The 52761-nt window shown below is 41.2% G+C and overlaps 2 protein-coding genes across 3 annotated transcripts; both read left to right on the top strand.

The window, feature by feature from the left end:
- The first annotated feature begins 252 nt into the window (after nucleotides 1-252).
- On the top strand, nucleotides 253-25304 carry ano5b (anoctamin 5b). Of its 2 annotated transcripts, XM_034578832.1 has the most exons (21): nucleotides 253-586; nucleotides 6717-6761; nucleotides 10808-10872; nucleotides 12670-12777; nucleotides 14388-14456; nucleotides 14650-14934; nucleotides 15425-15544; nucleotides 16146-16261; nucleotides 16367-16501; nucleotides 17983-18088; nucleotides 18336-18396; nucleotides 18799-18950; nucleotides 19032-19106; nucleotides 19222-19447; nucleotides 19551-19729; nucleotides 19855-19952; nucleotides 20831-20961; nucleotides 21120-21325; nucleotides 21555-21742; nucleotides 22782-22887; nucleotides 22981-25304. In XM_034578832.1, exons 1-21 carry the CDS (start codon nucleotides 511-513, stop codon nucleotides 23203-23205), a joined length of 2772 nt encoding a protein of 923 aa, XP_034434723.1. In that variant the 5' UTR covers nucleotides 253-510; the 3' UTR covers nucleotides 23206-25304. The 2 variants fall into 2 exon arrangements, with proteins under 2 accessions (XP_034434723.1, XP_034434731.1); XM_034578840.1 differs by lacking the exon at nucleotides 6717-6761.
- A 1779-nt stretch (nucleotides 25305-27083) lies between these two features.
- On the top strand, nucleotides 27084-43193 carry slc17a6b (solute carrier family 17 member 6b). The gene is made up of 12 exons (XM_034580982.1): nucleotides 27084-27761; nucleotides 29442-29697; nucleotides 30615-30733; nucleotides 33264-33378; nucleotides 34529-34616; nucleotides 34721-34807; nucleotides 35274-35416; nucleotides 35965-36114; nucleotides 37293-37425; nucleotides 37765-37875; nucleotides 38991-39118; nucleotides 39730-43193. Exons 1-12 carry the CDS (start codon nucleotides 27688-27690, stop codon nucleotides 40069-40071), a joined length of 1746 nt encoding a protein of 581 aa, XP_034436873.1. The 5' UTR covers nucleotides 27084-27687; the 3' UTR covers nucleotides 40072-43193.
- Nucleotides 43194-52761: the final 9568 nt, after the last annotated feature.

The raw sequence follows: 52761 nt of genomic DNA, 5'->3' as shown, positions 1-52761 counted from the left end.
GTCGTCGTATTGACGACTTTAGACTTAGTGTTTATGTTTGACTTATTTTTGAAAGGTCGTGAAGGTAAACTAACACAGTCAGGCTGCTTTTTGATCACATTGACATAACATAGAAAAACATTATTTCGAAACAGGTCATAGTTTAAAAAACGATTCCTCTCTCCCCCTCTCTCACACATCTCTCTCTCTCTCCCTTCCTCCTCCTCTTCTTCACCAATTTGCCGACAGAAAATAAACCCCCTGCCACTCCCCTTTATGTGCCTGGTCTCCTCGGGCAGCGCCAGGGAGTCCAGCAGGGTACAGTTTCAGTCATAATGAAGAATATGACCCGTCTATAATCTATCGACTGAGGGATCGGACTCATTGAGTCACAGGAGGGTGAGATCGGCCGCTAGTGTTTGGATGGTGGAGACATCCGTCTACCTCTCGGGTTCACGGCGGCATCTTCTCCGCCTTCCCCCACTTTCCTGAGAAGGTGAAGCGGCCTCTATAATAACAGCGTCCGCCGCTATGAGGCGAATAACGGGGAAGGCGAAGGATGAAACTTTGATCGAGCTGCAGAACGCCACGGATTCACAGACCACAGGTAATTAAACAAAACAATGAGCTCATTAACATTTAACAAGGTCTGAGGAGGTCATAAGGAAATCTATGGTATCATGTGTCCTGTTCTTATATCTGCTAAAGTGCTGTTATTTACTGCCTCTGCTTTGAAGAACACGTTTCCATCATGGAGCCTTTACAGAACACTATTGTAGCAAAGCATTCAACTTGAAAGAAACAGTGTAACCTCACAATCCAGTAAAAATGTCCTTATTTTAATATGTATTTTTTAGTAATTTTAGTGCCAGAATGTCAATTTGAAATTTGAGTGTCACTCTATTACATATAACTTGGTTATTTTTCATTTGCGCATGATTCTTATACAGTCTAATTAAGATATTAGGGCTGGGCAATAAAACAAGATCAATATCCTAATTATCACAATGTATTTTTGATCAATAGCAATATAACAAAAGTCCAATATGTATAGCAACATATTGTTGATGCATTAGAGTGAGGATATATCACATAATTGATCTACCTCAGGGTTATCAAATGTTTTGTTGTTTATCTAGTGGAGCAATAATCAGGCTTCAAACTTCAAAGAAATAATAATGTGATATTATGGTGATAATTATCCCAAATATCAATTATATCAAGATTTAAAATTCTATTGATATAATCTTTGGCCAAATTGTACAGCCCTACAAGCTCTACTCTTTAAAAATAGTTATGAACTTTGTGCCAGTTTGGCAGCTGTTGATGTCATGCGTGTGCATAAAGTGGTGGAGTTTGGGAAGGATCTGGTGTAAGTAGGGTAATTACAGTCAGAGGTCAGAGGTCAACCAGCAGGATTAACCCACAATTTAAATTTATACAGGCTCATGTGTGCATCATTATAAAGTGAGTTATAGCAGTGATCCTGTAGCACAAACACACACAATGGGTGTTTTTGTGTGTGCATACTGTACAGTCTTGTGCTTTGCATGGCAGGAATGTCCCTTAAAACCTGTGACTGTGGGGTCACTGAGGCAGATTTGTACCTATCAGACATCTTCATCTCCATGTTTTATTTTTAAATGGAGATTAGATTAAACTGGCAAAAGAGCTAAATTGTCCCAAGTGAATCACCCGGGTAAAGAAATCCATGTTCTCCTCCTGCTCGTGAGTATTTGTGTACATATGGGATTACGTTGTCTGAGATATTCGGGCTTCACTGACTAAACAGCAAACCACTCTCAGTCTGTGGTTTCAGACAGCGTGCTCACTCATACTCATGACATTAGTGTGATGGAGCTGAAATGGCTTGTCATTATTGGTCACTGTCACCAGAAAATGGAGTTAAAGGTAATGGTTTGTGCTTTCACAGAGGACTTCATCTCAATAGTGGAGGGCTGTGGTCTATTAAGCCCAGAATTATGTTACCCATGGTTGAACAGTTTGTGAAGATGACATACCGGAGCTGTCAAACTGAGGAAAGAGCAGTTTGCACAAATAAGCCTGGATTTTCCATGAATTATTCCCCATAGGAAAACAGTGAAATGTTTAAAAACACATCAACATCTCGCAATGCTTAAGAAAGTGAAAACCTCCACCAAAATTTAAAGTGTGTTTTCCCTGACCCATGCCACAGAAGTCTGGAGACGTCCAGTAATCGTGTCGAATAGGTCAGGAGGCAATTTCCAGCAGAAATCTGTAGTTTGGGATCCATAACATGAAAAGTAAAGCGCACATGAAGAGTCGGCCTTCTTTAAATACAGTTAGTGTGTTGCGTGTATTGACTGTCCTTATCTTTTGAGCCCTGCTTGTCAAAACCCAAGATGACTTGAATGTATTGCAAAAGTCTGCTGCTCTTGTGATAAGAGCAGTGCTGCATTTTACAGAAGACAGTTAAGACACTGAAGTTTGCATTTAGTCCAAAAATCTAATTTTCTTTTAAGAATCACTCAATGGAGCCCATTTTATGATAAGAGCTGGTATATTGGTCAACTAATTTTTATTGGCCGATATGGCCCTATCACAGATATATCTGTATCGTCACATATGATGATATGCTGATTAAAAAAAAACATGAGAGACTCACGTTTTGGAACAGCCTCACACAGTGCTGCAAATTAATGGATATGTGGCCTTTTTTTTATTTGTTCCTTGGCTTTATTATTCATTTCATTATTAAAACATAATCTTTTGGACTGGCGTTGGCCTGGTGACCGACCAGGCCTGTATTATCATAGGAGGAACCTTAAAGGGACATGAAAAATCCAGATGATTTGTTTCCGAGCATTCACTTTGAACCAGTCGGTCGAGTGAACATAATGAAATCTCAGAGCTTTTCAGTTTGTAATTCCCCCCCTCGTTATTGTGTTAATCAGTTGTTTGTTAATAAAGACACGTGCCTGCTTTTTCTGGGTGAGCTGCGGGTTAATGGACTGTTCCTCGTTCTGCAAAAGCTTTGTTCAGGCTCTTATCAGACCAGACCTTCAGCTCCATGTGACGGAGGAGGGCGTCTGTCTTCACATTGCTTTATGTGTTTGGAGTGTTTCCTCTTGTTCGCAGGTGGCCAAACACAGATTAATAGAAGGTCATGAGTGATGTCCTTCAGCTGGATGAACACCAGATGTACTGTGACATTATTTACAGTGTGGATGGTGTCTAAACCTAAAACACTAAAACACCTAAAATACAGCAAGTACTTGCTGGTGCCATGTTAATTCAGTGAGTCTTTTAAACTGTTAAAAGCTTTTCAGTATTTTTCTTTTCTGCATCTGCTGGGGACCGTCCGGTTATTTTTCTTAACAAATTACTCTACTTTATAATAGAAATCACTCACATTATGAGGAATTTCCTTCCATTTAAGGTGATTTCACTTTGCTATCTGCAGCCGGTGAATTTATCTTCCAGTCAGAGGTGAAACAGAGCCGAAGAGTTGCTATGGAAACAGACCTTGTGATTTCATTACCCTCTTAGATGGAGGCATGATACTAAATCAGACTTAAAGAGCAACCAAGTTTTCCTCTTGGTGAACTAGAGGACAGCTACAGTCGATTTATTTGTGCCATTTCATTGTGTTTCTTCATAGACTTTCTTTTTCTTAGATTAAAGTAAAATGCTTTGCACCTCTCTTTGCTTTGGCCGGATGGGCCTTTTTGCACATGTACAGGAAACACTGAGTTTTATGTGGCAGCTCTTTAATGAGAGACTGTGCCTGTAGGAGCTATATTTATCATTGTACAGTATCTTTTGGTAAATGTTGCCTAATCTGATTATAGAGCGACAGAAACGAGCATGAATTTATGTACCTGCCGTCTTACATGAATCATATCAAAGAAAAACAAAGCGAGAAAACCACTGGGTTCTGTCTGTGTTGAGCAGTTTTCCTTGGAGAGAGAGGCTCTCCTCTTTTCTCAAACATGCATTTCTTAACATGGTATTTTTAGTATGCTGTGTTGTGTATTTGGAAGATAATACATGGCTCTCTGGGCCCTGAACACAACCTCTTGTGTATGCGTTTGTGGTATTTTTAAACTGATCAAGCCTTCCGGGGATTGTCAGGAAATCTGCCCTTGAGAAGGCAGCATCCTGATGATAAGAAACTAATTCAGACGCATGACTTCGTAAAAAAAAAAAGGATGATTGGGGTGGGGTTGTCCATTTGTCCCCTTTTTTATGAACATCATTTTGTGGAAACGCTGTGAGGAAATCTCTTAAAATTTGGCACAAATGTCAACTTGGGAATTTCTTCAAATTGGTCCATTAACATTCAAAAATAAAGTGCTTAGATTTCCATCATAGTATACAAACAAACTTTGTCCGATGATGTCCATTTTATGAAATATCATGTGGTGCGACCATCAAGAAATGACCAATTTGGGACTTTGATGTTGAAATCCATTCAAAGACAGGAAGTTGCATCATAAACCATTTTGCCAAGGACCCATGGAAGCAGCAACAGGTTTGTAACTCTCAAATTTGGAAAAAAAATAAAAATTTTCACATGTAGTTGCCACATTTGGATATCATGTGGTATGAGCTCAAAAAAAGTTATTTCTAAAAATATATATTTTGATTATAAATTTCATAGTGACCTTTTGTGCTGACCTAGTTTGTTTTCTTTAGGTGGCCAATTCTGTGCCTGTAAATTTTGACTGAACTAGAAAAATATCATGTGGTGCGACCAAATGTGGTGCGACCATTGCAGAGTGTTTTACATGATACATATATGTCCTAGATTGGGAGTTTTGGGGCTTTTTTAAATTCAATTAATGATTATATACATAAAGTACTTTATTTTAGTATTATTTGGAAAATATTTATATGCAATTAGAGTATTTTTTTCTAATATTTCAGAAACAATGGTTTATGTAAAATTTTTGTACAATATCATGAATAAATACCACCTCAAAAATGTAAAATGTAATTTTATCTCGGTTATTAGTAATTTATTAGTAATTTATTATTTATTTGTGTTTATTTATTTATAACGGTTTAAATTTATTTTACCAGATGCCACTTCCAAGCAAAATAAAAACTGCTCACCATGTGCAGCGTGTTAATTCTGACCCTGTAGCAAGAGCGGAGAACCTTGCTCAGAGAAGACAAAGGTATGTTAAAACATTTAAAAAATGAAAACTACAAATAAAGCAACATGAAGTACATATTGCTCTTATGTGTTTTTCATTACTGGACGAAATGCATATTTGCATTAAAATGTTCATCTATCATTAGTCCAAAATAACTTATTGATTTATGACATGACATTACCTATCTTTTTCAGCTACGAGAGAAATAAACAGCAGGGAGAGATTCCATATGCCAAGTCAAGTGAGTTGACAGAGAGAGAACTGGAGGGCTGCATCCAGAGCTGACAGAGAAAGTAAAAATATGGCAAACGCTGTGTTAGACCTTACGCCGCCATCTATGGAGAACATTCCACCAGTTCTGGTTGATGTAGATGTAGCACAAGAGCAGCCAGTTTAATGAAATGTTTGTTCACAACAATGTGTGCTGCACTTAAATGTTCTTGATGAGATTTTTATTTAAAAAAATGTTTAGGAAATGTTTGTGTTCATGAAAATTCAGGAAATTTTAATAAAATCTGGTTTGAGTCAAATTTTTGTACGGAATTTATTGTTTATTGATCTTTTTAAACGATAGGAGGTTTTCATATCATTTGGAGCGACCACTCATCATGTGGTGCGACCAATGATACCAAGACCTGTATTAAATTTAAAGTAAAATAAAACATTTCTGTGGCTGAAATATTAATCACTGATACAGTATGCTTAAATGAATGTTATTTTTTAAACATTTTTATAAATTTTATGCACTTTACCGGAAAAATAAGTCTGTTAACTACATTTAATAAGGGGACGGTGACATTATAGAACAAAAATATGAGATCATTATTTATAAAAACTCTAAAGAAATGCAACTACTTTGTTACTAATGACTTTATATTATTGAGAAATTGTAAAAAAAAATGTAAGCATATTAAGGAAATTAATTAATTTTAAGATAAATTACGGTCGCACCACATGACATTTTTTAAGGCCACGGCCAATTCATCTAGATGAAAAAACACTAAAATCAAATAATTTGAAATTTTTATGGGTACACAACATTCCTAATGTTTGAATAATTATAATAGATATTCTTTTTTTTTGTATTTTAAAATTGGCCTGTTGAAAATCCTTATACGTCGTTGACCCACATACACTTTAAAATATTGCACAGTTGTGTGTGTAGGTTTGTGTTGCGTGCAGTGTCTGTGTTTGTCGAATTGCACAGGGTTGATTGCAGGGTTGTTAAACTGGGTGGTGCCAACCTCAAGGACGAGCTACACAAGAGCCAGTATGGAGCAGTTTGGCTCATTTTAAAACTGTTTTTTCACTGAGTTAAATGTACATTTAGCAGCACACCACCAGCACTGCTTGTTACTGTGCTGCAGATGGAAATCCTGGTTCATTCCGGCAGCCGTTCAAATCTTCCTATGGGCTTTGAAGTTCTTTATTTTCTCTGACACTTTTATGTCCAATCAGGCCCATGGCTCTGTTTTACGAGAACAACTCTTTGATGCATTTTACAATCAAGAAATTCTCGGCTCTCACTGCACTTCTCCTGACCTGCAATTTAATACTTCTTCCTAACCTGTGTCTGTGTGTCCTTTTTTAAAGATGGTCCTGCAATTTTGACTGCATTCAAGATAAACCTGCTCTCAGGTACGGGCAGATCGGAGGCTTTATGTGATGCCTGTCTGTCCGTCCTCACACCATCATCATCCTCCTCATCCTCGGCCGTCTCTCTTTGCATCCATTTGCTTATCAGGCTGAACGCTCCTCAGTAGCTGCGCATATTTCTCGTTGTGTTTTTGATGTTAATTCATTGCTGTCTTCCGGTTTGTCTGTTACTCACACCCAGATGTCTGTTTCTCTGATCTGATCTCTCAGCTTCTGGCTGCAGCTGCAGAGCCGGGCTGCTGGAAGCTCAGTGTGTTGTGTCCTGTGTTCATGGCTGGGAAGTCAAATCGGCACGGATGCATGCTCTCATATACTTTAATGTGACACATGCACATGGTCATGTTACAATTAGGGCTGGTGTAACCTGTGCAGACATATAACTTTATCAACCATGACATTTTTAATATTTAACAACGTTTTGATTTGACACAAACAGCCCAGACTTGTTATTTTATCCATCGACAGCTACAGTTGATTTCGAAGGATGGTAAAGTTACAGACACTGTTTATAGGGACTTTTATCCTAGACACATACAACTGGTGTACGGTGGTGGAAGAAGTATTGTGATCTTTCATTTAAGTTTAAATAGTAGCAAGCATTTTTTTAAGCTGCTCAGATTTCTTTCTTTAAAGTTATTAATAACTCTATCTGTCAAATTCTGTGTAGTAAATGTGATAAAGCAGAGTAGAAAGTAGAACAAAAACGTAAAATACAATCTGAACCTAGTACAGAACTTGAGTAAATCTCTTTCCATCACTGCTGGTGAACATGTGCGTTTAGAAAGTGTCAAGTGTCAGAAATACAAGTTTATGATGACTCCTTAATGGATGGAAGAATATGCATTATGTAGTGTGCTTGTGTGTGGGTTAATGGGTGTGTGTGGGGGCGGCTGACATATTCTTTCACGTCCTCTTGCCAGACAAACACTAGACACTGGATGTCAGTTCAGATTTGGAAACACTGGTTCCCACATGTTGTGATGACTCACTCTGAGATACAGTGAAGAGGTGACGCTCTCCTGCCAGTTACTCATGCAAAAAGAAACTGTGGAGCCGTTAATATGCAGCTCATGTGGGGGCTATGATCCAGAGGTGCAGTTAGAGGAGGGGGATCTAAAGGGAATAGAGAAGTCTTCTGGTTGCAGTGATTAAGCTTTTGGATTGATGCAGCTCGTCAGTAGTGGAATTTTTTTGTGTGGAGAGAAAAGGAACAGCCTCTGCTGTGTTTTTTTACTCTGCATGATCAGCACAATACCGTCAATGGCTCCCTATTCTCATATATTGTAGGCCTGATTTACTGTAGAGTTCCTCTGCTAATATCTTAAATTACTCAGGGTGAGGGAGAATCGTCAGGCTGTGATCACTCCTTGCTTGCTTGCAGGGCTCTGTAGATCTGACACAGCAGTTTTGAACCTATTGTCTGAGAAACACGGACAGATATGTCTCTATGAGCCTGCTCTTTTCCATGGGAATATACTTGGTCCAACATGTTCTTTACTTTAAGAGAGGATTTGAGGGCTAAGTGGGAGGACATGTGTAATAATCCCTCTCTGTATCTCATAAGCTGCTTTCAAGCATGCACTGGAGTCCAGACATTTTCCTGGCTGAAAGGGAGAATTCAAATGTGACCATATCAGTTACTCCTGACATTTTCCATAACTTTTACAGCCAGTCCAGCTAGTAAAATGTCCAGGGAATGCCTTAGTGAGCCCATGTGAGAATATAGCAGGAAAACATTGAATAAATTTAAAGACGAGCAACTGAGTGTCATGATTTTTCGAACATGTGACGGATGCAATAGTACAAAAAAAAACCCAGAACGAATACAAATATCTCAGGATGAAGAAGAGGAGCCATACATGTAGAAGAGGCAGACGAAGATGTCAACATCAAGCTTTGGGTGATGAAGGCTGATGGCGGTGTCAATGGGTTGTAAACAAACACGTTATGTCCTGCCTCCTGTATGCTCTAACAAGGGGCCACCCCTCATCTTAACGTTACGTACAGTGTCCTGTTGTTGTGAAAGCATCTAGACAATCTCCTGTTGCTACCTCATTAGTGAAGGACAAACTCCAGACATTTTCCGGAGTTCATGTGTGAAAACGGCTGTTGTAAGACATCAGATCACAAGCAAGGAGAAATAAGTATATCTCACTCATGTTAGTCTGGGCTTCGACATCAGCTGACTATTGGGACATTAGTTCTCTTCCAGTTGGTGGTTAAAAGTGTCATTTTAAATCTGAGCCCATAATGTTACTGAAATTTGATTTTTTTTAACAAGTTGGCACTCTGCTGGTGGATGATCACATGAGAATATCTCAGCTGCTGTAAATAGCAGCTGAAGTGTTATTGGGTCACTTGGGTGAAAAGTGTGTGAATAACTCTCAATTACTTTCAAATGAGTTCAGTTAATCTGTTGCCTTGTAAGTCACAGTTTTAAAGCTAATAAGGAATAACTTTGCTGTTTCAATATACAGTGGATGTTTCCAGTGAATTATTTAGTCATTGTGTCTGTACTGTCCTGTTTGCTGCTCCGTTCTACACTCTGTGTATGACCCCTGTCATTTATTGGTTTCTCAGTGGAAGTAGATATAACACACTGCTGGCCCTTTGCTTTTGTTTGCTCAGGCCAGGATCTGATTGCCGACTGTGCACAGTTGGAGCCAGGACAAACAAGAAGAGAAAGATAAAAAAGGAAAGAGGGGGAAACAATGCTAAGAAGAAAGAAAATACTCAGCTGCAGAGTGAACGATGCTTCCCACGAGCCCAGTGGAAAAATGACACTGTAATTTGGCCTTTATATACCTCAGAGATTCCTGTGGTCTCACTGAAATGCCTTATTTAAACAGCTTTTTAAGTAAGTCTGCATAGAAACACCACCGTCCCTCTCTCATTGGCTCACACTGCTGTCTGTCAGACCACTGTCTAATCAGAGGTGGCCGTTTGTGTTCGTCTGGGCTGAAGCTGAAGGAGGCTGGAGATCTTTGTCTCCATTGTTTTCGGAGCGTGTTTCATCCAGGGGGAGGTTAGATGGACTCCTGATACAGCAGCCATCTCAGTCCCTGGTCCCTCCCCCCTCTCGGGTGTGCTCATGCACGTTCCAGCCTCCCCCCACACAGGAAGTGCTGCTTTCCCACCATTCAGGGAATTAATCAAGAGAAGGGGGGTTGGAGCAGGCAGCGAGCCGAGCAGTGCTACATGAGCACATTCCCTCAGCCACAGTCTGCCATGCAGGGAGAGGGAGGCACTGCTGGAATGTAGTGTGTCATTGTATTAGAGATGAAGAGGACTGAGAGTGTGTGTGTGTGTGTGTGTGTGTGTGTGTGTGTGTGTGTGTGTGTGTGTGTGTGTGTGTGTGTGTGTGTGTGTGTGTGTGTGTGTGTGTGTGTGTGTGTGTGTGTGTGTGTGTGTGTGTGTGTGTGTGTGCGCGCCATTGCTTTTGTGTTTCTCATCTCTTTCCCTTCTATAAATACACATTTCACTTCAAGACAACTCCTCTTTAAACAGTAATTATTATCACTGTTTAGTTGACACAACAAATGTACACTAGATACTTACTAGAATGTTACTCAGTAGAGCTCGTAACTCTGCCAAGACCCAACAGTCCCCTTATGAAATTACAATGAAATTTACTACATCCAGATATTTGTGTAGTATCTGCACCAAATTTGACACGGCCCCCTAAATATGAGTTTTTTCATCAAGATCTATGAATTATTCGCTGAGAAATCATCGAAATTGTTAAAAATTCTCTATCTCATAATGTTAAAGAAAGAGAAAAATCTGCCCACTGATTTGGATCCATACCAAAATGTAATGAGGTCTTTCCTGACCCATATCACACACTTTCACCAAGTTTCATGGTAATCTGTCTTGTAGTTTTTTCCCCCAATCCTGCTAACTAACAAACAAACACAGGAGAAATATAACTGTCTTGGCAGACGTAATGAAAAGTATTGACCCTACACTCAGTTGTATGACACATATTTACTGTAACTTCTTATGTGATTGTTGTATTTCTTTTGCAGATGAAAACAATGGAAATGGCGTCAGTTCATTATCGGAAAAAGGGACTCTGCCTGGAAATACAGAAGTAAGTTTTAATGTATCTGTTGGCTTGTCAACGTAGATCATCTATATGAAGCCAGAACCAACAGTTGACTTAGCTTAGCATGAATACCCTAAAACAGCTTTTCTGACATTGTATCAGGCTATAAGAAAACCCAAATTGACAAATTATATCTTCTTTGTTTAATATGTACAAAAAATAAATAGTACAAATTGTTGTTTTCTTTACCCGAGAATGGGCCCTTTATATATAAATACTCTATATTTATATCAGGAGTGGGTCCTCTCTACGGAGGCCGCCATGTTTTATACAGTAGCCCAAACTGGACAAACTAAACACCTTTTGAGTTTTGATGACAACTGAAGGCTACACACTGAACCTTTAATGTTGCTTTGTTAAGTAATATCCTTTTTTGATTTGGTGTAAGTCCAAAATAAACAGTATTACAAACAAATAGTTCAAGTGTTTTTTTAACATCTCCAAAGCCTGTGCTCTTTTATTTGAGGCCAAAAGATTGTTGTGTGTTATGTCAGTGTTTATGATTGTGTGGTTTTTGCCAACTTATTCACTGATCTTTTGTTGAATCACTGGCCTCATTACTGAGTCACAAGACCTCTGTGTCTCAAAGAGCTTGTTTCATTCCTCTGACCACAAGAATCAGACAGGAGCCCGTCTGTGATACAGTGAGGCTATCAAGCAGATTTCATAGCACTGAATAAATTATGTCTCTGTTCTCCTCAGTGCTAGACTTATCTATTAAAATCCTTATTTATTAAAATTCAATAACACTATGAGGAGCAGTGAGCAAAAGCAGGAGCATCACTTGGGGCGGGGTTCAGAAAGCCAAAGAAAATACTGCACACTTCATGTCATTGTTAAACCCTCATATAATGGCAGATAAATATTGCCTCTCAGAAATCACCAGACATTATGTGTTTTTCCTCCAAACACTGACATCATGAATGCAGCTGAATTGAAAGTGAACCTTTTTCAAAAGTCATGTTAAAGTGAAGCACGAATGGTGGTGTAAACCTCTAAAACATCAGGTTATTTAACTGTGTGGAAAAGTAACTGTCAAGATCCTGTCAGTCTTATGAAATCAGAAATGACAAATGCAGACAGAGTTTGCTGTTGTGTCTTAAATTCCAGACTGGTTAAAAATTACAAGATATATCTAGTGTAGACATCTTAATCCACAGTGTTGTGACTGCACAACAAATAAAGGCACATACAGAGAATTGTAGACGCTGATGACAGTAAAATCACGCACATGTTGACGTTGAATCAATTTTCACAGATTGATCTTTTCCAGCAAGAATGTTGTTTCCAATAGATAATAGATAATTTGTTAAATCAGAAGATTAATGTTGTGAACAGATGAAGGTTTTAGGTTTCTCCTATAGCATCAAAACATTTCCATGTAAAAAATCGAATGACTAAAATATAAAGCATCAGAACTTTTCTTTCCCTCCATCAACTATTTTTGTATAATGACAGGTTGTGGTTTACTGTCGAGTCTCGAGTTTATTTTGGGATTGCTACAGTTGTCATGGTGCCCATCTAAGCTATTCTTCAAAAACGACAAATTGTCCTGAAATACCTTTCAATTCTATCCTGTGCAATGTCGAGAAATGTCTAATCCCAGGAGTCAGTAGTTCACCATAACCTAATTGTTCATCTATCAGAGTCTGAGCCTGTGGTTTGTGACTTCAAGTCTAATGTCTGTGCATCTGTTTTCCAAGTTGCGCATTTCTGTTTGCTTCCACTTCCTGCTCTGTGAGAAAGTTAAAGTGTTATTTCATGTTTATTGTTCGCCCTCAGACTGAAAAGCTTCAACCAAACAAAGACACAGTTTTCTTCAGGGACGGAGTTCGAAGGATAGACTTTGTCTTGTCTTACGTGGATGACAAAGATGGAGAAAAGAAACAGGTAAGTGTAACAGAACAGACTCGTGTTTCCTGACTACTCAGCATTACCGTGACATAAAACTGCTAGAACAGGAAGGTATGCGGTACTGCAAGAGGAAGTGAGAATCAAAGAACTACCGAGTTGACATCTTCCACATGTACAGCACCTCTTTTTCCACCTTAGATATTTTGTTTTGCATCCACCCCGTGTTAGAAATATCATCAACATGTCCACTCAATCACTCAGATTTTCTGGAAATGTTCCTGCTGTATTCTCAAATGGGCTGACTATGACATTTTCCATATATTTTACCAGGGGTGAAAAGTTCAGGAAAATGTGCGGAGCAACAGACTCACATACAGCCCCTCCAGAAAGGTTATGCAGTTGTCAACATGTTTTCATTCATACTGTTAAAGTGGCTATAATCAATATTTTGTAAAATAACAGTTCACTCCTGCGTGTACACGGTTGTTTATCTCTCATCACAAGTTTACTCACATTGACCCCCACTTGGTCGTTGTAGCTCATTCTGAAAACATCTCTCAGCTCTGTACTCAGACATGAGCAGAGTCGATGCAGAGTCGATGTTCAAAACACAATGAACAGAACAGAAACATTACTTATAAGCAAAGTAATAAGTCAATTAAACACTTAAATTAACATGCTAAACTTAAACTAAAGCACTTTAAATAGATAATCCCTCATTTAATTCACAAAGAAACAAGATTTACATATCTTTTTTGATTTATATACACAAACATGTGCAGTAGTTTGCAGCAGTGGCCAACTGGCTAACTAGTGAACACTAAAGGGAAAACCCCAGTACATAGACCACCCCATTAAACAACTGATTTACCGTTACAGTTCCTTTTTAACATAATTTGACAAACTGTAACCATGAAACCAATTCTATATTTCACAATGTCCGTTGTTGTTTCTTGGTTATATTGTTACTTACCAAGTAAAATGTTTTTAAGGGCAGTGAATGAATGCGTGTGTTGCTTCTTTTTCAGCAGTATTTTGCTTTGTGAGTCAGAATGACACTGCAGCGACTAACTCCAGCTAATTACTGCCACCTACTGACATGAGGGCGTAACATGACACGAGACAAACGACTTGAGCAACAAATTATTATTCTGTTAATGCTAGCTGACCCATAGTAAACCCACAGCCGCTCTCACACAATGATGTAGATGTGTCACAGCAATAGAAAACTCAAATTTGAACCTCACTTTTAAGTAGTAAAAGTCTTTCGTCTTGATTGTTTTTGTTTCCTGTGTAAGTTTAATGTTTGTTTGCCATATTTTCTTTTTTTCTTTTGACAAATGTTTATCAAATCAGCTTTATGAATGAAACATCTACATCTGATAATGATAATGCTACATCTCTGTCCCCTGATGAGCTGCCCCCCCCCCCCCCGAAAATCCATTCTGAAGCTCTAACAGTAATTTGAGAAGTGTAGTTTTTTTTGAGAAGCCACGTCTGTTTTCTTGCACCGACCTCAGGCCCAGTCGCATTTTGAGATTTTCGAAATGTGACTCAAAGGTCTGCAGCTTTGTTGCATCTGTGTAAAGTGGACGAAGCAGAAAACTTGCTGAGACCATGTGTGTGGTTTGTGTTCTCGTCCACAGGAAAGGAGGAGGGCGTTTGAGGCCAACCTGGAGAAAACCGGACTGGAGCTGGAGACAGAGGACAAATCAGTAAGAAAATCAGCCACAGAGGAGCTGCACCACCTAGTGGCTAGTTTGCCGAGGCACACCACATTCTACAGAAAACCATCTTAAAGGGATCACTCAGTTGTAGACACGTGAAACTGCCTTTTTTGCAAGTCTTGAAAATAACTGCAGTGAGGTGAGCAGTATTCTTCTTCTTTTCTATTTGTGCTCGTATCAGGACTCTAAAGACCAGAAGACGTATTTCCTGAAGATCCACGCTCCATGGGAAGTACTAACCACCTACGCTGATGTCTTAAAAGTCAAAGTTCCCTTCAAGGAGAGTGATATCCCCCACGCCCAGGAGGTCCCACTGGAGTGGCTATCGCATCCTTTCCGTCTGCCGGACTTTATAATGCGCCCACAACCGGACTACTTCACCTATCCCTTCGACAAGAACAAGACGGACTTCTTCCTCATCAATGACAAAGACTCGTTCTTTCCACCATCCACGAGAAACAGGATTGTGAGTGATTTCTTCCCTTTAATCTGAACTCATTTGTTACATTGCCTCATCTAAGGTTTTAGTATTTATGAATGAAAATGCTACCACAATGCAACTCTTTGCAGTTCATCTGGACTCAGGGTTTTACTCTACAGTGTTGGAATATGCTTGTGCAACGAGAATAGCACTCAGTTGTGCGAATCCCTCGCACTAGGCCCAAGCTGCACTAAATGGTGATCACTGATAGATATCAGTCTCCCATATAAACCAGATCTTTTTCATTGAGATCCATGAATTATTCCACGTGAATTATTCCCCCCCTTTGTCCAGTTCCACCCTAAAATTGAATGTAGTCTTTGGGTGTGGTGATGGGTTTTGTTGAAATCAAACAGACAGGGGAAAAACATATCCTCCCTGACGAATATAACAATGAAGCAAAACGCATTTAGCAAAATGAATCCAATGAAACCAGATCCCTTAATCCCTTTTTAATTCCCTTCCTTGATGTCAGGTGTTCTACATCCTGGCTCGTTGTCCGTACTTTAAAGAGGGTCGCAAAGACAAAGACAAGACGGGAATCAAGCGATTACTCAGCAACGGGACCTACACAGCGGCCTTCCCACTTCATGATGTAAGAACACACGGAATAAAGAACATGAATATGAAGAGGTCAAACAATCACAGTACATTAAATATAGTAAACAGATACTTTTAGATAGTACCACCTTCATTTCCGGAGACTTTTGACTTGTAGGTCATTACAGAGAGGGGATCACAGTGACTAGGTATTTTTTATTGGTAATTCCTCACAGATTAAGATTGGACATGCATCATTTATGAGTTTAAGTAACCCAATTCCATATTAAATAGTCTGACACGAGGCTTCCTGCATCTCACACAACATTGAAATATTTTAGCCCATGATGATGAAACACATTGAGAGCAGCAGTTCTGCAGAATGAGTACATTTTACCACTACAGTGACTTAGTTTACATCATAACAGCTGCTTATTTTGCTCCTAACTAGGTTTCTCTCATAGTATATAACTCTATTTCTTTTCCTTTTTACTTGAAGGAAAATGTGATGAAATCGTGGAAAAGTTTGACATTTTAGGAAACACGCTCGTTCACTGTCTTGCCAGGAACATTGATTACATTTTAAATTTAATACGTTTAATTTCCAAATATCTTGAGCTCAGCAGCCGTAATTCCACTGCTTGTTTTCCTTCCAGTGTCGATACTGGAAAAAGGCTAGAAACGCTGAATGTGAGAGCGAGCGCTTCAACTTGTACAACCACTGGGCCCGGTTCCTTTGTTTTTACAAAGAGCAGCCGCTGAACCTCATCAGGTAAAACAGACAAGACCCGAATGCACTCAGCGTTTACAATCATCCATTATTATGTTGTTGAGATGTGATAGTTAACGTGATATTAAAGTGATTCTCTGGCTGCAGGAAGTACTATGGGGAAAAGATCGGGATCTACTTTGCCTGGTTGGGCTTCTACACAGAGATGCTGTTCTTCGCGGCTGTCATGGGCGTCATATGTTTCACCTATGGAGTGCTCAGTTATGATGACAACCAATCAAGGTTAGTACCACCAGAGGGCGCCAGGGAGCTGATAACTCCATAGCCAAAAGTATGTAGACACTTAATGTGATCGTTTACCACTTTGTAACAAAACCATTGACATTCATATGCTGCTATATCAGCCTCTTTACTATTATAACCAAACGTATGGAGACACCCATAGATTACACCTAAGTTGTTGTTGTTCACTTTATTCCTAAACCATCAAACATTCATGAACTGCTATAAAAGCCTCAAATCTTATGGGAAGGTTTTCTATGGAATCTGCAGACATTATCTCCAATTCAGCGACAAGATCACTAGTGAGGTCATGAGCTGGTGTTGTGTGTTGGTGTTTGATAAGGCCATTCAAAGTACTTCTGTGTGCACGGGGGCAGTGTCATGTGAAAACAGGAAAGGGTCAAACTGTGGTGACAAAGGTAGAGGAACTTTATTAATTTAAGTCTCTCTGTATATTTATATCCCAAACCCTGACAAACAGCACAAAAAGTAAACTGTCCACATATTTTTGTCCTCATGATATATTTGTTAGGCCTTAAACTTCCTATCACCGGCCACAAATCATATTAAACGATTAATTTCCACTGATTTTGACACTACGGGAATTGAATCTGGGAGTAGATGTACATCATTATATTTCAACTAACCATTTTGAGTAAATCCTGCTATGTTAACCTTACATTTATCTATCGACAGTCAACTCTCCCTTACTGCCAACATTACTGCAACAACACGTTCCTGTAGATACATGCTGCACAACATCAGCAGAATACGTTCTGGTCCAGCCTCTGGTCATCTCACGCCTAGACTATTGTAACTCGCTCCTGGCAGGTCTACCTGTTAGTGCCATCCGACCTCTGCAGCTCATCCAGAATGCAGCAGCTCGACTGGTCTTTAACCTAAATTCACTCACACTACTCCGCTCCTCCGCTCCCTTCACTGGTTACCAGTGGCTGCCCGCATCCGTTTCAAAACACTAGTACTTGCGTACCGTGCTGCGAACGGATCAGGTCCAGTCTACATCCAGGACATGGTCAAACGTTACACCCCAGCCCGTTCACTCCGCTCTGCATCTGCCAATCGGCTGGTTGCTCCCTCACTGTGAGCTAAACACTCAACAAAATCACGACTGTTTGCTGTCCTGGCTCCTAAAAGGTGGAACGAGCTCCCCAATGACATCAGGACAGCAGAAAGTCTATACATCTTCCGCCGCAAACTAAAAACACATCTCTTTCGACTATACCTTGGATAAAAAATTTTTTTTAAAGTAGCGATTTAGTAGCACTTATATTGCACTTACCTATAGCCCTTTGTAGTTTGGCTTTCTTGAAGACAATTGTACTTTCTTGTTTCTTGTTGTTCTGGGTTTGTACCCTCATGGTTGAATGCACTTATTGTAAGTCGCTTTGGATAAAAGCGTCAGCTAAATGAAATGTAATGTAATGTAATCTACCTTCATTTATTCTCTTTTCTCTTTTCAGCAAAGAAATATGTGACGCTAATATTGGGGGCAGCATTCTGATGTGTCCACTTTGTGATAAAAAATGTCGTTTCTGGAAGCTCAACTCCACTTGTCTCTCATCCTGGGTAAAAAACATTTCTCTTCCTTATTTGGACTCCATTTTGAAGTCAGGGATCATATCAGTGTTTATACTACATACTGACATACTGTGATACCATGTTGGTGGAAACACTAGACTAAGAATTTAAAGAATCTCTTATGATGATTAAAACATATTGGTTAATCACATAAAGTACATAAATAATATCCTGCTGTGTGAGTACGTCACGTCCTTCATTTCTCCACTTAACCTTTTTTTATTTTCTCTCTCAGCAATCCCATCTGTTTGATAATGAGGGGACGGTGTTCTTTGCCATATTTATGGGGGTGTGGGGTAAGTGTCAGTCTGTGCAGCTCTCCCTGTGCCCCCTTCTCCTGTACGACAGATTTTCACTATTAAAGCCTTTTCACACTTTCAAGCATCAAAATTGCGCTTCAGCCCAGAGCAGCTTGCCAGCACAATTATGTTGTTATGAACGAGCAGTTTGCCCGGCGACGTGTCGGCCAAGTCACTGGCGTCATGCACAGCAGGCCGCCAAGTCGTGATCAGGGTCAAAGCACAGCTGAGACACATGTTTTCAGTTGGTGCTAAAGCCACAACTTGATTTAGGTCTGAAAAATCTGTCCAAAGAAATGCATGGACAGGAAAAAACACTCGCAGAAACACTAACTTCTCATCATAGAACAAAGTCCTTGTTCAGATACTCCCAGACTAAGAGTTTACGACTTTTGACAGTGACTCTGTTTCTGGAGTTCTGGAAGCGGCGTCAGGCGCGGCTGGAGTACGAGTGGGACCTGGTGGATTTTGAGGAGGAGCAGCAGCAGCTTCAAATGCGCCCAGAGTTCGAGATCAGATGCAACAACAGGAGACTGAACAAGATCACTCAGGTGCTTTGGAGCCTTTCTGACTATAAACAAACATGTATTTTCAAAAAGATTAAATTATGACAATGGTATTTAATCTTTCAGGAAATGGAGCCGTATCTCCCCGTCACCAGCAAGTGTGCTCGCTTCTGCCTCTCCACAGCCACCGTCATATTCTGGGTAAATATGTGTGTGTGCGTGTGAAAGCTATTTATACTATATCTATAATTAATTTCATGATAAGTCGCTTAGTAACAGCTTCGTGTGTGTGTGTGTGTGTGTGTGTTCTCTACAGATCTCTCTGATAGTGGCCTGTATCATCGGGGTGATAGCGTACAGACTTGCCGTGTACGCCGCCTTCGCCAGTATCATTAAAGACCCCATGAGGAAGATCCAGGTGGTGGGCAGATTCATCACGCCGCAGCTGGCGACTTCTGTCACTGCCTCCTGCATCAACTTTGTCATCATCATGATCCTCAACTTCTTTTACGAGAGGGTGGCCATTTGGATCACTGATATGGGTGAGGAGGTTTCGTCTGACGTCCCCCGACCTAAAGAAAACACATGTTAACAGATTTAGAGGAATGTCTGGTGTTGATGGTGCAAACTTTATTCTTTCCACAGAAATCCCAAAGACCCACCTGGAGTATGAGAACAGGTTGACCATGAAGATGTTTCTGTTCCAGTTCGTCAACTACTACTCCTCCTGCTTCTATGTGGCCTTCTTCAAAGGGAAATTTGTGGGTTTTCCTGGTGACTATTCCTACATGTTTGGCAAATGGAGCAATCTGAGGAACGAGGAGGTGAGTTAGACCCAAATTAAACCATTCTTAAAGGACAATATTGAGTAAATAAACTGAGTTGTAATTCCTAAAGTTAATATTTCCAGAGAAAAGTGCATTAAAAACAAACGTTGTTTTTGACGCAGTGTGACCCTGGCGGCTGCCTCATTGAGCTGACCACGCAGCTGGTGATTGTCATGGCCGGGAAACAGTTATGGGGGAACATTCAGGAAGCTCTGCTGCCGTGAGTCCATCACATCTGTGTGTGTGTCCCCTTCGTCGTTCCCCTCATTCAGTGTGAAAGTAACATTAGGCCACAACAAGAGAACATTTCTATCATATTCTATTCTCTGCTACAAATTCTACGTAGTCATCATCAATAGATTTTCCATTAATAAAGACTGTATAGTTTTCCACCTTGCAAAATATCAAAAACTTTCTATTTCACCTCACCTGGGAATGTCCTCAGCAAAAAACATTAGCTACACATTTTAAAGGTCTTGGCTCAGGAGGTGCAGAGGGTCGTTCAATAACATAAGGTCGGTGGGTTGATCCCCAGCTCCTCCTGTCTGCATTTCAAAGTGTCCTTAGGCAAGATACTGAACCTCACATTGTGTCTGAATGTGATTGATGAGAGCTGGAAAGTGCAAGATAAATACAGTTTAACATTTAAGAGAGAGTCTACACAGATTTAGACCAGGTTATCGACTGCGTCCGTGATCTGTTCAGTTCTTTGAGAAGATTCATAGGTTTAGATGAAATAACAAGTAAAATGCTTCAGAGTTTTAAAAGACTAGAGAGCTTTTGTCAAAATCTCTCACATCAAGTCAGTTGTATTGATGAGCATATTGATGCCATCTGGAGGAAGATGATTTGGCCTAATGCCTGTAAGACAGCAAGTGACCATAAAGTTAGTGGAAACTATTCAATAGAGAATTAAAAGAGCTGCATGCTTTAAACAACTTGTTTCTATCGTGTGCAGAACATACAATGTTAAAACTGTACAGATCATTTCATCATCATCACTCCGGAAATGTATCTCTGTGTTTGTGCAAATTCCAAAGTTGATATTTAATCATACCCAGACTGACGTGTGGTTCTTCTTCACGGGCTCCTCGACAGGTTGATGCGTAACTGGTGGAGTGGCAGGAAGGGGCGGCACCATCCTGAAAACCATTACAGCCGCTGGGAGCAAGACAACGTCCTGCTGAACTTCACCCAACTGGGCTTGTTCTACGAGTACCTGGAGATGGGTGAGATACTTCTGCTGGATTACTTATGAAATGATGAGTTACAGGTCACATTTGTACAGACTCATAATATGCACTGATCACAGCCACACCTCTCATATCAATGTGTTCTGCCTTTTCTATTTCATCTCTCTATCTGTTCTCCCTCTTTGTCGTTTCAGTCGTCCAGTTTGGCTTCATCACTCTGTTTGTGGCCTCCTTCCCCTTGGCTCCGCTCTTGGCTCTGTTCAACAACATCCTGGAGATCAGGGTGGACGCCTGGAAGTTCACCACCCAGTTCAGACGGCCGGTGGCGTCCAAGGCTCGAAACATCGGAGCGTGGCAGGAGATCCTCAACGCGGTGGCCATTTTATCCGTTGTTACCAATGTGAGTCGGTAAATGTAGTTTTGTTTTTCGGAATTTTTACTAATATCTACATTTTCATGGATGATAAATGTTTAGCTTTTGAACTGGAATGCTAACTGAAGAATGCAACATAAATAAAATGTCTAATTCAGCAGGAAACTAAACATCAAACTCTTTTTGAAGTTTTTTTTTTTTTTTTACCACAGTGAAACATTGTAACGACAATCCTATGTGCTTCCTGTTGTTACAGGCGTTTATCATGGCGTTCACCTCAGACATGATACCCCGGATGGTCTTTCTGTACGCCTACGGTAAAGACGCCAGCATGATGGGCTACGTCGACAACAGCCTGTCAATATACAACATCTCTCAAATCCCTGAACGCAACATGCCGGAGGAACGGGACTACTTGTTTGATAACTTGACCTCCACCTGCAGGTATCAGAGAAAGAGCAACAGGACATTTTAAAGTGATGTAAAACAGAAAAGCTGTAAAACTTCACATTGGAAAAGCTGAAACTAGATCATTTAGAATTTATTTAGATAATTGATCTTAAAAAATGTTCATAGTTAATTCTCTTATCAATTGAATCTCATCAGAGTTCTTGACGGAGGTAATTAAAACGATGATTCTCAGTTGAGACACTTAAATATGATTCATTCTCAGCATGTATTCAAGATGTAATCAACATAGACAAATAAATGTGCAAATTTGATAAAGTTCTCCGTTAGACAAACAACACATGATACTCATGAGGCACCGTAGATGTGTGTTTCTTTCCTCACATGGTCATAGGATGCAGGGAAAGTATTTGTTTCAAAGAAAGAGGCGTCCTGAGGTTTAAATGTCCAGTGATCATAAATTTCTCTTGACTTGCACTATTAAATCATCTTCTATGGGACGTAACATGTCATTTGATGATGTATGTGGAACAAAAGGTCATGACCAAGAAAAGAAAGTGTGCATAGCAGTAGAGCACGTACCTGCTCCAAGGCCCAAGAGTCCCCAGTCTCTTTAGATCCAATCAAGCTGCACCAAATTTCACACACACATAGATATCAGTTCCCCACATATGCTTGTTTTTTTTAATCAAGATCCATAAATTATTCTCTGAGAAAATGTTGAAAGTTGCCCTATATGGCAATGTTCAAGAAAGTACTGTACTGGATCTGCCCCCTGATCCAGATTCACACCAATATTTTCTTGACCCACACCACATCTGTCCACCTAGTTTTGTGGAGATACTACAAATAGTTTTTTTGTGTAATCTTGCAAACTAAGATACAAACCAATGCAGGCGAAAAACATAACTTTTTGCATTGAATCAAGTGTTTGTACCTTGTTGAAGCTTGTCAGATGAGTTTGGAAGTTCTACTCTGTAGTATTTACTGATGTACTTTACCAGCATATTCCCTTTTTATGAATATATACATTAATCCTCATATGATGCTCTGTCGTCTTATTGTTTTTGTATAGATACCGTGATTACCGCTACCCTCCAGGCCACCACAAGGAGTACACTCACACCATGCAGTTCTGGCACATCCTAGCTGCCAAAATGGCCTTCATTATCATCATGGAGGTAAGACCACACACCTTCTGTCTACATTACTCTCAGAATTCATCTGGAAAACTGATTCAACTCTTCCTCATGTGATAATTCCTTCCTCCGCAGCATGTGGTCTTTGTGGTGAAGTTCTTCGTGGCGTGGTTGATCCCGGACGTGCCGTCGGACGTGAAGGCGCGGTTCAAACGAGAGCGCTACCTGATCCAAGAGTACCTGCACAAATACGAGGTGGAGAAGCTCAAAATCCAGCTGAGCGCCAGTTTCATCACGGCGCCGCAGTCAGATGTGTCCTTGACATCGGACACGCATGAGTTGTTGTCTGAGTGCCTGTAGCCGCGGCTTCACTCCTCCAACTAAACAAGCCAAGGAATGGACACGTGTGGCACTCGGGGCTGTTCAGAACATCCATACGATCCATGTGTAAGGGCTTTTGTCTTGGGGACAAAAGCGCTGCTATCTTTTAAATGTACATTAACATCCGGTCAAACATGCTCCTGTGTGAGGACGTAGAGATGAATCTGAAAAACAAATCCAGCGCCATGTTTCACTGTGCTTCATACTTTAAATCAGCTTCTTGAGTGACTGAAACTTTTCTGTGCCATAAAGAAATGTCGGAAGGTGTCGGGACGGATATGAGTGTAGCTGCAGTTTGTATCGTTCTCCACGTAATGCATTCAAACTCATGACTGAGAGACTCTGTATGTGCTTGTAGAGTTTAAGTTAGTGGTGTTTACCGTGTGAAATTAGGTGTAATTTCCCTTTAAATTAGCTGGATATGCTAACAATTTCATTTCTTTTTTTGCATGTGGTTCATCTACTGAGAAAACTGAGATGAGGTCGGACTTGTTTATAGACGTGTCAGTTGTGGAATAGTTTGAATGGTAATTGTGGCTGGAAGCTCATATCATTTCATTATGAATGTAGAAAACACTTATAAAATGTTTCAATATATCAGATCTGAAACACATTTATAATATAAGAGAATTAAATAGCCAGTGCTTAATCCTCAGACAGTTTCACTCCATTTCCTTTTAAATCATTTTTTAAAATTGGTAGCTGCATAATATTAGCTCCCACTTATCTGTAGCTGGGCTATGAGATTGTCAGTTTTTAGTTTTTAGTGTGTTATATTTAGGGAAAAGCTCTTAAAAACTGTGCATTTGAAAACAAAGTACCTCCGTTTACACTTCAGCGGGGCAGATGCTGCAGGCTCATCTTCCAAACGGGTTCCCAGCCTGCTCCGGGACCAAGACTGCTAACAAGACTCGCACCCAAAGAAACCGATCCCATGTTGGAAGATCTCCGGACCGATCTTCAGTTTTAATACAATCAGTGTGTGTGTGGACGGGTTCAGTTCGATCGTGTGTCGGCCTTACTCCTCCTCGTGCTGCACTCAGACTTAAAATGGCCTTTTCTGTTTCACGTCATCTGGAGGCATAAACAGTTGTAACCTTGATTTCTGAGATAATCATACAAGAGAAGGAACACATAAGAAATATAAACGTAATGCCTTTAGCAAACTCATCCTCTCTGGCTGGATATTAAGTGTTGCTTTGGATATAAAAATATAAATGTTATCTATTTTAATTGGTTGTAGAGCGATTCATTTATTGATCTGTTTCTGCTCTGTGACCTGAATCCTTTTTTATTTACAACCATCTCAACATTCTCATTTTAAGATCTTTTATTATCCGTTTACTTGTGACACTTAATTTCTTATGTTGTACAATTTGTCACCACCAAACAGTGTTAGCGCAGAAAGTTGCTCAAGTACATTTCTATGCTATTGATTCCAACTTTGTCGAGGGACCAGAGAAGTTAAAAACCTGTGGGAGACACAGGTTCAGAAATGTGATTATAGTTCTTGACAGCAGATAATTTATCTGACACAGTGAAGCTTTTTATCTGCTTCTGCTTTGGATCTCTCTGTGTTTGTATCGAGACTTATTTGTGATTTACACTGTTATTGATGCAGTTGTGATTCCAGCTCACAGCAAATTATATCTGACAGATAGACCTGATTTACTCTAATCTGATTTACTCTATAATCTCAGGATTAAACCTCTTCCAGTGTCGGTCGAGCATCACTTTTTGACACGATATGCAGATGTCAGACATGTGCGAGGGGTTAGGGCGGTGCATGATCCTGTAAGATGCTCGCTGTACCGTATTTCCCAGCAAACAAATGCCTTAAATGTCTGTGTTTACTTGTTTTTGTATGATTTTGTAACAGCAGTGTTTCCTGTCTGACTTCAAAACCTGTTTCATGTCGCGTTTGTTGCTGCTGCTTGTCTTTGCAAAGTAGTCGTTTTGTCTGGTTTGAGTTGCTGTTGTGTAAATACTGTCAGTTATATTCTAACCTTACTGTAGCCTATTGTACAGAAACGCAGTAAAGGTGGTTATGTCCACAATAAATAAAGAAATACAACGTATTATTGTGACTTTTGGGTTTTTGCACTTGACCACACCAGAGGATTTCAAAGTTTGAGACTGTGACCTCCCTTCAAACATGACTTAAAAGAAAAAGGCTCCTCCCTCAACTCTTCCCTCAATTCCTGGATGCCTATAACATAACGATTATGCTATTTGATCTCACAGACTGAGCCCAGAAAGCCTCATATTGCTGTTTGATGTAACTTCGTACTACATCAAATAGATATAAAATACATTTATTAGTTTCTGAGTCTGGGAAACTGGGAAAAAACGGTAAGATTCCTCCAAACTACTGTTTCTCTAAACTTTAACCAAGTCACACATATTCAGGCGACTTTATGTGATCTCTTTTGGTAACTAATGAAATAACTTGTAATATTTTTTGTCACTTACATTCACTGAATGTCCCCTGAAAGAGTTCGACGCCATCCTGGGGAGATCCCGCATCACACCCATTACAACCCCTGGTCCACACAACAACACAAAACCACATATTACAACTTGAACATATGAAAGATCAAGAAAAATACAAATTATTCTTATTACAAAGTTCAATACCGCTAACTCTTAAAAGTATTTATTTCTTCTCCCTCCCCCCAAAAAGATTTAAAAAAAAAAAGCTGAATCAATACTTTTCTAAACATTGTTTATTAAGTTTTACTGGCCAAGACAAGATTGGCTCCAAAACTTTAAAATCGTTCTTATTCGTCGTCTCAAGCTCAACTGAACAGAGAGACTTCGCTGCTTCAGCATATTAATGTAAAAAAATCAAAAACTGTTTTCTAGTGTCCAGCTCTGCCCACACTTTGGTGCACAGTGAAGGTCAAAGGTCACAGTAAAGTAACAACAAACTAAACACACTTGAGGTTTGGGGGGTGCTTTAGACTTTTAAGAAATAACAGCTGTATTAAACAAGATCCAGCAAAATGCATATGAAGATAAAGAAAACAAATTAATACAGAAGATCCAACAATCATCAAATAAAAAGGAAGAAATAAAAAAGAAAGAATATATGTTTAAGGCTTGAATTTACATTTGTGTAACATACAGTGTCTTGTATGGCCACCAGGTGGCAGCCAATAACCACAGATGAAAAGAAAGGCCCAGCTCGCTTCTATCTGTCATTCCTTTTATCCTTTAATAACAGTTTGTAATTATTATTATTACTAACATTAATATTTGTTATTATTATTATCATTATTGTTGTTGCTATTTTCACATGCATTACCAGTAGGCAGCATTTGTATTTCTATTATTTGGCTAAATTGCAAGAGAACAATGAGGCCTCCGGATAATGAAACCTTTTAGAAGTATGTATATATTTTTTTGTGGAATCCAGATTTTGTATTCATGCCTCTGTGTGAAGATGTGGTTGTCGGGGGGAAGGAAGTATGTGGAGATGCTTAAATTATTGATGGATGTGAGGAGAGGAGCCTGTTGGGTGGGTGGGGTGAGTGGGTGTGGAGGGGGTTCCTCTCCCGCTCATTTGGTTTCCATGGCACCGCCCTCCAGAGAGCTGCAGCTCTCATATATCAGGTTACAGTCTTGGTTTGTTTAAATTGTTATATACATTTTAAACATAAATACGCAGAATAAAAAAATCGAGTTGCGTTATTATTTAAAGTTGTATCATTGAAATATAAATAATGATCGGATGAAATTAACACACACACACACACCAGCCTTTCCCTTTTTATGAATTCACTAAAAATAAACAGCCTCGTGTTGCAGCCTGTGTGTTTGCAGGCTGGTTACACATGTGGCCTTCGCTCGTGCCGGTCGAGCGCCTGTCCAGATGTTGCTGCACGCGGAGCTGCCGTCGCTGACCTCGGTGCTGAACGCGACGTCAGACGAAGCCGCGCGCACCACAGGAGGCACGATCCAGCCTCACTCCCTCTCTGAGTCCACCGAGCCGCTTCCAGCACGCGCGGCTGCCTCCTTAACTTCTCTCCTTTCTTTTTAAATCTGTCCATCCACCTTCTCCCTCTCTCTCTCCCTCCTTTTTATTTGGTATTTTATCCACATCCTTCGACGGCGCTGCCGTAATCCTACCACCTCCACTCCTCGTGCGTCTTCTTGGTGATGGCACCGTGCGCGGCTGCTGCTGTTCTTTCCCCGGCTTCAGGGGATGAGCTGATGGGTGGAGAAGGCGCACGGCTCGTTTGATTCGTGTGCACGCATGTTTTTATTTGTCCTTTCGCTTCGGCACTTTTCCCTGTGAGAACTCAACTCGTCCGCCGGATCGTCGCCCTCCTCGCATCCTCCGCAACTTCGCCTGTTGTTGTTTTGCTCGTGTCGCCGCTGCATCCTGCGCCGTAACATGACGACCGAGCAGTAGAATTTGCACAGAGAAGATTTAGGCCTCACACAAGCGATCTGGATATGGAGTCAGTGAAGATGAGAGCTGTGACGGGGGTGAAGGAATTTGCGGGGAAGACCCTGGGCCAAATGTACAAGTAAGGACCGGACGTTTATTTATTAATACTAGTATCAATCATTTCATCTTGTTTTGACTCGTGTGAGTTACCTGAATGATGACTTGGATTCGAGCTACACATGAGACATCATGTGTGGGTCTGCGGGCCTCACACTTTCTACAACTTACATCTGTGGTCACGCCTCTGGAAGTGAGAGGAAAATTATGTAATCAGGGGTGTGTGCGTGCGTGCGTGTGCGTGCGTGCGTGCGTGCGTGCATGTGCGTGTGTGTGCGTGTGTGTGTGGTGATGGCTGTGGGTTTGGATGAACCGAGATGCCACCGGATGATGATGATGAGTCCATCCTGATGCAGGGCCTGCGCGTGAATGTCATTAACAGACAGGTTAGGGCACGTGAAGGCCGCGCACGATTTAATAAATATACTGCAAATTGCTGGTCGTCATTCATAATTTATAACACAGCTCATATTATTATCTAAAGCCCTCTGACGCAAGACTAAAACTGATAGTAAAACGCACAGCCCCCATTCAATGAAATGACATTCAACATCTGGATTCTCTTTCATCTGGAGAATCTCGGTAGTTTCTCCATCTGAGGCCGAATGAATACAAAACAAATCTCCCTGCTATATTTAGTCTTAGTCCCATGTGAATGTATCTTCCATCGTGCAGACAGAACGAGGACATTCCTGCACCTGCGGTAGAAATACAGAACATCTGGACTTAAAGAGGATCAGGCCCCATTTGCATGAGATTTCCATTAAATTGCAGTTATTCTACAATCATATTTAAAAACAACAAAATCGGGCCTTTGATGTCACAGCAGCTCCTGCGTCTATTTGCGTTTTATTCGACTGTGTTGTCTGGAAAAAAATATGTCATCCCTTTACAGACACGTGCATTTAAAGATTTCGATTTTTCTGGTCGTTTTGTGCATTTGGACGCGTGGAGAATAAATGTGACTTTCTCCTGAAGGTGGTGGGAGAAAATGGGGTGAGGGGCGGGTGGGCAGGTGGGTGTGTATGTGGGTGTGGGTGTGTGTGTGTGTGGGGGGGGGGGGGGGGGGGGGGGGGGGGGATTTTGAGGAATGCCCACGGTCGTGCAGCCTCGGCGTCTGAAGGCTGGAGCTGCGGCTCGGCCCCGTGAATGCTAATCAGTGTGAGAAGTGAGGGGAGCTGCTGCTGCAATGCGGTACAGTCAGACACACGCGCGTCTGTTTCCAGCTTTAAACACAGGCGATGCGTGTTTGTTTGTTTGGATCCTTGTTTTATTAAACTGCAATAGATATGGACTCGTTTGGTTTGAATTCTCATGCTCGTGTCTCTGTAAATAATAGATGGGATGGATCATGAAATTCCTCAGTGTAAGAAAGGCCTCACACTCAAACACTCAAACACTCACACACTCACACACACACACACACACACACACACACACACACACACACACACACACACACACACACACACACACACACACACAGTGCGTGATTGTGGTGATTCTGCAACATCTTGGAATAAGAAACACACACAACAAACCTTCTAACCTCCAGCCCTATAATAAAATATTCATACATGGAGGAAATAAAGAAATGGGCCTACTTCTGTAGAAATAAATCCTCTACAGGAGAGATTATACCTTTACTCTCACGTGGGGTCACTTGACGTGGGGACTCAGTGGACGTGCCTTGTCCTCGCAGGGTGATCGAGAGGAGGCAGAAGACCGGGGAGGTGATCGAGCTGACGGAGGACGGGCGGCCCCGGGAGGCCGCGGCGAAGAAGCCCCCGCTGTGCGACTGCAAGTGCTTCGGTCTGCCCCAGCGCTACATCATCGCCATCATGAGCGGCCTCGGCTTCTGCATCTCCTTCGGCATCCGCTGCAACCTGGGCGTGGCCATAGTGGGCATGGTCAACAACAGCACCATCCACGAGAACGGCAAGATCATCATCACAGAGGTGTGGCGACCGGCTCCAGGGACTTCTATACGTCCAAAAACCATAGAAATCATAAAAACAATAAACTGCGCATCTACAAACAGACACTTTAATCTTATTTTATCAAGAAAGGGAAAAGAAATGTGATTTAAAAAAAGGCCTGCTGTCATTTTAAACCATAAATTATTCATCTTTCATTTTAAAACACCCACAATAATCATGATGTAAATGATCATTAATTTCCCAATCTGGGATCAATAAAGAGCATCTATCTATGAGATCTATAATATTTAGGGGGTATAAGTGAGATTGCTTCAGTCTAAATAGGCCTCCACATCTTTAAAACACGACCAGGTGGTTAATGCACCATGTGATCCTGTTGTATAATGTCAGCTTATTATTCCAGTGATGCATCGTGTTATTACTCAAACCAAATCCAAGTTAAATGCATCATTGTATCGTGTGTGTAGCCAAAATCATGTAGACACACAAAGAACAGCGACATTATTATAAAATACATGTTTTAGTCAAAGTTTCATGAGGACACACATGCACACACATACATATATATTTTAAAATTACTATAAATATGTGAATCAATTATAGAATATGTGTATACATATATTTCAGTTAAATGAAGGTATATATTTACCTTATGTTTTTGTTTTTATGAATAAATCCCCAATGATCACCTATCTAGCTCACACAGATTCTCAGTGGTTTATATTTGAAATATCAGAACACACGAATCATCCCACTGATCAGATCACTAACATCTGATCGAAATAAATCGTGGCAGGCCTCCAACATTAAACTCAGGCCTTCCCTCAGATAGATCCCTCTTTTCGTTTATTTCTCAAATGACAGAATAATAAATACCTGCACTCATCGCCAGTGGGATGTAAAACATTTTTTTTCCTTCCCATATCATCCACCAGAAAGCCAAGTTCAACTGGGACCCGGAGACCGTGGGGTTGATTCACGGATCTTTTTTCTGGGGCTACATCGTGACACAAATCCCGGGAGGATACATCTCCTCCAGGCTGGCGGCGAACAGGTGAGTCAGCACGGACACGAACACAGCGCACAGCCCCGTTCGTTACAGCCAGAGGAGGAGCCGGGGGTTTGTAGGCCTGTTTAACCAAATCCCTGAACAGTTGGCTTCAGTCCCTCCTCCGTCACTCTCATTATACCACGATCTATTTCTTTATTTTCCAATAGATACAATAGAAAGGGAACGAAAATGAACACATGTGGTCTGGAATTATTTCGTTGAAACAAAAATATCAAATATAGACAAGGCAAGACCTAAAATAACTGGCATGATTCATTGTCTGGATTATGAATGGGACGAGCAGTGCATTAGGCTCCAGGCTCCAGGCAGTCAGCTGCTCTGAGGTGATGCAGAGCTGCAGGGAGCAGGCACCGGGCTGCAGGCACCGGGCTGCAGGCACCGGGCTGCAGGCACCGGGCTGCAGGTACCGGGCTGCAGGCACCGGGCTGCAGGCACCGGGAGAAGCAGGCACCGGGCTGCAGGCACCGGGCTGCAGGCACCGGGCTGCAGGAACCGGGCTGCAGGTACCGGGCTGCAGGCACCGGGCTGCAGGCACCGGGCTGCAGGCACCGGGAGAAGCAGGCACCGGGCTGCAGGCACCGGGCTGCAGGCACCGGGAGAAGCAGGCACCGGGCTGCAGGCACCGGGCTGCAGGTACCGGGCTGCAGGTACCGGGAGAAGCAGACAGCGGGCTGCAGTCAACGGGCTGCAGGTACCTGGCTGCAGACACCGGGATGCAGAAACCGGGAGATGCAGACACCAGGCTGCAGGCACCGGGCTGCAGACACCGGGAGATGCAGACGCCGGGCTGCAGACACCGGGAGATGCAGACGCCGGGCTGCAGACACCGGGAGATGCAGACGCCGGGCTGCAGACACCGGGAGATGCAGACGCCAGGCTGCAGACACCGGGCTGCTCTGCTGCTCTCGGTGTCAGGGCTTGCTGCCACCTGTTAATGAGCTCCCTGGGGGGATCCGGGCCTAATCTGTCGCTCTCTCGGGGCCTGGGGAGCATCAGACCCTGATCTGTCGCCAAAGGCTTTTATTCACACGAGCATTGCCAACACATAAAGTCATTATAATTACGTTAGGCCTATATTACACAGACAGTAACTATAATATTAACTCGGGTTTACAGATTGAATGATGACATAGAGAATATTATGACTCATTTAATCCTTACTGGTAAAAAAATCATCTATAAAAGGCAAACGTGATTCTGCTTATATCTCAAGAATGGAGGCCTAAGTCTCGATCACGCTACAAAAAATAAGGTTGATGAATTTAAAACGAACCAATATTAACCAATAATATTTATTATTTATTAAAACGTGCAGCCAAAGCAGACAGTGACACGTGTATAGAGGCCTATATACATATAGCCTTTTATTATTAGTATTATAGTCCTGGTCTGCTCCTCGTGCCTCGGATTGACATGAGGGTGTAATGAATCAATTGGTCTCGTGCCCAACACTCTCCTCAACCGGATTAGGGCTCGCCCCCCCCCCCGCGTGCAGGGGCGGGAGAGACGTGATAGAAATGAGAAGCAGCTAAGTGACTGGTCCCCCTGGTGTCACCCCCCCCTGCTGCTCCCTCATTATATATATAAGAAAATAAAAAAAATACTTTATTATCTACCTTTAATAAATATAAAGACAATTCTCATCCGGTTTCAGATGAGAGAATGAGAGCTTTATGTGAAATTTTTTAACAACAACCTTCATCGATCCTTATTTAGCTAAATTAAGAAACTCAATAAATAAATGAAGTCACTGTAGAAAAACATCTTTTCAACGACAGGTTTTTTATGAATTTCTAACCCCCCAAAAAAACAGTTGCTAGGCGACGACATTATCAGGGTGTTTCTGCTTAAGCGTTTATTCTTTTTGCGACGTCAGAAGAGCGTGAATGATGCAGAGCCAATCAGAGCAGAGCGCAGGGCACACTAGCTGCGTCAATACGCACACTTTGCTCCGTGAGATGTTTGAAATCTGATTAATTTATCTTATTTTCGAAAAGGAGTTTAAATACAAAGATGACACGTTATAATGGCTCTAAATGTAAAAAATGGGACTCGATTAAGCTTCACCAAGGTTTTCAGTGACGGGAAAAGAAATCAGATGCAATGAAATCACAGTGTACAATGTAGCTTACAAAGATAGCTATTGAAATTTACTTTAAGCACCAAAATTGTATTATATCTGCTGGAGATCTTCATCTTTAATAATCCATCCTATAATATAACTTCTTGATTATTTTTTGTTTAATCTGCCATGTAACTAGTATTGCTGTCAAATAAATGTACTTGGTTATCTTCCACTAATGGGTATTTTTGCTGTGAAGTGCAATTAGAAAAACCATAAGGCCAATATTTAAATATTTTCCTTAATAATAAAAACAAGAGGTAGCGTATGTTACATCTAATGTGATACAGTGCACTTTTATTTGCTACTAAAAGACAGCTAAAAATGTATAAGAAAATGAGGCTGCTAAATGTAAAATGCTATGTTCAAAATGTATCTTCTCATTTTCAGGGTATTTGGGGCGGCCATCGTCCTGACCTCCACCCTCAACATGTTCATTCCCTCGGCCGCACGAGTCCACTACGGCTGTGTCATTTTTGTCAGGATATTACAAGGGCTGGTGGAGGTAAGAGACCGTTTGTGAGACATTTTCTGAATCTGTTTTATAAAAAACCATCAACAGAACCAAAGGGCTCCATGTTTTTGATGTGAGATTCTGTTATTATGGCTATGAATAGCTCGAGATGATACACTGAAAAGGGACTTCCTGCAGATTTCACTCCACAAGAAAACAAAGGGAAGACTGAAACACAGGATGTTCAGCCAGAGGAAATATGAGAGCTGCTGTATTGATCCAGTTCACTATGTGTTTGTGGGAGTGTCCAGCTCATTCTTTATGGTCTCAATTTGTATCCTGGACACACGAGTGCGTATCCAGGAGCTCAGATGGATGGAAAGGAAAATGCTGATGGGCTAAAGCACATCAATCCTCTGGCTTCGTAGTGGAACATGACACCCAGATGTCTCTCTGCTGTTTAACAAGTCCTGACATGTTGATGGAATCTGCACCGAGGCTGATATTACAACATTTAGAAATACAAAGATCAGAAATAAAGCTTGTTGGTGGGCATTATTTGGAGGATATGTTTTTAAGGAAATGTCTAAGTGAGGACATCCCACCTTATTTCCATGATTTTTGAACAAATTGAATCACAGCTTTAATTATATAACATATAACCTATATGCAGCCCATTTTAAAAGAAGAATAAATTATAGTTTTTGATGAATACTGTGTGGAATAATCTAATAGTACAATCTAATATGTCATCTCTCACAGACTGGTGCTCTCTAATGAAAGTCAATGCAGATTTAAAATCGGCGCCGTTTGTTCAAATTAGTGACTGATGAACATTTAATGGCTGCAGAGCTGCTTCGCTCCACGAACAGCTCGTCAGCTCGTCTTTGCTCACGGAGCCGTGCAATTTGTTCATGTTAATCAGGGGGGTGAAAATGTTAATATTGTTAGTTCTTGCGGGTGTCCAATCAACAATGGGAATACATGTGGCCTCCTTTATTCCTTGTATAAACCTAGAAATGTATTTTTACACACTGCTCTGGTTAATTTGAACACAGAGCATAATCCACTCAAACCAACAATACTGTTTGTGTTAGGATGTGTTCAAAGTAGCAGGCCAAAGGATATGGTGTCCTCATGCTAATCTTTTCTATGTATTTCTCCACCATGCATTGACCTTGACTGTTGTTCATGTGGCTAGGGAGTGACCTACCCGGCCTGTCATGGCATCTGGAGTAAGTGGGCTCCTCCCCTGGAGAGGAGTCGTCTGGCCACCCTATCATTCTGTGGTAAATACACAGTTTCTGCTGTTTGTATTTCTACATTTCAGAGTTGGTGTTTTGAATGTTACTACATCGGTTAAAACGTTTGATTCCCTCCTCTCACGTCTCAGGCTCTTATGCTGGAGCTGTGATAGCGATGCCTCTGGCCGGGATCCTGGTTCAGTATTCTGGCTGGTCCTCAGTGTTCTATGTCTATGGTAAGATTGATTGATAATTGCATGTGATATATATATATATATATATATACACATACACTGTACAGCGGGGTCCAAAAGTGTGATCGCTCATGCAAAAATGGTCTCTTGGATCTCCCTGTATTTCGACGAATATTAAGTGTTTTCAAGTGTTTTTTGACAGTGAGAGTCCAGTGAAAGTCAAATGGATTTATTCAGGCAGACTGTATATTGATCTACCCCCCCACACACACACACACACCCTCCACACCCCCAATGTTTTGGTGTGTCAATAAATAACCAGCAATCTTTCTCTGTGGACTGAAATTTAGCTTCCCTGTCTGGCTTTTATTCTCTCAGGCCTTTTGGAAAGATCAAGCTAACAAACACTATGTGCGTGCATGTGTCCTTATTGATGAGGTCAAAATTAGCTGCAATACTTCTGTATAATTGTTTTCATTCTGACCTGTATTCTGTCCGTGACATGCAGGATGCTTTGGCATCTTCTGGTACATGTTCTGGATCCTTGTGTCTTACGAGAGCCCTGCTGAACATCCCACCATCACTGATGAGGAACGCTGCTACATTGAGGAGAGCATTGGAGAAAGTGCCAGGCTCGCGGGTCCTTCTGAGGTGAGGGCACACCTTCCACACTAGAGCACATCTGAGCTGTATCCCAATTCCGGGGCCGCTTCCTTCGGTGGAGGTGTTCTTTACGGCCACGAAGGAAGCGGCTTTCATGGGCTGCGTAGACTGCGAAGGCCGAAATGAAATGTGAGGATTTCTATGATCACATCATCAGCTTGTTCCACCTAGAAACAGAGCTGCAGTTGGAGACGACTAGTTTTAATGCCCCTTGGTTTTTTGGCATGTGTACTGTAAGCTGTTTGCTTGAGTTGAAGCCTCGTATATTTAAAAGTATAAGCATTGGACGTCTAGGCGCTTGCCGCCACCAATGTCTCTTTGAAAATGTGTTTGTCACCAAAGCGCAATGAATTTCCCAACTCCTCAATAGGGACACAGCTCTGGACTTTGGAAAGATCCTGTCTGTTGTAAAGGAAACTAGAAGCAACAACATGGCACCAAGTCTCACTCCCATCAGTCATTCACCTTCTGTCATTCTTAGACACAGGTAATGTAAAGGTATTTGTCGAATAAAATCCTTTGATTGTTTGTTCCAGAAATTCAAGACCCCCTGGAAGAAGTTCTTCACCTCAATGCCTGTCTATGCAATCATTGTGGCCAACTTCTGCAGGAGCTGGACCTTTTACCTGCTGCTGATCAGCCAACCGGCCTATTTTGAGGAAGTGTTTGGCTTTGAGATAAGCAAGGTGAGAATGTGTCACAAGTCAGTGGACAAGTGACGATCATGGAGCATGAACTGTGTGATCGATTCATTATAGATTCATATGGTGCCGACCAAAGCAATAGAGTAATGTTTTAGGGCCGAGCGTGTGACACTTACCAAAATCAATGTCAGTGCAACTGGTGTCCTGAGGTTCTTTCTCATCAGCTGATATGTTACATAACGAATTGGAATCGGTTTATCGAGGACATGGAAAGTTGTTTTTTACAGGTCGTGTTAGAAAGATTAAAGACTCATTTACACAGATTTTATGTACAAAACGAGATGCATCCATTTCAAAACAATGTATCGTTGCTCTCTTAGCCCTTGGTTGTTAAGCAACACATCCATTAGAGGGCAGCGCAGAGTCAAAAGTTTATGACAACAACAAAATGGCGATGGTGGAGGTTGTGATAAAAGCAGTGGTTTGCCCCTTGCCCGAAAAAACGCCAACTCACAAAAAGTCTCTCCAAAAGCTCTGCCCTTGTTGAAATTTATTCCTTGTGTGTTATGGTCATCCTACTTTAACTATTAGCTACACCGCCCCCTACGATTTCCGGTAGTACTGCTCCATTTGGTCTATTCGTACGAATCTGTAAGCTTTCAGAAGAATTATGGGCAAAATGAAAGCATCCTTCTTTTTCCGTATTCACGTATAATGTTGAGTTTAAATAAGCCTTAATAATGACAGAGCATGTGAATAAAATAATATGAGGTGCAAGTGAACTCTGTACCGTCGATATTACAACACATCGAACGGCAACATGTCTGTTTAATGTTGTTCATAGTGCCTTCAAATATTCTCACAATAGAACAAAGGACGTGTCTGTGGCATGCACGCTTATTTCTTCCAACTATCTCACACAGGATTGACGACATGTAGAGTTCAATGATGACACAAAAACAGCATTTACTGCTCACTACAGAATACATTGCTGGATGAATGAGGGAAGGTTTTTACAGCCTTTATCACTGATGTCATTATAGGGTTAGGGGGTTAGCTTCTTGGTCTATATTGTAGACCAAGAAGCTGATATAAAAGGGTTAGGGTTTGTTAAGACCTTTAACAATCACGATAATAAAAATATGAAACAGGCAGCATCTGTAGTCTAAAACAAAGTTTGTGCCCTTCCTGAAAATAGATTTTTCTGGGTGTGCTTGCAGGTGGGCATGGTGTCTGCTCTTCCCCATTTAGTGATGACCATCATTGTGCCCATTGGCGGCCAGCTGGCCGACTACCTGCGCACCAGAAACATCCTGACAACCACCACCGTCAGGAAAATCATGAACTGTGGAGGTGAGAAGTCTGAACTGAGGATGAGTTGTTTTTTTCAACACCTTCTCTCTGCTGCTACAGGGTGTTATTTTCATGGTGTCAGATCCATACCGGCCTTTTTTCTTTGCTGCCAGATTTTCGTGTGTGTTTTTGTTTAAATCTATCTGTTCAGTTGTTGCACACAAGTGGAACAACTGATAGGGACTCTGCATTGATTTTATATCTATCACTTATGTAATTGAGTGCAGACCGTGTATGATGGTTAATTCAATTGGCACAGCAATGACCAACAGCCCGTGGGCTTTGTGTGGGTCTGTGTGCGTCTGTGTGTGTGTGTGACCTGCTGTCTCCCTCTGTTAGGATTTGGCATGGAGGCCACATTTCTGCTAGTAGTGGGATATTCCCACAGCAAAGGGGTGGCCATCTCCTTCCTGGTGCTGGCAGTGGGATTCAGTGGATTTGCTATATCAGGTTAGTATAATTAAAACACACTTTCTCATCCAGAATAACAAAATGAAAATTCACTCATCTACTCACCACTATGCCGATGGATGGGTGTGCGAAGTGCTTGAGTCCACAAAACACTTTTGGAGTCTCCATTATTCTTCAAACATTAAAAAAACAACAGAAAATGCCTCCATACTGCTCCTGGGGTGTCATCCAAGTGTCCATAAGTCCCGACATTCAAATTCGACTCGAAACGAGGTAATTTACACCAGGTTTTTAGCCTGAACGTCCTCTGTTGACCTCCTCCGGAGCCACGTTCGTGTGTGGATCACAGCAGACATTTAGGCTAAAAACATGGTGTAAATTACATCGTTTCGAGTCGAATTTGAATGTCGGGGGAAGATTGGTTATTTGATTCGTATTGTCTGACTCTTTGACAGGCAGCGATATGACGTATGGGCATTATAAAACACAGATGAAATGTTAACACTGTTTGTGAACCCTCCAAGCAAGCAGTGGGTGTGCTTGCAGTTATTTGATATGATATATCAAATACGTCTGATGTTATAGATGCATGTCGTACTTACAACATTCAAATAACACCGGCACTGAGTTTGATCAAAACGAGTGTGACGTCTTTATCAATCAGATTGAAGATATTAACTTATTTGTAAATTCGTAAACATTTTCACCTTGGTGCCAAAAGATTCGTTCAGTTTTCTTCAGCCGCCTGATTCAACCGATCTGCTGTGTTTATACAGCGGATGCAGAGGTCTGTGACAGAGAGTGAAATCAGTTTCCTCCCTGTTGTTCTTGAGCTTTCTCCTAGAGTGTTAAATAATTCAGTGCTAGCTGTCCCGCGGGATCTGCCAGTCAGCCAGCAGTTCGGCGAGGACACTTATTCATTCAGCAAGTCAGAGTGGGGGAGGAGGAGGACGTGTGGCGAGCTGCCGCATACGGCTGCTACACCGTGGCCATCGTTTGTGCTGCTTTTATCTACAACCGTGTCCTGGATCTGTTGCTTTCATTACTTACTACAAATGGTCACACTGACAAATAAGTCTGGTCGAGTTTTCATCATTCCCGAGGTACAATCTATAAACACTATTTTAATTATAAATGTCTTTTTACTCCGTCAGGTTTTAACGTCAATCACCTGGATATTGCTCCACGTTATGCCAGCATCCTAATGGGCATTTCTAATGGTGTGGGTACCCTGTCCGGGATGGTGTGTCCGCTGATTGTTGGTGCTATGACGAAGAACAAGGTAAGGGCTCGATGCACAAAACACTGTAAAAATAAAGATCCTCTCTTAGTCTTAAAGGAGATCTAAATAAAGAGCCATCACTTTATTTTAAGCACTTTTTTAGCAATATAAAAATAAAGATTGAATACAGGAATAATAATAATAATATAGAAGTTATAATTGTCCATTATGGAAACTACTCGGCCACCAAGGTCGTCTAACATTCACTCAAACTGCTCCAAAATGCACATACTCATATATACGAATCCCCTAAATGTGCCTGATTTTTTTCATCCATGAATTATTCAGTGGAAAATTGGTAAATTTCATCAGTAGTTTCTGCTTAATCTTGCTGACAAATCAACAAAGTTACAGCGGTGAAAACTCTTTGGTGGCAAATTAGGTTTAGTGATGAAAATGATGACAGGGATGAAAACTGGATGGCAATTTTAGTGGTTGCACCACTCCAACAAATGAACACTAAATTAATTAAAAAAATTGGAATAAGATGTGAATTTGTTTAGGACTGTTTTTAGCTGCATTATTAGTATCACTTTATCTATAATTGTAGTCATTTTTCCTGGGTTTTGTTGGCTATTAGAAAAACGCCATTTTATTTCTTTCCTCTTTAGTCTCGAGAAGAATGGCAGTACGTGTTCCTGATCGCCTCCATGGTGCATTATGGGGGCGTCATCTTCTACGGGATCTTTGCTTCGGGAGAAAAACAACCGTGGGCCGACCCCGAGCTGACCAGTGAGGAGAAGTGTGGCTTCATCGATGAGGACGAGCTGGCAGAGGAAACGGGCGACATCACTCAGAGCTACGGTGCTTTAGGAGGCCAGGCAAAGACGTACGGCGCGACCACTCAGGTGAACGGAGGCTGGGCCGCCGGCTGGGAGAAGACGGAGGAGTACGTCCAAGAGGAAGCCCAGGGAGGGGGCTACGGATACAGGCAGGATGAGGGATACTCCTAGACCAAACGCACATTCATCGACACAAAAGTAGACTTATTTTCCTGAGTGTGCGTCAGCTTAGTCATAAAAATATCAAGAAACAGGAAAAAAACTACAATCCATCATTGTAGGCTATGGTTTGCACAAATTCTAAATAAAGAAATCTAAAAAATGACGAACTTAATGTAAAGATTACTAAAGCACATAGAAAATATAAGGATATTTGATTAATAGAGGTGTCACACATATCAAATTGGCAGTCTGTAAATGTAATATTATGCATATTGATGATAAATATATTCATTTGGAGTGCAACTGTATGTAAACGTGAACATTTCCATCCTATTAGTGGAGGCTTCCTGAAAGCACTGGAGCCTGTAGGGTTAGGTAGAAGCTGCCCATCAGAACTGAACCCTCAATTATCAAATTACCTGTTACAGTACAATGTTCTACAAGCCAGCCATTCCAGTGTATAGATATGTCACTGCACAGCAATGTAAACAGAAACTAGACACTCTGTTGGTATAGATTGTACTGTGTGTGTCTCCTGAACGCACTCAGAGTAGTGTGACTTTTTTAATGCACAACATGATTTTTTTATTTCCTCATCCACGGCTTCTGTGTGTGTGTGTGTAACTCTAAGTCCTTGACATGTAAGTGAGCTGGTGTAAAGATTTGACGTGTGGCGTGATGATCCGTGCTGACCGTTTGGTTACACTTGCATACAAAAGGTAAAAAACGTCTTTGTTTGCTACATGTGACCCATTTATGTAACTCTGCTGTTTGAGCTTTTTTGTTTTGTTTTACCAATAGCGACCCGTCACATCTCAGCAGTGTAGTGCAGGAGTAAAGCCATTCTCCTTATCGTGATCCCCATTACTCTCAAAGCCTATAGCTGTACCAATGCATTGTGGAAACATAGTTTTAAATGAAACATATATTTCAGAGATAACTAGCAGTGCGCAGAGTAAAGATGTATAAACGTTTAGAGATTCAATTTAGACTTTTAGAGATTCATGGTCAGACACGACCTTATGGAGAGTTGGTGCAATGGAAAGTATAGACCATACAAATCTGTATGAGAGTCTTCATATATTAAAACAGCAAATCTTACGTTTAATGAAAGAAGAATATTTAAAAGTATAAAATAGATATTTACATAATCAAATGAATAGGTTATATTAAATGCACATTTTAAAGCCCCTGAAAACAAAGTATTTCTCAATAACTTCAATATTTATGATAAAAGGGGAAATCTGTGGGCCTGAAACATTCTGGTTCTAGTTTAACCAATCACTTTTGACCTTCACTTCTGAGCAGGCTTTGGTTGCCCGCAGGTAAACAGTCCATGTTCAGAGCAAAAGAGGCGGAACGTATTGACCCCAAATGATCGATTAGCCAAAATGTTGTTTGGACCTAAAACACCTAGAAAAAAGTAGCAGAAAGAAACAGGTCGAATTGTAAAGAGTGTACAGTGAGCGGAAGACAGAGCCTTCGCCTAGATGTCTACACCGAAAGCCCCAGAGTCAAATTCGGCATCAGACCAAACAAGACTGTTTCATCCAGACTTTGTTCGACCGACAGAAACAAAAAAAAAACTTCGACAATCATCAGATTCTCATTTAAATGTTGAATTTAGCACAGAAATATATATATACGCACCTGTTTCCACCTGAGCTCCGCCCACTACAGACAAGTGAGAAGGCCACAATAAGGAATACAAAATTATTCCCACTTGAGTAGTTGTTAAGCAGATTTCATGGAAGAGCCCACTGACGATTGAGAAAATAGGTTTTCAGGGCCTTTAAAGCTCAAGTTAAATTGGACCCAAACAAAAGTATTTGAATGTTTACATTTATGTATACTTCACATTAAATTCAACAAAAGAAGAGATATCTATTTACAGTAATATATAGTATACTGCTGGAGAGGCAATCACATATATGTGCAATTTGGATAAAGGTCAGAGAATGGTAGTCATATGAAACATTTTATGATTCATGTATAATGTAATGACCTGTTTATCATTGGCTCCTGAATAAGAACAAGTGAAGGCACCATGTCCTCGGGATCAGGCTCCGTCCTGGTTCTGCACTGACTGACCCGGTCTGAAGGGGCCAACTTAGCTTAATTTGTCACTTGTCTGTGGAGACCTGAAGTATGCACTTCACAATATAGATGTGTGTGGATGTGTATTTATGCATGGAACAAAGTGAAGTTTGTTGTCCGTCCTTTCGGTTTTGTTTTGTTTCCCTTTTCTTTCAAACTTCTTTGTCTTGTGTCTCAGAAACTGTTACTGATGCTTCAATTTCTTTGCACAATTAACCAAAGGTGAAGAGCAGGGCTGGGTTTTAGCTGGACGTCAAAACATTTCTAAGGGAGTACAGAACCTCAGCAGCGAGGTTTCAACACGTGAACCCCTGGTGTGCAGGTGGCACCAAACATAACTCAGTGTACAAAGCAATAAATTCATAGTAACAGTTCTGGTCATGAACAGTCATGTAACTGTTTTTTATGCATTTGTTTAACAGTCGTGCTTTTTGTGATAACAAATGTAGAAAAATGAACACTTGTGAAAAAAAAAAAAGTAAATATACTGTGTGTATGAAAATATAGTAATAGAGCCCAAGTCAAACCTCTTTGACCACGAGAGGGTGAAGAGAGTTCGTGACGGGGCTGCTCACCAGATGAGAATGATAAAACGAGCTCTGTCTGAGAGACGGACGCTCAAACTCTTCATGTTTCTGTTTTTGTGTGATCCACATGTGCTGTTGTTTCTCTCTATCTCTCCCTCTTACTCTCTCTCTCTCTCTCTCTCTCTCTCTCTCTCTTTTCTCAGGTTTTACTTTGATTAATGTTTCCATTCAGCGGCTGGAGCCCCATCCCCCTTTGTTCCCTCCTGTACAGCCCTGATTTCATTGTCATCATATTCATTGACATTGAGGATGAAAACTAACCAAGCGATTCTTCATTTTCGAAAATGACAAATGTGCAACCTGAAGTAGTTTAAGAGTTTCCTGTTTTTGTGCCTCTGAAGTTCCAGTGTGATTCTATGGCTTCTGTTGCTGTGTAAATTGAGAGGTTTGTTGATGTCAAAATGAAATACTCTATATCCATTTTTGATAAAAAAAACGAAAACAAAACCAAATTCTGTGTCCGGAGTATTTGTATAGTGGCAACAAATGAGAACCAATAATGGCAAAAGTCAAGACTTGAATATTACTACACTTCCCATTTAATGCTGTATATGTTGCTGATAACAAAAGGTTATGTTAAAACTACATTAATAATTGATTTATGTGAGGCAGCAGAAACACTGTATCTATGTATCGTCAATGATTTCATTCTGTGAACCCTTACTGGTCGTTTTAAAGGGTTTATTTTATTCACTTAGTAATTGTTTCTCATTACAGGCTTTTGTATGAAGGCACATGTATGCTGCTTTTTTGAAACGATGCAACCGTCACTGCCCACATACTTCTACGCGTCCTTTACATTGGCATGGCTGTTTTACAAGACATCCACTAGAGGGCAGCGCAGAGGCAAGAAAACAACACGTCGATGGTAATAATTATGTACTTTTTAAGAAAGAGGAGGAAAAAGGGTTGTTTGTGCCCGGGTGAAGTTACATCATCATCTGTAGTTTCTTACCAACTCTCAAAGTCGCTCCTCGAAAATGTTCCAACATTGTTGACATTTTTTTCTTGCGTCATACAATCATCTCGCTTGAAGTTCTCAAGGCGTCTCTTTATAATGTTAATTTATTCAGGCACAGAAACAAACAGCCACTTCCGCCTCTTTCTTAAGAACATTATTTTTTATTTCTCACCTCTGTGCTGCCCTCTAGTGGATGTATTGCTTAGTAATCAAGACAACATAGAAGATGAACGGAGTTGTATGGTAAGTGTCGGGTTATATTGTTCGAAACAATCTTTTTGTACATAAAAGGCAGCATAAACTAGCCTTTAGCGTTCAGAAGTCGTACACAAACACGGATAAAATTAGTACAGACAGAAGGCGCCGTCTGTTTCCGTATTCATATCCAACGTTGAGCATAAATAATGTTACCCTGCATATGTAACATTGCTTCATGTGATTGGTTGTTTCTTTATCATATACTGTCACATGTCAAGAATACTCCCAACATACAATCAGTGTGTAGGATCATTACGGCAGGGTTTACAACAGAGTGAGTTTCAGCTGCTCCACCAAGGCCACAGGACGTGTACAGTTAATGGCTGCCCTCCTTCCCTGTCGCTGAAATCAATGAGGTCAGTCTGGTTGGACCTATTGACTGTTCTAACCTCTTAATGGAGATGAGAGGGAGGAGGAGCACTTACCGAGCTATTCGGAGGTGTTACTTCGATTGTAAGAGCCGACCCCTACCTCCACCAACAAAGCTCAGACGCACAGTTTCTCAAAGACGATCACCGGAGGAGATACGAACAAACAGTTCCTGGACAAAACATGCTTTAGCTACATAGATATTGTAAATACGAGCCTCTTTCAAATAAATACATAAAAAAACTATTATAGCACCAAAAATAATAACCATAATAATTCTGAACTGAGTATATTCTTAATATTGTGAATAAATTAGTCCTTTCAGTATAATATTCTGGAGTCAGCTTAGGAGCCATCAATTATGGTCCAGCATGCAATTTACAACAGAGTGGTGTGGAAACTAGAAACCTCCAATACAAACAGACACTCACACTCACTTGTCTCTCCATGGCTGTGAGGACACTGATTGGCACAATGCATTCCCTAGCCCCCTACCCTAACCTCAACTATCACAGCTTAATTCCTAACCCTGACCTAACCCTAATTATAACCCTAACCCTAGAACCAAGACTTAACCCTCAAACAACCGTTTGAATTTGTGCGGACCAGCCATGTCCTCACAAAGTGAAAATGTCCTCACAATGATGGTATTGAACCAAAATTGTCCCTCACAGAAAAGGACATAAAAATACAGCTTTATAATTATTAACACATACAATAGACGTCTCCTCTCTTTCTTCTATTTGAACCTATATGTCTCTTTTTAAAGTCGGTGTTTGTGTAGTAAAGTTCACACTGTGTCCTCTCTCCTTACATCACTGGCGTCAAACATCCCTGCGGGAGCTCTGAAAAGCCCAAGGTGACAGAGATCAGTGTTTGACTGATGCTCAACGTCTGCATCAGATGAAAAAAAATGCTGTGTGTATCCCGTCCTCTGTCCGTTTGCGTGTGTGTGTGCGTGTGTGTGATTGGCGACGCTTGTCCCACCCCGGCTCGTTGCTTCTGTTAATTTGACAGGCTCAATAAACGTGTCACCAGCCGCCCCTGAATGATATTTTCTCACAGCCAACCAGCCAGAACAGTCATCCTATGTTGGTGCAAGTGAGGGAGGTGACCCATAACCCTCTGTGACCATCAATCTACCAATTATACAAAATTTACCTCAGCTTCTCTCCACTAAAAAGGAGAAAGACATAATAATCATCCTTGCTGCCCGTGTTCTCATGCACGTCTGTTTACCGACAGACGTCATCCGGCAGCTTTTTAAACTTCTCCCCGACTTTTAATGTTTTCATTTGCATCACATATATAAATACAGCATGTGGGCGTGTGTGTCTAACAGCATGGATGCTAAATTGAGAGAATGCGTGCGCATATGTTCAGCATCTTAAATGGCTGTTCACATGTGGGTGGGGGGCAGGTGCTGCTCCGGCCTCCTGGGAGCTGAGGGGGGGAGTGAGAGGGGAGTGGAAGTAGATGCCAAAATCACTCTTTAATGACTCGGGGCTGCGCTCATGTTGTGCTCGGGCCCCTGAGATCCTATGTGGCTCATAAATAAGCTCCTGATTTGCACAATGTGCCTCCGGGAACCTCCGAGCTGGTCGGCAGGATGATGACAAACCATGTTGTTAGATAGGATATTGATTTGAGGCTGAGATACATGCAGATTACTTTAGGTTTTAATGAATTATTGTGCCCCAAAAAAAAGCGTTTAGGCTGCATTAACCTGCCACTTTTCAAACCTCATATATAATTTAAAACTTTCTGGATTCCTGTTTAATAGCCGACAGAGAAACAGCTTTGTTTTGAGGTTTACTTTGTGCAGCTTCTTCTGGAGTCACATACATGCACACGTGAGCTGTCCATGGTGCTCAATGAAGGATCGCTGCGTAACACGACTACGGGCGTGTTCACTGAGCTGCACACAGATATGGAAAACACAGATACAGCACATCACGCCGTTATGGTTCCTCGAAACGTTTAAACAACACTTTATGTTCTATATGTTGCACTTCTACACGAATGCTAGGTAACACCCGCCCCCCCCCCCCCTCCCACAACACGCTCTGGATCAGTGCTGATTGGCTCGGAGAGCAGAAGCAGCGTCCTTCTCCTGCACGCATCAGGAAGCAGGATTGGTCGCACATGCCAGCCTTTAGCACTTTCAGCACAGCTGGTATATATTTAGCTGCCCACACCCCACACCTCTTCATGCACCCCCCCTCTCCCTTCACCTTCCCTCTCCTCCTCCCCTCATACGCAACCGCCACCTCGTCAGGAAGTGCGTCATAGGCTCGTCAAGGGGGAGCCTCTGGGGTGAGGCACTCTAAAATTAGGAAGTCAGGAACTCTCCTTTATCTGGTCTCCATTGAGATATCTCACTCACACACACACAAACAAACAAAATATAGAAACGGTATGATCCAAGGATATGTTCATGCATAATACATATCTGAACATTCAGTGACAGACACAATGTTCTTACTCTGTTATTACGTCTTCTCTTCTTTTCCCCCTCAATGCCCGAGACGTTCCAGAATGAATGATTCCGAAGGCAATAGACTGAAAAAGACATTCCAAAAATAGTTTTCATTTCAAGGAGGATGAATTACAGAGTCACAGTCATCTTAAAATATAAAACCAGGATGCTGCTGGTTCTGTCACAGATTCCTGCATTATTCAGAGTAAAGCAAGCATTCATGTCTGGAGGAAGAACTGGGGAGAAGCTTTGTTTTGGTGCATGTCAGGACTTCCAATTGAAGGTTGAAACTCTGATTTACTGATGTTTTTTTATTAATATCATTTCCTGGTTCAATTTAGGCTTTAACACAATCAAAAACTGTTGCTTTATTATTCTCTTCTGTGCTGACAAGGATAGAAAAACTATTTGCAGTACAAAATGATGCTTAATAGAGAATTAAAACCTGGAGAGGAAAGAGAGGGATGCTAAAGCACCTGAACTGAAGTGTGTGTGTATGTGTGTGTGTGTGTGTGCATGGACATGCATGCTTGTGTGCCAGTAGCTCTTTATTCAGCATTGCCTCTTAATGCTCCATCACCAGATGGGAGCTCGCAGTAGATGTGCTTGCGTGTGTGTGTGTGTGTGTGTGTGTGTGTGTGTGTGTGTGTGTGTGTGTGTGTGTGTGTGTCTAGTTAGGAGGAGGTGGGGGGGGGGGGGGGGGGGGGGGGTATTTCCCAAAACCTGAGCCTCCTTTTGTCCTCGTGCCTGATGGCTTCACAGTGGGGTGACACACACACTCCAAATCTCATTAAAAAGTGAGAGATGGGGGGAGGGCTTTCATGTCTAATGGAACTGGAGGGAGGGGGGGCATATAATAACTTGATGCAGTCAGCGTTGTGTTATAATATGAGCACATTCACATTCTGTACATGATTTTTAATTGTTGCTTTTCAACATGGACTCACACTGCAGAGGTAAACTACACAATCTTACAGACACACACTTCCTTTGGAGCTTTATTGATTTCATGCTGTGGCCAATACTTGTCCATGTGATTTCATTAGTCACAGTGATGTGACACATCTGATAGAGAGGTCTCAGAGCGGAGTGATAACACAAGAGCGACACTATCTCTGTCTGCCCCTTTGTTCTGCTTTTACAGAGACACGCACAAGAGCCGACTGTGAGGAATTAACACACTACAGATAACGACAACCCTGGTAAAAACACGATTCTAATCTTAAAATCAGGCCTTTTATCATCTCATGTAAAACCATTTGCTGTAATTGCTGGTTTGAATGTCACAGCACCAGGCGCCTTTTCACATCCTGCAATTTACCCATTAGGGTTAAAAATTGCTTTGCAATTGCAGGCAATTATTTCCCATCAGCAGCAGTAACCAATAACATACACTTGGGGAAAAAAAATCCAAACACTCCTTAATTTCACTCGTTGTTATTGACTTCCTGCAGCCATTTTTAATGAGAACTTAACAGCATCATTTGCATTCATCTAATGGATTTGGTATTGTGTCGTTGCAGTGATAAAATATTGATGTGTGTGCCTTTAAGTGGCGAGCCGGCGAGAGCAGACACCTTGGGACGAGTGTGTGGGAGAAAAGGGACAGACAATAAACAAACATGAATGACATTTGCTTTGGAAAGACGATGGAAAAATGGTCGCCATGACGTTTCACATGAAACCAGAGAGCAACAGTACAACTCCCTGTAGACTTACATCATTACTGGTACAATGACTGGTCATATTTTAATGTTATGATAGTTTGTTATAAGATTTGAGTGGAGATTACCGGAAAAATTTGCTCATGTTAATCATATAAACTTGTAAATAATCCTCAGCTAAAGAAAAAAAATGACCTTCTTGCAAACTTCTTTTTTCTGCATTTATGTATTAAACCCCCAATAGAAATGTTTGTGTCCCACACAATTCATTCATCTCATTTTCTCTACATAATCAGGATTATTCTGTAATAAATAAAATAAGACGTGCCACAGAAACCTCAACAATATATATATATATATATATATACACTGTATAATATATTATAAGTATTCTGCATGATTTAAGCCTGATATTCTGTTTTAAACATCATATACGGGACCTCCTGAGCTCGAGATTGACACAACATCAATAACTCAGCCGGATTAGATTTCTGTCAGACTAAGGAAAGCAAAGTGAAGGCTGTGGAGAGGAGACAGATGAAAAGGATAAGATCATGTCATGATCTTTCTTTCATCATATCAGCCGCCTTTGTTAGCGGCTGCCTCTCCCGCCCCTGTGCTCCTCCTCGCTCTGTCACTGCTGCATGGTGACTCAGACACTGCAGAGACGCCACAACTGAATGATATATCGGATGAGTCACACACCGGTCGGACACTGTCCATCTCTGAAAACTTTTTTTTTCCTGCATGTACGATTATACACACACACACACACACACACACACACACACACACACACACACACACACACACACACACACACCCACAGAGAGAGAGGCAGGACACTGTAACTCAAACTCCAGCAGATTTGGCTTCGGCTCTGCAGACAGTGATCTGCCACGATCGATGTATCAAACACTTATTTTCAGACTCCACTCTGCACCTACACTCCGGACCAAACAAACCAGCCGATTCTAATGGTGTTCCCTTCACACCGCCCTGGCCACTGATACACAAGAAATGTGAACACACAGTAAACCTGTCAATCCACTGCTCCACAGAGGGCGAAGATTTCTGTTCATCCCCTCGGCCGCTCTGTCCATCTGTCAGTCTCCCTGCCTTCTGCTCAGACCGAGAGTCTGCTCCTCGACTTCAGGTTGAAGGTTTAACACACTGCCCTAATGCACGCACACACACTGCACCCACACACACACTGCACCCACACCCACACTCACACCCACACACACACTTTTACGCAGCTATCCTTATTAGGACTTTGCAATGACTTCCATTCATTGTGGACACGTTAAACCAAACCTCATCCCAAACCTTAACCATGACCAGTTCATGCTTCGCCTTAACAAAAGCATAGCTGATGACCTATGTACCTACACAAGTAATCACTTGTTAGTATCCACTATGTGTCATTATTCACATTCACTGTACATAATTCATTTGTCTCATCAGTCATTATGTATGATAAAGCCTTATTTACAATTATGTCATTTTCTATCTAGATACTGAAAACAATGGTTTCTTCAGTGCTGAGACTGTATTTCTCTGTAGGTTAAAGACATTATTGTCTTGGTTGGAAGCCCTGAGGCCCGGTGTGCTGTCCCCGAGCTGTGTCCCTGAGATACGGACTCTTGGGGCATAGTCCATGTGGTATGAGCTGTGAAGCTCCGTCTCCCCCGTGACGAACCAGAAGTACAGTACATTCCCCCTCCCCCCCCACCGACGTAACCTTGTATCTTGTCTTTGTTTCAACAACATCACCTTATACTGACACCCAAAGTAACCAATTCGATTTCAATTCGCATTACAAAGGATGAACCAATCCGATAATACTAGACAGTGGAGATACCACATAGTCCCAACTGCATAAAGTGAAATGACCCGGAGGTTTTCCAGTGGACGCCATAATAAGAGCTGTTTGAATTCTCTAAAGGAAAAGGAGAGGAGCTTCAATGCTTCCTAAGTTTCTTCCTTTAGCATAGGAAACATCAGACCATCCTTTATGAAAGGAAAGGAGAAAATGCCGCCCCACAATTCTTTGAGGCAAGAACATTTAAAGCGACACAACCTCATAGCGTCACCTGGACACACCCACGTAAATATGAAAAAACTGAACAGCTGTTTTATTATCATGACACGATCCAGAACTGTAAATCCTCACATGATCGTCACATTTGTTCAGCCAACAAAAAGCTGATTGAACTTAAAGTTCACAACATCATCATCAGAACTAAATACAAATGTAAAATTCATTTAAATTCCCTGATTGTGGAATGGACACAATACATTTTTCTCTCCACTTATAGCTTCATGGTTTTCACTCATATTGCTTTATCATTTCAACATTTCAGTCCTGTTTTGTTGTCATTTCCTGTAAGTGATGTATAAATGTTCCCTTGTATGAACTGAAAATGTAAGTGAGGGTGTAAGCGGTGTCGGATTTTCTACTTTCCTAACTCCTTACAGCTTCTCCCTCACATCTTTCCTTGACCTTGTGACGTATTCCATCGGAGACAAGGAGTAGTGGTTAGGAAAGGAAATTATTTGGACTTTTCCGAACACAGCCCAAGTCTTACCCATCAAATCCCTCTAAAAACAGGATGACTGTCCAAAACCCTCTGTAGAGTCTATGATCAAAATGGTGGTCACAAAGATAGAACTACAACAACTATAACTATATATATATATATATATACACACACACACACACACACACACACACACACACACAAACAAACAACCTCCTGCCTCAAATTCTCTTAACAGAAACAGTTCTGCTAAAGTTTTCACTTTTAAAACGTAGGCCTCTATTAGAAACTGTTTTCATCACAGTCTGTTTAATGCTTAGAGTTATGAGTTTGCCGATGAAAACAATGTGTGGAGTTCGAAAGAATGAAGTGATCTCACCTGAACTGACTGATCCTCCTCTCCACATGAGGCTAGCTGCTAAAGGCTAAACACCAGCAGCTACTAGCATAGCACACCTGAACCTGAGCACCAAGTGGCCGAGTTGCATTATCAGTAGTGTAGGTATTAACCTTTGTGGATGAAGTAAGACGTGTTTTGTGAAAAAAACCTCTGGTTCTGCTGCAGCAGGATGGATTTTGTTGAAATAGATGAGTTTCTTCACAATGTCCGATTACAGGTGAGGTTGAAGTTGATTATAGAAAAGAAAGATGTGACTTTAAAGTTAATAAAGCTGCTCTCAAACACACACTGAAGTCCAGACATTTCTCTGATATTTTCCAGAGAGGCTGTATGTGAGAACACAAACGTCCAAGTCAGTTGCTCTGGACATTGTCCTGACTTTTAGTGCCAGAGCCTTGATAAAATGTCCTAGAATGTCCGAGCGAGCCCATGTGAGAATAGAGCAGGAGGTCTGCAAATTTCCCAGCAAGAGAATGAACATGTTGATGACGTTTTTAACACGTGACAGATGTAAAACAGAAAAAACTAAAATAATGCAAATATCTCTGTAGCTGTGAACAAATCTGATTTGCATAATCTCCAGGAAATGTCCAGACACAATTTTCTGATCATTTTCCAGAGTTTATGTCTTTTTGTATTTCTACACTTCTCTGTGACACAGGAAGTAAAACTGACTGAACAACAATTTGCAGTAGAACATTATTTGTCAACATCACAGAGAAAATTAAAGATTTATTTGCAGCTTTAAATCTAAATCCAGAACATTATTCCTGCTTTTTATGAACCTTCCTCAACTGTAAAGGTTCATAGTTGAGGCAGTGGTACTTGTGTCCTTCTGTATTTCTGTGTGTGTTGTACAGTGTGTGACCTTGTGTAGTTGTGTGTGTGGTCTATTGATCAATGTGTGTCGACATGTATTATTTGTGTATGTTTTTTTTCTTTCTGTGTGTCTTTTGTTCACATTTCTAAAACTGAGATGAGTTGCTATGGAGACAGGGATACTTGTCTAGAAAGGAAGTGGCAAAAATGAGAGAAATGTGGTTGTCAGGAGAGACTCTAGGACCATGAGGGTTGGGGCTGAAAGAATGAGTGTGTGTGTACGTGTGTTTGTTGTGTGTGTGGGGTCAAGGCTAAGGTCTTTTCTACACACTGAAGTACATTCATATTTCTTTATTCCCCAACTAAAACCTTTTATATTCCTTGTATCTTGCACAAATAAGATAAAGACACAAAAACAGGGATCCACCCATGTGTTTTAAGCAGAAGATGAAAACATAAACCCTTGATTAAGGTCATATTTATGCTGATACATCTTTGTTCATCATGACACGGTGGGGGGGG

The sequence above is a fragment of the Hippoglossus hippoglossus genome, chromosome 3 (genome assembly GCF_009819705.1).
Source record: "Hippoglossus hippoglossus isolate fHipHip1 chromosome 3, fHipHip1.pri, whole genome shotgun sequence".
Taxonomy (NCBI): Eukaryota; Metazoa; Chordata; class Actinopteri; order Pleuronectiformes; family Pleuronectidae; genus Hippoglossus; species Hippoglossus hippoglossus.
The sequence above is the reverse complement of the archived record's forward strand: the minus strand, read 5'-3'. Positions and strand labels throughout refer to the sequence as shown.

Bases quoted from the DNA above. Each gene is read 5' to 3' on its own strand.
- slc17a6b (XM_034580982.1), top strand. From the start codon at position 27,688: ATGGAGTCAGTGAAGATGAGAGCTGTGACGGGGGTGAAGGAATTTGCG. The intron at 30,734-33,263 runs GTGAGTCAGCAC...TCTCATTTTCAG, and splicing joins TCCAGGCTGGCGGCGAACAG to GGTATTTGGGGCGGCCATCG. The intron at 36,115-37,292 runs GTGAGAATGTGT...GTGTGCTTGCAG, and splicing joins TTGGCTTTGAGATAAGCAAG to GTGGGCATGGTGTCTGCTCT.
- ano5b (XM_034578832.1), top strand. From the start codon at position 511: ATGAGGCGAATAACGGGGAAGGCGAAGGATGAAACTTTGATCGAGCTG. The intron at 14,935-15,424 runs GTGAGTGATTTC...CCTTGATGTCAG, and splicing joins CATCCACGAGAAACAGGATT to GTGTTCTACATCCTGGCTCG. The intron at 15,545-16,145 runs GTAAGAACACAC...TTTTCCTTCCAG, and splicing joins CGGCCTTCCCACTTCATGAT to TGTCGATACTGGAAAAAGGC.